Raw genomic sequence first — 72089 nt, 5'->3', positions numbered from 1 at the left:
GGAAGTCTTCCAATCAGTCAAGGAGGTGATCTTCCCAGCAGGGGGTGGAAAAGAAGGGAAACATATGAAACTTCTGGCAGAAGTAGATATCTCCCAACCCTTTATTAGAGGAATGCCGGTCAAATACAATGGAGTGGAAGTGTGGGCAGAATTTAAATATGAGCGGTGTCCGGATTTCTGCTATAGATGTGGAGTGATTGGTCACAGTGATAAATCATGTTCTTATGAGGAGCAGAATAGAATAACACTGAGGGATGGACAATATGGGGCGTGGTTGAAAGCTGGGAATATAATGTCCTCTCCAATGAGAAATGCAGGGGGAGAAAAAAATACCAGATAGGGGATCACAAGCCCAATTAAAAGGGTTGGTAGTGATGAATGAGAGAGCTGGAGGGAGTGGGGAAGAAAAGAAATCGAAAGAAAAAGGACAACCTCAGGAAACTAATGGACAGGAGAAAGGAACAAATAGAACGGGGGAAAAAAGGAATATAGAGGACAAACAGGAGGAAAAGAGGGATATGGTGCAGGAGGGGAAATTGAAGGAGAAGGAAAATGGGGGGGAGAAGGGAAAAGAAAAGGAGAGACAACTGACCTTCAAGCAAAATATGAACCAACAGGAAAATGAGGGTGAAAAAGAAATTGAGAATATACATGCAATGTGGATAGATGTGAGTGAAAGAGAGGGAGGGGAAGGGATGGAAATCTGGCCGAGATGTGAGAAGGGGGAGGGGAGTAGTGCAGGAGGAAGAGAAAAGGAGACTGGGCAGGAGGGGGATCAAAAGGAGAATGTGAAGATTGGACGAAAGAGTAGATATTCTAGAGGAGGTATAAGCGGGAGGAGAGTTCCTTTGACAGAGATTAGGATACAAAATGAGCAACCAAGGTTAAAGGAAAAAAGGACATCTATGCTGAGGGATGAACCAGATGAAATGCTTGTGGACTCAGATACCATGGAGCAAGGAAGGACAAAATTACAAAAGAAAGAGGTGCAGATGGAAACATTACTGAGGGTGACGGAGGCAATCCCTGAAGGGCCTCCACAGTGTAAATGAAGGTAGGGGTGTGGAACTGTCGAGGCGCAGGGAGCTCCTTGACAGTTCCCCAACTTAAGGAGGTACTACACCTCCACTCTCCGGAAGTTTTATTTTTATGTGAAACAAAAAACCAAAAAGAGTTTATGGAAAAGGTAAAACAGAAGCTGAAATTTGATGAAAGTACAATTGTAGATTCAGCAGGAAGAGTTGGGGGCTTGACATTGTTTTGGAAACATTGGATCAAAGTAATAGAAGTAGAGCTCGTTGGCTTCTATATCACAGCTCGTATGATGGACATGGAGGCAAGGTGTGAATGGACTTTTGTGGGAATATATGCTAGCACAGATGATAGGATGAGAAGAAGTCAGTGGAGAGAGTTAGAAAGTAAGATGAATCAGTGGGGTGAGAAGTGGATCATAGCAGGAGACTTTAATGACATCTTGGCAAAGGGAGAGAAGTGGGGGGGAAGACAAAGAACAGAAGGGAGTTTTGCAGATTTCAGGGGACTAGTGAGTAGGAATAATTTGGTAGACATAGGATATGAAGGGAAACCTTGGACATGGAGCTCGCATTGGGATGGTCAGGAGATTAAACAAAGATTAGATGGAGCACTAGCAAATCAGGAATGGGCCAAAAAGTTTGAGACAACAAAGTGCTTACATATAGAAAAGAAAGCATCTGACCACAGCTTGATTATGATTGACACAATGCCAAAGAAAAGGAAAGGAGGGAGCAGGTTTCATTTTGATAAGAGATGGGCTCACAATCACCAAATACAGGACGAAATTGATAGAGCATGGGCAACACCCCAAAAAGGATCCAAGATGTTTAGTCTGACCAGAAAAATAAAGTACTGCAAAACAAGATTGATAGAATACAGTAAGAAAAACAAGACAAACTTTGGAATGAGATAAAAAGCTTGAAGCAAAAGATCCTGGAGGCAAAAAAAGGGAAGTACGAGAAGAACAAGGGGGTAGTTGCGGAGCTGAAGTTGAAGCTAAGTCAAGCTTACAAACAAGAGGAGATATACTGGGCTCAAAAGGCAAGATGTAGGTGGTTGAGAGAGGGTGACAAAAATACAGCTTTTTTCCATGCAAGGGTGAGAACTAGGAGACAAAGGAATAGAATTTCATGCCTGCAAAAGGAAGATGGGAACTGGTGTGAGACTGAAAAGGAGATAGAGGAGGAAATTTGTAACTTTTACAAGGCAATTTACACATCTTCTCAACCGGATAACTTTGATGCAGTTACTGAAGGAGTCCCTTGTACAGTCACAATGGCGATGAATGACATGCTGATTAAACCAGTGGAGGAAAAGGAAGTGAAGACTGCATTATTCTCTATGCACCTGGATAAAGCCCCAGGACCTGATGGTATGTCCCATTTTTTCTTTCAAAGATACTGGAATACATGCAAGACTGACATTGTGATGGCTATCCAAAGCTTTCTTGTTGGGGGCTATTTACTAAAGGCTTTGAATGAAACAATAGTGACATTGATTCCTAAAGTAGAAGCCCCCATAAACCTGTCTCAGTATAGGCCTATATCTTTATGTAATGTCATTTATAGAGTCATCGCAAAGGTGCTGGCAAACAGGCTAAAAAGAGTCATCCCAAAGTGCATTAGTTTTGCTCATTTTGCTTTTGTCCCCGGTAGACACATTCTTGATAATGTTATTTTAGCACAGGAGCTATTTCATTTTATGAAAAATAAGAGAACAAGCAGAAATGGTTTTATGACCCTAAAACTGGATTTATCAAAGGCCTATGATCGAGTAGAGTGGAAGTTTTTATGGAGGATGATGATGAAGATGGGGTTCTGTCCCACATGGATAAAATGGATCCTTAACTGTGCAACCACAGCAGCTTACTCTTTTAATGTCAATGGCCAGAAGGTGGGATATGTTAAGCCATCCAGGGGCATTAGACAAGGGGATCCCCTTTCCCCATACTTGTTCCTTATTTGTACTGAGGGCCTGTCAAACTTGATGAACCAAAAACTCCAAAGCAAAAATCTAACAGGAGTCAAAGTGGGGAGAAATTGTCCTCAACTGTCTCATTTATTGTTTGCTGATGACTCACTCTTTTGTTGTAAAGCTAGCATACAGGAAGCAAAACACATGAAAGGGATGTTTGCTACTTACGAAAGAGCTTCAGGTCAAGCCATCAACTATGAGAAGTCTACAATTTTCTTTAGTGCAAACACAAACAAAGAACTGAGAAAGGATATATGTGCTGAGATGGGATATATGAAGGAGGCTATAAGTGATAAATACTTGGGATTACCTATGCTGATAAGTAGATCAAAGCAACAAGTTTTTGGATATATCAAGCATAAGGTGCAAGAAAAGCTACAAGGATGGAAAAGAAATCTGTTAAGTCATGCAGGAAAGGAGGTTCTGATCAAGTCGGTGGCCATGGCACTTCCCACCTATACCATGTCATGCTTCAAGCTTCCAAAAGTGCTGTGTAAGGATATAAGTAAGATGATAGCTACGTTCTGGTGGGGAGGTGGAGAGCAGGGAAGAAAAATGCATTGGACTAGCTGGAACAAGATATCGTAGGTGAAGGGTAGGGGGGATTGGGTTTTAGAGATCTGGAAAGGTTCAATGAAGCTCTCTTAGCCAAGCAACTGTGGAGAATACTCAATAATCCAGACTTGCTTGTGAGCAAGGTCATGAAGGCAAAGTATCTAGCACAACCACAGAACTGGGATAGAGACACCCCTAGAGCAGCTTCTTGGACATGGAAAAGCATCTTTGGAACAAGGCTTTTGGTAAAAAGAGGGACAAGGAAGAGGGTGGGAAATGGGTAAACAGTGGACATTTGGAAGGATAATTGGATACACGGGACTGAGGAGGGAAGGATTAAAACACAAAGAGATCCAAACTGCACATTAGAGAAAGTAGAGGAACTGATAGCAGATGGAGAGTGGAATCAGGAAGTGCTGAATCGTTGGTTTATAGCAGAGGATGTCCAAAGGATCAAGGCTATTCCACTTAGTATAACAGGCTGCCAGGATAGATTGTATTGGCGATACACTAAATCAGGTGTATTTACAGTAAAATCTGCCTATGATGCGGCAATGGAAACAAGACAGTATCAACACATGAAAAGGCTGAGGAGAGATAGTGGAAGTATGAGCTATGATCAACAGAACTCAAGAATCTGGAAAAGTGTGTGGACACTAAAGCTGAAACACAAACTGAAGCACTTCATATGGAGGTGCCTACATCACAGTCTGCCAGTGAATGAACAAATACAGAAGAGAACTGGTAAAGGAAGTCCAATGTGTCGCAGCTGTGGGGAAGAGGTGGAAACACTAGAACACATGTTCTTTTGTGACATTGCGGAAACCACATGGAAACTAGCACCTCTGCAGTGGGATGGATTGAGGGAGATGCGAGGAAATTTTGTCAAATGGTGGGAAGGGATGTTAGGAGCAAAAAAAAGAGAACAAGGACAAGAACACATAGCATTAACTGTAAATATTCTTTGGCAAATATGGAAGGCAAGAAACAGGAAAGCCTTTGAGGAAAAAGAAGCAGACCCAAGGAAAGCAGTGCAGAAGGCTATAGTAGAATGTGATGAATATATAGAGGCCCAAAAAGATATAGCTGGAGAGTTCATTCAACAAATAACAAACTCTTGCAAAGCAGAGAAATGGAGACCACCACCAAATAACTCCATAAGGATAAATTCTGATGCTGCATTCTCACAGAACATGGAAAGAACAGGAATAGGAGTTGTGGCCAGAAACGCGAGAGGAGAGCTACTGAAGGCATGGGCAAGATTTGAACTCAAGAATAGCGAGCCACAAGTGAAGGAAGCTACAGCAATCAGGATGGGAATGCAAATGGCCTGGGAGGCAAACTGGAAGACAGCAGAATTCCAATCGGACTGTAAAGAGGTGGTGGACATGATCAACAAGGAAGAAAAGCAGCAATCCAGGGTAGCTATCATCCTTGAGGACATTGCAAATATAAGGTGTTTGTTTGAACAATGTACTTTCTCTTTTGTTCATAGAACGGGGAACGTTTGTGCACATAGCTTAGTAAAGTTTGCAATTAAGCTAACAAAACCTGTTGAATGGAAAGTGTGTTTTCCCATGTGGCTCTATGAGAGAGCACAAAATGAATACAAAGGAAGTAACTCTGATGTATCTAACTCTTGTAGTATCAAGTTATGAAATGAAATGCAATTATGATGTTTGACCAAAAAAAAAATTAAACTTAGCAGCAGGTCCAATCAAAATCAAGAGGGCCACAATATTTGGAGAATTTTGGGCGGCAGCTAACAACAGTATCCCACAAGCACGCTCTATTACACCTTTTGGGTACAAATTTAATCTATTTGGTTAAGTATTGCTGGTAAAGAATCTGCAAGGGCAATATAACAACACCTAAGTGAATGTGTTCTAGGGTTGCATCGTATGTTGGTGTCTTTAGAAAATGGTAAGCTGCCATTTCATTGACATTGGTAGCTCGATGGAGTATATTATATGATACTAGAAATAAGATGCATTATTGCACCTTGTAACATTTTTATCTTATTGTCATTGTATAATAGAATAGTGAATTATATTATACGATGCAAGAAATAAGATGCGTTATTGCGCCTTGTAATGTTTTCATCTTAATGTTGTTGTATAAATAAAAAGGTGCATCATATCACACGACGCTAGAAATAAGATGTGTTATTGCACCTTGTAGCATTTTCATCTTAATGTTGTTGGATAAATAAAAAGGTGCATTATATCATATAATGCTAGAAATAAGATGTGTTATTGCAACATTTTCATCTTAATGTTGTTGTATGATAGAAAAGAAGATTATATTATAGGGTATATTAGAAATAAGATGTATTACTGAGCCTTATAACATTTTCATCCTGATGTTTTGGTCTAACAGAAGAGTGCATTATATATATATATATATATATATATATATATATATATATATATATATGTATATGTATGTTATTGGCAGATCTCGTACACAAGGATGAAAAGTGCACCATATTATATGAGAGAAAAATGCAGTTTTGGTATCCAATTTTTGGCATATGAACAGTTTTAATCCCCAAAACTTTGGACAAAAACAAATATGGTACCCAAACTTTCAATATTTGAGCACATTTAGTATCCTTATTGGTTTTTTTTTCCAAATTGCTACTTGAAAGAGTCGCGTGATAATCATATGCTCGACAAATATTGTATAAAAAAATGCCACGAAAACATAAAATATCTTTATGATACTAAGGTAAAGATGAACTACAGCAAAAGAAGGAGAAAAGGAATAATATGGAGCAAAGTTGGGTAAGTGATTAAAGTTTTTAAAATATCTTTCTTGGTACTTAGTGTTAGAAGGATATTTTGCGTTTTTTTGGCATTTTTTTATACAATAGTTATCAAAGACATACGACTATCACGTGACTCTTTTTGGTAGCATTTTGGAAAACAATTGTCAAGGGTACTAAATGTGCTCAAATATTGAAAGTTTGGGTATCAAATTTGTTTTTGTCCAAAATTTAGGGATTAAAACTGCTCATATGTCAAATTTTGAGTATCAAAACTATATTTTTCTCTATTGTATGATGTTAGAAATAAGATGCCCTTATCGCGCCTTATGACATTTTCATTTTAATGTTGTTGTATAAATAAAAAAGTGCATTAGCTCTGGAAGCAAACCACATGCGTTACCATTTGCTACATCTGTGTTCGTTGCTTCGCATTTAATGAGAAATGAAACTGGTCAAGCAAAAACTGACAATTCAGCCAGCCCAGGTATAGGATTAAGGGTCAACTGGGATTATTGTGGGATTATCAGTAAATTTAATAGCAGAATTAAATTATATTTTGACCATTGAATTTCAAGAATATATCTCGTTAAATTGTACTTAGGATCCTTGACCATAGACAGAGATAGGCCGGAGGTGCCACCAGCCCTTTTCCCCAAATTTAAGAAAATAAAATTATCCTCTCTTAGAAATTAATAATGTTAAATTATAATTTTATAGGTTTCAACCTTTGTGCAGACAGAAACTTGAAAATATTTAGTATTATATAATTTGGTTTAGATAAATGAAGTTCACTCCTCAAAGTAAATTTTCTGATTCTGTCAATGTCCTTGACTTACATTTAAGTTGCTGTCATGGGATTTAAACCCTTGCAAATATAAAGTTGTTGAAGGAAATAGAAAGGATTAATATTTTATACATTAATAGTATATACACTTTCACCATTGAATATATGACATATAATTCAAATTTGAATATGAAACTCAAATTTTACGTATGTATCATGCACTCAACTGTAAACGTGTATACACTGTCAGTATATATAAGATTTACTCAAATAGAAAATACCAAAGGATTTTCACTTCATGATAAGACTGCAAAGTCACTTTCATTCTATTGATGAATTCCAGGTTATATGTATCAGCTAAAACCTTTTTCTCAAAGTAACATGAAAAGAGGCAATACCGAGAAAGGAACCAGAATTTAAGTTTGGGGAGGGCCAACAATCAAACACATCAAAATATTTTAACTAATAAAGTATGACAAATTTAACGTAAAGGTTTTATCAGGCAATGACTACCATTGAAATGCCTTTAGTAATAAGAGACAATGCCTAAAGTAAAATGTCAAAAATTAAGTACACTCGGAAAATACCAATGAATAATTCCAGTGCGACCTATCAGCGATACACAAAATCAAAATGGAATCTGACAAAAGCATATGACCAAAAAGCTAAATATTAAACAGAATGACAATATTACAATGAAATTTTCAATTTTCTTTAGATCATCTACTGTTGTACATCTTATATCAATACTAGGGGTGGCAATTCCTGACACGACCCGAAAACACGATACGAACCTAACACGAAATTAATGGGTTTGGGTTGAGGTTTCGGGAGTTCGGGTCAGAATCGGGTCGAACCCGATGAACCCGAAAAGAAAACAGGTCAATTTCGGGTCAACCCGTAGTGACCTGATATGACCCGATGTGACCCGTTTACGAATTAAAACTAATTTAATAAACATAAAAATTATTTTATCTAACTAAACTAAATCATTCTTTTTCCAAAGGCATTAATTACTTAATCCTAAATGAATTTATTTAACTTGTGTGAAGTTAAAATTATTATATTTGGACAAATAATATATTATGTTATTTTTTACTTTTATGCTGTTTTAATTTATTTTATATTTGGTTTGGGATAAAACACTTTTATGGTGTTTAATTTATTTTAGATTTGGTTTGAAATTATTTATTTAAATTTTTATTACTTGATGATGTAATTAATTTTGTGAAAAATTGATTTTATTAGAAATTACAGTGATAAATTAATAAATTAAAATTAAGTTTCGGGTCATTTCGGGTCGACCCGCCAACCCGCCAACCCGAAATTTTCGGGTTCGTGTCAGGTACCTTGACCCGTTTCGGGTTGGCGGGTCGGGTTTGGGTCAGCAGGTTCTTTGTTATACTTAGGCCTCAACCCGACCCGCCAACCCGAACCCGACCCGATTGCCACCCCTAATCAATACAAGGATAATTGTTTATATAATTAATAATTAAAATGAAAAAGAATAAATTCTAAACAACAAAACCCTTGGTTTGGAAAAATGGAGAAGAGTCCATAATTGAAAGCTACTACAAAGATACAAAAGTTATATTAGTTTTATGCATCAGATAACTTATATAACTACGCCCCTAGGGGAAGTCTAGTAGTAAAGTAGACTCTTGAACTAAATAAAGTCCTAAATTCGAATCTTTCCTTAGGCTTGACCTCCCCCTCCCCAGTCTAACCTGGGTGCGTCATGGGAGACCGCAACATATTCTCCGGTTTAGTATGTCGATTGGAGTCCTAAGTAGCTCGAGTCTGGTATGTTTCGAGTCACCCAAATAAATGATAAGTGACTAATTTACGTAATAAATGTATGATATTTTATATTATTTTTAGTCACTTTAGTTACATTATTGGAAGAAAATGATTCATTTTGGCTATAATTGGTGAAAAATGCTTTTAAGTGATTAAATGAGGTTTTTATCACTTTTTAGTGGGATTTTGTGCATTTTGACAGTTTTGACACATTTTCGTATTTTGGATATAACTTGAGCTACAATGATCGGCTTAAGATAATTCTTGAACCAATTTAAAGATAAGAGATAGATCTACAACTTTGGTGAAGACATCTGAATCCAGTTTGAAGGTTTTCCAAGTCAAAAAGCCGAAGTACAGTAGCCAATTTTATTTGGTCGAAGCTGAAACAGGGCAATGAGCAGGCAAGGGTGTTTCGGTCATTTCTCAGCTTACACAGATCCAAATGAGGTGATTCTTGATGAATTGGAAAGCTAACTCAAAGGGCTACAAGTTTCATGTTTTGGTCAAGAGCTAAATCAGCTTTTATCATCAAGAAAAGGTCAGTGGAAATTGATGCAAAATCGGAGCAGAGCTGGAAATTGAACCAGAAGTGACCAAATGGTCATTGTAGCAATCCGGCCGGAATTTGGCCGGATTGTGGTCAGAAAAGTCTGCTCTTTACGCGGAAAACTCAATTTCACCTCCACTAAGTCACATGTGATGCTAGACATGTGAGAAACATTCCCAACTGTAAAAGGGAGGTGTAAGCCTCATTTCTTGACCAACTTTCATCTTCAAATAGCCAAATTCATTGCAAGATTGGGGGAATATAGAAGACATACGGGAGAAGCTTGAAGTTACAGAAATGTAGCTCTTTTCATCTTCCTAGTGTTAGTTTAGCTTAGTATAGAGTAAGATAGTTCATCCATTTTTGTTATTAGCTAGATGAAGAAGAAGATAGAGGATGAAGAAGGCAAGGAAGAAAGCTCATGTGACAAGGGTTGTATTCCTTCCAAATCTTTATCTTTTGTACTTGATTCCAAGTTTAGTTAATATATAAGTTCTGGATTTTGTGTTTATTATGTGTTTTTAAAGTTTATACCTTGGGTTTGGTTGAACTTTCTATGATTGTTAGTGTTTATTATTTGGTTATTTGATTGCTATGATTTGAGCAAGTTATTTAGCACTTTGGCTCTTTAAATCATGATTAATCTGGTACCATTAATTGTGATTATCTAAGATGTTGTTTCTGCAATGAAAATTGAGATTTAACACTAGTTCAAGAAGTGCTAAACATAGGGAGTACACTCACGAAAGTAGAGGTGCACCTATGTGGGTTTTAGTGATTCATATCATGTAATTTCACTAAAGAAATGAACTTGTAGCTAATTTCATAACCATGAGAATATGTATGGATTAGTTATAAGTATAATTGATTCACTACGAAAGTAGGATTCAAATGCATAAGGAAATTACACCATAACTAGCCTAGATGTAGTACTCAATGATCCAAATATAGCACTTTCATGAGTAGCTAGGTGTGAGAACCCGTAAATTTCCTTATTTCTAGGCCTTATTTTAATTATTTGCACGCCTTTTATGCATTTTCTTTATTAGAAAATTTTCTAAATAATTTTTTATGAGTAAATATAGTTTTTAGATGATTTTTCTAGTATCGGTTAGATTTTGAGAAATTAAGAACGTATATCGGACGTGGAACCCGCTAGTGCGGAAAGTTCGGTCAAATTCGGCCAATTAAGTTAAGTTTGGGATACTGGGTTTAATTTACCGGATGTTATGAGATAATTAGAGATTACCAAGTGAATTGGTGTGAGAGGAACAAAGAGATAGAGATGCATTAAGGAAGTGACAAGTGTCACTTGGAGATTAGTTTTACATTTTGACTACTATTCATCCTTTTACCATTTGACTAAATAAACCAAAAAAAAATGATCAAAATCACTTCATTTCCAAGCTTATTGTGGCCGGCTCTCTCCAAGCAAAAGAAAGGAAAAGCTCTCCAAGTTCTTGCTTCAATCTTGCTCAAATCCAACAATTCAACCATTTAATCTTGCTTTTGTTCCATAAAAACCCTTAAGTGAGTGATTGTGAGGTGATTAGTAGAGAGGTTTGGAGGATTAAGGTGCTAAGTTGCTCTTTTCTTGAGTTGTTAAGGTGAGTAACTAAGGGACCTTTCCTCCTTCTCAATAATGTTTAATTGATGACTTATATGAGATGAATTGATGGATTTATGTGCTATTTTGTGATTTTTGGTTGAAATAGGTGAATTTTCCTATTTATTCATGATTTTTCTGTTTTCATATGATTAATGTTGTGTGGCCATGTATGATGGTTGGAAATGATATTGAAGGAAGCTAGAAGGTGTAAAATGTGGTTAATTGCAGAAAATTTCAGCTTTGGAAAGAAATTTTGGAAGTTAGGGTTTCATTTCCCCTCATTCTGCCCGGCACTGTTCATCATAGTTAGAGGCTGAATTAGCCTTGGGTTAAAACATGAAAGTTGTAGGGAATGATATTTTAGAGATACCTACAAAATTTCAGGCCAATCGGAGTAGTGTACCTTATGAAAAGACTGAAATACCCCTGCTGCCCTGTTTCTACCCAAACTTGATAATTGCTTCTGTAATTGGTTAATTTGGTTGAGAATACTTCCGAATTGGTTGATGATGTCTTCTTAAGAATTATAGCCTTGTATCTTAGCTTTCAAATGGCTTTGGAATTACCTGAATTGGAGTTGTTTGTGCTGAGATATGAGTGAATGAATCAGGACTGCTAATTGAATTTCACAGTGAGTTTCGAACTGGAAAATCTGGAGTTGTTTTGGTAAATTTGACCTAGTTAGGGTGAGAACTGGACTGAGTGGTCTTCATGAAAGTTGTAGGTTTATGTCTTGGCTTCGAAACGCCATAAGATTCGTTTCAATCCGATAAGGGTAGCTTCAGTTATGGATATTGTACCGAAAGGTGTTAAATGGAACTTTTATGTGTTAATTGCGATCGTTGCGGAAAATTTACGCTTGAGGGAATGAATTCCGGTTTCTAGGGTTTAATTGGGGATTTTTCTAATGGTGGCTCTTAAACTTCTAATTAGCTTTGATTGAGGGATATTGTGGCCTAATTGGATGCATTTTATTGCTTATTAACCGTATGTGTGATTGGTGATATATTGTAGGTTGGAAATAAAGCATTTATGGGGAAATGCTGTCCGAACTTTGAGAATGTATGATTGCTTTGAGTTTGTGATTTAGTGTGAGAACCCAGAAAAAAAAAATTATTTATTTATTTATTATTTTATTCCTGTGCACCCGTTTTTTTTTATTTTCTTTATTATATTACTTTTATCAACATTTTATCAGTAAATCTAGTTTTAAAATCATTTTTCTAGTATAAGGTAATTCGTGAGAAATTTGGAACGTATTTTGGACGTGGGACCCGCTAGTGCATTTAGTGAGAGAAATTCGGCCGATTCGGTTAAATATTGCATATAGGGATTTAATTACTAGGTGTTAGGAGATAATTGGAGGTTACCTAGATGAATTAATACTGAGAAGACAAGAACATGACTTCTAGCAACAATAAGGTGCCAAGTGTCCACTTGTCATTAGCTTAAACTTGCCTAACTTTTGGCCTAACTTCTTTAACTTTACTTAAAGTCTAATTTTGACCAAGATGACTTCACTTCTTCCTCCCTCTTGGCCGAATGCTCCTTGGAAGCAAAAGGAAAAGATTCTTCAACCTTCATCTTCAAATCCTTGCTCAAATCTTGAAAACTAGCCGTTTGTTTCTTGAATTAGTCCATAAAAACATCTTGCTTAGGGTCTTTGAAGAACTTGGTGGTGTTGTTTTGGAAGAAAATCACCTAAGCTACAACCTTTCTTGAAGAACTAAGGTATCTTGCTTGGAACTCATCTTTTGGTTTTAATTTTGGCCAATTGGTGCCTTATATTAGTTATATACGTGATTTTCCGGAAGATTTGGTGGCTTGGAGTGAAGTTTCCTAATTTTCTGATTTTTGTTGGAATTTTTCTGTTTTCCATGATTGATTATGTTTGAGCTTGAATTGATGGTTCCAAATGGTGTTTTATAGCTCTCTTGTGAGTTAATTGGAGTTAATTGCGGGAAATTGCCGCTTGTGCGGAAAATTTCAGATTTAGGGTTTCAATTTGGGGGTTTTCTATAGTTGATTGTTGAACTTCTAATTGGCTATAATTGAAGGGTATTGTGACCCTAATGAAGTATATTGAGTGGCTTATGACTTGTTTGGGTGCTTGTGGTTGTGTTGGATAGTTTTATTGGTTGTCTTGCAGGTTGGAAAAGCTGAAATTTTAGGGGAAATGCTGTCCGAGTGTCTAGGGTATTAGATTCTTGTGAGTTGGGTTGAGATGGATTAGAAATGAACGGTTTTGGGTTTGTTTCTCCTTTTAACCCTAAATGTTATGTATTTTTTATTTCCAAGCTATATTTGGGTCTTGCCTTAATAGTTCCTAGAAAAAGGTATTCGACTTGTGTTTGAGTTTTCATTGTACTTTCTTGATTGTTATAGGGCGTGCCGGTGATCCGAGGCTCACGTCGGGCGAAAACTTGTGAAATTTCTTTGTTAAACTTGGTGAGTGTACTACTCACATGTTTGTTATTCTGTGGCTTTCTTGTACTTGAATTCTGTGATTTGGGCTAGTTGTGATGATTGTTTGAGCTAGGTGAGGCGAGGGTGTACTTTACCACTCTCATACTCTCTGGCCTCCTTGACTGGTTATTCTACTCAGCTTACTTGACTGTTTATGATATGACTTGAATATTCTTGACTATACTGGATTTGGTATCGCTTGGATACCAATCTTTACTATTCACTCTGAGCTCTGCCTCATTGGAAGTCAATGGACTCGAGCCAGTAAGGACTTGGTCGGGGACATTTGACAAGCCATGGGGACTGTATTTGGGAATCTTTGGGTATGAGACCCTTGATTCCGGTATACTCGAGTAATACCAATTCTGTACTATTTGGTGTTCGGGCCCGGTAAGGGGAAAGTGAGGTGGACGGATAATTGGAGTAAAGAGAAGTCTACGGTCATGATTACCTGGTATACATTGACGGAGAGTCAATGAGATGAGATCAAGCATGGCAAAAGAGGAAAAAGGCTCTTGAGAGCCATCCGTATCCTTTTATTCCCTACACTTGGGTGTTGTTGATTTTACTTACTCGACGTGCGTATTTGGACTGAATATTCTTGTGTTTATGTGATCCTGGTATATTTTGGTGATGGTACCTCATTGGGCGAAAGCTCACTCCGTGAATTTTGTTTTCCTTACAGGGATTTACCTTTTGGACTTTTGAGTTTGAAGATGAGTTGAATAGAGCTAGTTGAGAGATTTTGTATAGCTCCTCAATAGTTGGCAACTTGATTGTACTTGGATTTACATGTTTCCTTTTGGCTTGTAATCATACAAATGTGGTTGGTAACAGTGTGTGGGTATTCATGTTCCATGTATTCTACTTGGCTTGTATATATATTCCTTTCCGGGATTGTAAGCAGTTATTTGCATTTGATTGGGTTCTGGCTGATTGTGACGTGACAGTCACTATTCACTTTACGTTTTAACTTTTGTTTTCCGTTTCTTGATTGATGGTTGGGTTAAGCGCGTTAGTAGTTTCCCGAACGACTTGAATTACTGTTTTACCACTTTAGTAGTCCTGGCGAGAGCTGGGCAGGCAGTCCGCTAACCCCTTTGGTACGCCTTAGGGGAAGGTGGGGCTGTCACATTTAGGGCTTGGACTTGGGCAAGGTAATGATATATGATAGATGGTTTCTAAGCCGTGGAGGTGAGTGACCCTCAACTATTTCCCAAGTACTTTTGAAATGTTTCTTGTATTATTTACTCGATTGCATATCATGCGTGCTTGCATGTGAGTTCATGACATGATTTGGCTTTAATGAGTTCTTGGGGAGTCTTGTGCTGGACACCAACGTCTCCACCCTGTTTATTGTTCATGACATGATCTGGAGCACCAACGTTGCTCCCCCTTATTGTTTAACGCTAAGTGATCTATTTGAGCGTTGGGTGTTTAAGTGCAATGATTTCACTGGCTCACGAGAGCAACAATACGTATATTTGATCTTGGAATCATGACATCATCGAAATGCATTATTGTGAAATATATTTGATTACTGATTTTATTGATTACTCACTAAGCTTTTAGCTCACCCCAAAAATATTTTATTCCCCTCCACAGGGCTCGTGGCGAAGGAAGAATTGTAGTACTTATTCATGTGGTTGGATGGATTATCTCCTGTATAGTTTGAGTTTTAGATTTCTCTGGTGTAATAGTTGGGTTTGTATGAATGTTTGGACTTGAATGGATGTACGTGTACATTCCACGCTTGGGAATTAGTTTCCGCTGCGTTTGTGATATGTAATTCTTGGAGAATTTGATGTAATATTTGAGATTTATCTTGTAATTTAATTGAGGACTGTAGTGAACGACTGAGTCCCGGCGAGAGCTGGGCAGGCGGTCCGCCGAACCCTTTGGTTCGTCTTAGGGTGAGGTGGGGCTGTCACACTAGGGATACCACAACTTAAGGAGCTTTTATTTGTTATTTTGTATAATTTCAGTAGGTTAAATTTGTTATAATTCATTGATAGTCTAAATAATAGAGAAGCTTTAGTAATATCGGTAATTGTTCACTCTTCCCTGTGGGATCGACCCGATATATACCCTAAATTACTAGTTGACCTGTATACTTGTAGTGAACGGGTGTAATTCGGTTTTTTTTAACTTGTACGTATGTAAATACCCGTCAATAAAAAACTTATATAACTACCCTAATCAATACCCCTAGATTTTCTAATTTGATGCAGCACAAATAAATTCTAGTTTGGTTGTATTTCATATTTCTTTTGTTTCCATTTTATTCTATCTCCTACTATAATAAGTTGCTATATTTGCATTGTATTAATCCTACAGGATATATGGGAGAGTAGGAGTTGAGTTGTTATAAAAATTTTGTAGTTAGAGGAAAGAATGGCAACATATAAGCGCCAAGGTTTCGGGAGGTGATACTAGCGTAGTTTAAGTAAAAATTAATGAAAAAAAAAAAAAGCCTTAAAGTCCCTATGGGATTTGGATATAATCTTAGGTGTGGCTTCTACCTCCCTGCCCTGCCTGATTTTGTCCTTGGCTATAGCATGTGCATGTAAATGCAAGCCATGAACTAAACAGTAGTAGAACCTATATTGATTTCGGATCTCTTCATTTTGTATCTTAAGTTTTGACTTCATATGTTCTTTACTATCTTAACACATATATTGAGAGGCACAACACTTTTCAAGATAGTGCAACTAAACTAAATTTAAGGTAATTCTATATTTAATTTTGTAGAACCTCAAATTTAGGGTTGTAATAATAATTGATGCATGCAGGGTTATAAAATTAAAGGCGTAAAATAATCACTCATAATATAAATATTTATGTAGGAGAGAAGAAAATAAATAACTCACAATATTATTATATTTCAAAACAGTGAAAGAAAGTTATACCACAATAAAACCTTATAAACTCTTTCGGATTTTTTTAAGAAAATATCAAAACTGATCCTCTATTTATAACCTACTAGACTTGTTAGATAAGAAATCATTTACATCAATAATTACCAAATAAAGTATATACTCCTAAATAACCCAACTACTAAAAACCTAACTCTAATAAAAGTAGTAAATAAATAAATACATACTTCTAAACTTCGTTTATTTTGCCAACATTGCCTTCCTTAAATTAAACTTTCTATTGAGACAGGTCCAACTCCATCTCAAACAACTAACGTTATTGAAAATTCTAAAGCTGTAGAGATGATGTGCAACACCTTAAAATTAATTTTCATCTTTATTCGTGATAGTGGACAAGCTTTATACTTTACAAACAATTTCTTAGCAATTTCTTTTCAATCAAAACAATCGTCAAGCAAACCCATTCATCACTAGAGTCACCATATTTACCACCAACATAAGTGCCTAACAACACAAAATCATAAATTTCTTTCTTGCTAAAATGATGACTATCAATTAATTCAGAAACTTCACTACCACAATTGCTTAAAACCTTCATACAGTTAAATTGAAGTTTTGTAGATTGTCAAATTGTAATAACAAAATAATCCAATTTAATATTCAAATATTCATTACATTAGGTACATTTTATAGAAAGTTTTAATAAATTACAGTAGGTTTTGGTTTTATCATGATTTCAACAAATTCGATCAAGTGCGTCCATATGTTTAAATACGAGAATGAAGCAACTACACATATTTTCAAGTGTATGTACAAGGTTCCTAAAAAGAGTCATAGCTACAATTATTGAAAACAATGTTAAAACTTAAATTTTAGAGAAAAATATGTCTATATCTTTCAATTATAATCACAAATTTAGATAAGAATTAATATTTGTACAGTTGTACAAAAATTTCATACACTCTAAGTTTTTTACATTTTCATTGTAAGGATTAGATAATTTTTGTAACCATTATATCTTTATTTTAAATTTTAATTATTTTTAAAAATTTATAATTCCCGTGCATAGCATGGTTTATAAAGCTAGTATTATATTATTTCCTTACATGTACATATTTTGCATTGGTTTATCTCTTCTTTTGTTTTTTATAATCCAAACTTACCCAAAATTTAGGATGCCTATTTTTCAATTTATAGAATTGGAGAAACTATTTGTATTTTCCTTGTAGTTAGTTAATTTATAATTTAATTACATTCTAATCAATTCAAAAAGTAATATGTTTCCTAATAATTAGACAATTCGAAATCAATTATTCCTTTTTTACAATCATTGTATGGACATCTTTTCCTTCTCTTTGGTCTAATGAATTTTTGCTTAGTAAATTCTTTTCTTTTCCCATATGTTAAGTAATTAAATGTTAGTTTATTCTTATATATTTACCATTTATTATTTTAGCACCATGAATTTGTTTTATAAAAATTGAACCACTTATAAAAATTGGGAATTAATTAACTAATTGTATACAAAATTTTAAAAAAAAATCAGTTTGTCTGCGTATTGGGCACTCGTTAAGAGAGGTTTAAGTGCTAGTATTTTAAAAAATTGTTATAATCCAATGTGTGTAATAAATGTAATTTTGTGTTTTTGCATTATAACTTACATCTGATTTGAGTGCATTAACAAAAAAAAATGTATTAATAAATATTCATTGGCACCCATTAGAAAAATTCAAAAAAAAAAAACCCCAGGTAGTGTTTTGAAAAATTGTTATAATTCAACGTGTGTAATAAATGTGATTTTGTGTTTTTACATTATAACTTACGTCTGATTTGAGTGCATTAACAAAAAAATGGGTGTATTAACAAATATTCATTGGCACCAATTAGAAAAATTCAAAAAAACCCCAAGTATAAAAATTGTCTGTGGATTTAGTGTGGATTAGTTAATCAAGACAATCTATCTTTCTAACTAATTAGTCAGTTATTGTAAAGATTCTATATATCCTACTTATTTTCCACCATATCATATCATATCATTTAGTCAGTTAATGTAGAGATTCTATATATCCCATTTAGTTTCCACGATATCATATTTTATCATATCAAGATTGGATTAGTTAGGTAATGAAGAGATTCTATATATCCAAAACTTTGCTACTTATCCGATTTCAAAATTTAGTTAATCAATCTAGAGATTCTATATATCCTATTTTGTTTCCACCATATCATAGTATATCATATCAATATATGCGATTAGTTATTTAATGAAGAGATTCCATACCTTCACTTTTTAGATTAAGTGTTTACCACTAATTTATGGGCTCATCTCCAATTTATTCAGCCAAAACTTCCAGAGATTCTATATATCCTATTTAGTTTCCACCATAACATATTATATCCTATCAAGATTGGATTAATTAGTTAATGAAGAGATTCCATACCTTCACTCTCTAGATTAAGTGTTTACCACTAATTTACGGAGCTTATCTCCAATTTATCAGTCAAAACCTTGCTACTTATCCGATTTCAAAACTAATCCAATAAGTTATATACGTTTTATAATAATAATAATAATAATAATTAAATAAAATGCCATGATTCATAGTGTACCAGAAAATAAAAATTAAAAAAAATTATTGGATAACTATTCCCACTCAACAAAAAAATAAAAAAAAGCAAGCCTATCCTTGTTGTACTACACATTTCCCAAGTAAGATACCTTATGTACTACACATTTCCCAAGTAATCCTTAATCCTTAATCCTTGCTTAAGTGTAAATGTAGTAGACGCTTCTCAAATAATCTATAATCCTTTATCCTTAACCTTCTTTTAAGGATTTTTGCCTTAACTGACGGCCCAAATTAGATCGAGTTGATTTTTGCCTTAACTGCCGCTTTAGTTATACATCAAATAGAATTAATTTCTAGTCCTTATCTCCCTATTATTTCCTTATTTAATAAACTAGTTTTGTACCCATTCGCTGAATGGGAATTGTTTAAAAATAATAAATTATTTAGTGTAGTTCATAAAAATATTTGCATAAAATACAAACTTATTGTATAATCTATTATAACATTTCTTAAATACATTACTATGTGCACATTGTTATTCAAAAATAGTCTTATAATGTAAATTTAAATATCTAATTCAGTGATTAATAATTCAAAAATGCAAAAAAAAAATTGATGATATGATAATATTCAAAAACTTGAAAACAGGCAAGATCAAATCTTGGCTGATCTTCTGTAAACAAAAGAATGGCCAACCCGTTACCAAAACATCAATTTTGGTACTTAATATAAATGGCTTAAAGGTTAATGTGAAAAGAAAAGAAGCCGAATGAAGTTATTATAAAAGATCAGAATTCAGAATCAATTAAGTCATAGGAACACAGCAACCTTCTAAATCTGTTCACTGCTAATAAAAGCAAAACGAAAACATAAGATGTATTTTGCTCTTAAGTCAAAAGCATAAAAAATCAAAATAGTCTTATGTATATTGCATGATGTGAACTACTGTATGACGATGAACTTGATGCCTTGTCATTTATATAATCAATGACACCTTCTTGCTCTTTAGAAGCTTTCTACTAAAGTCTCAAAAAAAAACATTGAAAACTGTACAAAATTTTTTTAACCCCAGAAACCTAGAAAATAAAAAAAAAATTAGTACATTGTTGAAGACAATTAATAAATTGTCAAAGGCAATTAAAAAATCGTGTGAAAACACATATATAGTTTAAAAGGCCACTTTTAAATCACTAACCAAAATGCAATATGTATTCTACTTGAGTTGAAGAGTGAATCCATAAATTGAAATAACAAATTAATTACAAAAACTTTGCCAGAAATAAAAATCAAACTGTAACTTTTGAAGACTTAGAAAATTCAAATTCAATGACCTAGTTATGAAGAAGGTGTAGGAAATTACAGACCATATATAGCGAGCTTAAACAAAGTCCAAATGTGGTCCTTGCATTGAAGGGAATAAAAATGAAGTTCCAAATCCGGTCCTTGCATTGAAGTAAAAAAAAAAAAACTTTCCAAAAAAATTGGTGGAAAAGTGTAAACATTTTCACTGCTTGATAAAGTGATGAGTAATAGATCGAGAACCATATATATGAATAAAAATGTAGAGCATCTGCGATAGCGATAATTTGATAAAGATAATCTAATATTTGAATTGATATTTCGAACTTTTGAGTTGAAGATGAGAGAGAGTTAAAAACATAATTCAAAATTATTTATACTAATCTTCAGGAAATTTAGGCTTAACGATTAGGGTTAAGGAAAAAAAAGGTGAAAGAATGGAAAAGATAATTATGGAAGGATTATCTAGAATTGTAAAGGCAAGAGAAAAAAGAGGAATGGAATAGCATAGGTTGATGGGCGTAGGGTATACATATAACATTAAGTTCATCCTAATCAAGTTTTACATTTATAAACTCCTAAATACCCCACACGTGATTTATCCCAAGTATACGAATCGTGAGCGAGTATAGGATATTAAGGGTCGATCCCACAAGTAAGATTGCAATTACCGGCACTATTAAAGTTTTTCTATTATTTAGACTATCAATGTATTATAAGAAATGAAACCTGCTGAACTTATGCAAAATAACAAATGAAAACTCCTTAGGTTATGGTATCCGTAACTACTCATGCAATTGCCATTTTTGGATCATTGAGTACTACTATCTAGGTTAGTTATGGTGTAATTTCCTTAAACATGTGAAACCTACTTTCGTAGTGAATCAACTATACTCATAACTAATCCATACCTGTTCTCATGATTATGAAATTAGCTACAAGTTCATTTCTTCAATGAAATTACATGAAATTAATCACTAAAACCACATAGGTGTACCTCTACTCTCGTGAGTGTACTCCCTATGTTGAGCACTTCTTGAACCAGTGTTAAATCTCAATTTTCATTGCAGAAACAACACCTTAGATAATCACAACTAATGGTACCAGATTAATCATGATTTAAAGGGCCAAAGTGCTAAATAACTTGCTCAAATAATGGTATCAAATAGCCAAATAATAAACACTAACAATCATAGAAAGTTCAACCAAACCCAAGGCATAAACTTTAAAGACACATATTGAACACAAAATCCAGAACTTACATATTAACTATATTTAAGAATCTGATACAAAAGATAAAGAGTTGGAGAAGAGATAACCTATGTCACTTAAGCTTCAATTCCTCTTTCTTCATCTACATCTTCATCCTAATCTAGCCAATATACAAGAATGGATAAACTACACTTACTCTATACTAAACTAACCTAACACTCAGAAATTGCAAGAGCTACATTTCTGCACTCCAAGCTTTCTCCCGTATGTCCCTCTATTCTCACTTCAATCTTGCAAGTTTTGGCTATATAAAGATGAAAGGTGGTCAAGAAATGAGGCTTACACCTCCCTTTTACAACTGGTAATGTTTCTCAAATGTCTAGCATTACATGTGACGTAGTGGAGATGAAATTGAGTTTTCCGCGTAAAGAGCAGCCTTCTCTGACCACAATCCGGCCAAAAATCCGGCCACAAATCCGGCCATGTTCCGGCCGGATTGCTACAGTGACACTTTGGTGCACTTTTGTTCAATTTCCAGCTCTGCTCCGATTTTGCATCAACTTCAACTGAATTTTTCTTGATGATACAAGCTGATTTAGCTCTTGACCAAAACATGAAACTTGTAGCCCTTTGAGTTAGCTTTCCAATGCATCAAGAATCACCTCATTTGGATCTGTGTAGGCTGCGAAATGACCAAAATACCCTTGACTGCTCACTGCCCTATTTCAGCTTCGACCAATAGAAATTAGCTACTGTAATTCGGCTTTTTGACTTGAAAAACCTTCAAACTGGATTCAAATGTCTTCAACAAAGTTGTAGATCTATCTTTTATCTTCAAATTGGTTTAAGAATCATCTCAATCCAATCATTGTAGCTCAAGTTATAGCCAAAATACGAAAATGTGTCAAAACTGTCAAAATACACAAAATCCAAGTAAAAAGTGATAAAAAACTCATTTAACCACTTAAAAGAATTTTTCACCAATTATAGTCAAAATGATTCATTTTCTTCCAATAATATACCCAAAGTAACTAAAAATAATATAAAATGTCATATAATTATTATGTAAATTAGTCACTTATCATAGGTTATTAGGGGTTAACTCATCGTGTTGTACCTACTTATCCTGTCGTTAAGCCACGCAAAAAAGAAACAAAATAAAAGGATAGGGATGAAAATACGATTTTCTTATATATATATATATATATTTATGTACGATGTCACTCGGTTCCATGTTAGGAAGTCACCGTCACATATAGGGGTGTAATCGAGCCGAGTCGAGGTCGAGTATTGCTATACTCGAGCTCGACTCGACTCATATACACCAAAGCTCGAGCTCGAGCTCGACTCGACTCATATACACCAAAGCTCGAGCTCGAGCGAGCCCAAAAAATCGATACTCGAGACTCGACTCGAAAAATTTCCTTTAGGCTCAAGGCTTGACTCGATACTCGAGGCTCGAAAAATTTTTTCATTTTAGGTCTTTTTACAATTATGTTATTACTTTTTTGCCATTATAGGATTTTATTATAAAGAAAGATATATTGTAAATTTCATATAACTTATACCCATAATGGTCATTTTATAATTATAATACATATATATTATTTAAATTATAAATATATTATTTAAATAACTCCGGCTCGTCGAGCTACTCGACTCAACTCGAGCTGGGCTATTTCGACTCGAAACTCGACTCGATTTTCATTCGAGTTACTCGAAACTCGGCTCGAACTCGGGTTGACCGAGTTCGAGCCGAGTCGTTGACCGAGCTACTCGCGAGTAGCTCGACTCGCGTACATCCCTAGTCACATATTTGGTGTCACTGCCACGTCGTTACTGATACATGCATCATCAGATAACGTCCTTATCTCCCCATTATTTCGCTCGGCTCCACGTCACTTCTACGTCAAATACTATTATTTCCTATTTTTTTTTTGTAGGAATAGGAAGTCAAATAGGAACTCACCGTCACCTTCGCTATATTAGGAAATCACCGTCACCTTCACTGGCTAGTATCCTTATCTCCCTGCTATGTTCTATAAATAACCCTCAGTGCAAGTAAGGTCGGTCACTTTCTCTGTTCTGTTAGCTCAGCGTCCATCGAAAACATCGTCTGTTTCAGTTTCTGTGTTATTGAAGAGTGAAGAAGAAGGATTAACTGCAATGGCGCAGAATCAAGAATCAAGCAACACTGCTGGGAAGCCCATCCATTGCAAAGGTAAACCTGGAACTTTCATGAATAGGTACAAAGTCACAAAATAAGATATACTGCCCGCCAGGATAATTTGCAAGAAAAATAATTGGATGACAACTTATTATTATATTTTTTTCCTAAAAAAAAAAAGCCAACCAAAGATTATTGTCATTGTATTCTGTTGAGTGGCAGTGTATGATGGATTGTTATTTTTCGCATCAATCCATCTCCAGTTCAGGTAATACAGCATTGCCTCTGTGCAAATTTATATGCATTCCTTTTCAAGCCAGCACTCATCAATGTAGATCATCCTTGGCATTTATCAGCCTCTCAAAAGTTCCTTAGTTTAAGTTCCCTGTAATTTGATACAATTATCACATTCACTATATACGTTTCCAAATTATGCTGATTTTCTTGAGAAACGTGAATTTTGATCTTTTCTTGGTTCTTTGCATGGTAGATTCTATAAGGTCATTTGCGTTAACTTTCTTGTATGATTTGTGTTACACAGATTTATACGGTATCTCAAATAAGAGTGTTTTTTTTTTCCTTTTGCAACTGTTGCATTAATTTTCTGAGTCTATTAGGTTATGATGGTATCAAAGATTGCAAGTCAAAAGAATCTGGGTTTTGCATCGCTTCACAATAGATTTTGGCTTTTTCGATGAACGTCATCCCTCTTTTTTTTCCCCCCCTCTGAACAGAATTTCCGACTGTTCCAAGTGCAAAGGAATGTTTGATGCTTGGTTTCTGTATTGCAAGATGATCTCGTCTGTTTAAGATGATCTACTTCAAGATGTGTATTTACTTGTTTGTTTGCTGCATGCAGCTGCGGTTGCAAGGAAAGCAGGGGAGCCATTAGTGATCGAGGAAATCATAGTCGCCCCTCCAAAAGCCCATGAACTTCGCGTTCGAGTCTTATGCTCTGCCCTATGTTTCAGTGACATCCATTTCTGGAGACTGAAAGTATAAATCTCATATCCTGTCACACATCAACATCATTTTGCGCATATGTGTGTGTGTGTGTGTTTTCATATGTACATTTATGTTTATTTAGCTGACAGGCTCACACACTCTCTTCATTGTTTGAAGGAACCTCATGGATATTATCCAAGAATTTTTGGTCATGAAACTGTTGGGTAAGCTTTTCCATTCATGCTAACAAGTACTAATGGTCCACTTCACTAACAAAATTCATATAGCTTTGCTCAAACACTACTCTGATCATGTTTGGTTTCCTTCAATGAAGGGTTGTGGAGAGTGTAGGAGAGGGAGTCGAGGATGTGAAAGTGGGAGATACAGTCATTCCATCGTTTTTGGCCTATTGCGGAGAATGTCCTGATTGCACATCCCTCAAAAGCAACCAATGCTCCAAATTGAGATTCGAACTGTCTCCGTATATCCGAGATGGGACTAGCCGGTTTTCTGATACCAAAGGACAGACAATTTACCACTTTGGCTACACATCAGGTTTCAGTGAGTACACTGTGGTAGACATCACTCATGTCACAAAAGTAGATCCTGCACTTCCGGCGAGTCGAGCATGCTTGCTTGGCTGTGGAGTATCGACCGGTAATGCCCGTTCGATTCAATTCTCCAAGGCACAATTGGATTCATTTTGCATTTCTTAATAAGGCCTAATTAACGATTTCTGCTGTAGAACAATTGATAATGTAGCTCATTAGTAGGTTCCATCATCAAATTGATCGATTTGCTACTAGTGCCATGACTTAAAAATCTTGAAAACACAATTCTGTTCTTTCAGGAGTTGGTGCTGCATGGAAAACGGCCGATGTTGAAGCTGGCTCAACTGTAGCTATATTTGGATTGGGAGTAATCGGATTATCGGTAAAATCTTATAGTAATACTTTTAGTAACAATGTGTATTGTTTCATGGTGCATCGAATTTGTAATAGAGCATCAGAGTGTTGATTTGAACTGGAAACATCAGGTTGCCGAAGGAGCAAGACTTCGTGGTGCTAAAAGCATTATCCGCGTGGATTTGAACCCGGAGAAAGCTGAAATTGGTAACAATAGATACTGGAAAAGTTTTCATAGCTTCGTTTTTTCATTCATAGTCACAAAAAGCATAAAATCTCTTTCTCAAATATCAAATATTGCTTTTCTTTAGGTAAAAAGGTTGGCGTCACCCATTATCTCAACCCAAAGGACCTTGGGGGCAAATCTGCGAGCGAGGTATACATCTGATATTCCTACTGCAATTTATTTTTACCACAGAGCTATTACTTAGGAAAACACAGAGTTATGGTTTTGAAGTTAATACTTTTTCATTACAGCCCAATTCACAACTGATTTGGTGATCTTTTCTGGACCTAATCAGGTGATTCTTGAGATGACTGACGGACTTGGTGCTGATTATTGCTTCGAATGTGTCGGCTTACCATCCCTAGGGCAAGAAGCATTTACTTGCTGCAGAAAGGTTCTTCGCTCCTGAAGTTCTTATTGATCCGCTGAAGCATATCTTATTCATACAGTAGTAGTAGGCTAAGAACTTAAATATTTTGAGGATTTAATAACTTTACAGTACACTTTAGGGTAAATATCCAGTGAGTTCCATTCTCATCTGTTTCAAGATGATCTTGTTTAGGCATAAAACAGAAAAAGAGTTCTTGCTGTTCTTCTGCTACTAAATCAGATTCTGCTAACAATCTAATGTCAGGGATGGGGCAAGACAGTTATATTAGGAGTGGACAAGCCCGACTCACAGCTGATCCTCAATTCCCTGGTGAACTCTCATAGTGGGAAATCCATTACCGGAGTCCAATATGGTGGTCTCAAGCCTAACATTGATATTCCCATTCTTGCAAAGCGTTACCTGGATAAGGTACGGTCCATTTACTTGTTCAATGGAAGTTTTACCACATTGTTGTTCTTGATCACTTGATTCAAAATGGCATCTCTCCCTGATTTTGCTCAAATCTTTGAACACAAATCCAGGAACTTCAGCTGGACTTGTTTGTCACGCATGAGGTCAAACTTCAAGACATCAACAAGGCTTTCAAGTTGCTTATTGAGGGCAAGTGCCTTCGGACTGTCATTTGGATGGACAAGGAGAGGGCAAGTGCCGACGGTGTGGTTTTTGATGAAATATAGTGCTAGTAGATTCACAAGTACTAGAAATGTTGCCTAATATTTTTCCTTTAGGAGTATAATAAATGGCCTTTATCTAATCGAGAACTGTATCTTCATGATATCAATTCTCATTCCCCATTTTAAATCTGTACATTCTCGTCTTCATGATATGAATTCTTATCCCCATGATATGAGTGATATGAAGGAAATCAGATATGGTAATTAAGCATTGGATATTTAGGGGGGGAAAATGGCTATTTCCCAACTGCAAAACCTTATATGCATTAATCAATTGGATAAATTGAAGGCTAAAAACATTTGGCATCAACTCTTGTGATGCAATTTCACAATCAATAGGAGAAATGAAAGGCTAAGAATATGTCAGACATCCATCCATAGTGAGATACAACAGTCTCCTGCCTTAGAATTTTTGTTTTGTTGATCAGGGAATCCGCAGCCGCTACTCGAGAGTGCGTATTGGATAAATCTCGTTTCGCGTAATAACCTGCTAATCACACAAAGGTAAAATGTACTAGGCAAGTCTTGTGCAATGAACAGATGTCCTAGAAGAGGTTCAAACTCGAATTGGTGGACTTGCCTTAGGATTGCCAATGATAGATATCCATCCATAATAAGACACAACGGTTTCTTGCCATAAAATTATCATGTAGACTTCAACTTTGGGAACAGCATCGTTTGGAGTTTCCTTAGTCAATACCTTGTGCAATTGTCACCCACAATTTTGCGTCTGAGTCACAACTTCGAATCAATGCCATTAGCATTGAACTTTAGGCCCTCAATTTAGGATTTGAGCCTCTATAACTGTAAGTACAGCCATAGGGTACAATTGATGCCCTGGATCAAGCCAAACAAGTTAGCTCGATCTATTCAATTCGTGGTGTCAATTATTTGGTGCGGCTGTCAATTCTGCAATTTAGGGCCATATAAGTTGGCTTTTCTCATCATTGTGGGGAAAACCAGCCAACGAACTCGCCAACGAACTCACAACTATGAAAGGTACAATTCAGAAGTGAGAGAAAGCAAATTAACTTGATGCAATCTTAGTTGCTAGTTGTTAGTTTTCTGAACAGTGGAAACAATAGGGGTGGAAATAGTTTGATAGAAATGCAAAATTGAGCCCCCAAGAATATTGTACCGATGAATTATGCGCCATTAGTTTCACATGCATTTCATATGGGTCCATGGAAAAACAAAGCCAATAATAATATTTTTTTTTGAAAAGCTGGCGATTACTAAATAATTTTTAAAAGATTAGTAGATGCTTTTTTTATATATAAAACATAAGTCAATATTATTAATAAATTAGCTAAAAATTGTCCAGCATGATTTGTTTGACAAAGAAAGTTGCACTAATGGCAGAAAGTACATAAAATATGCCATAAATATATCTGATCTACAAAATCATTAGATTTTATAGAGTTACAAAATATAAAAGATTACACTGTGAATTACAAATCATTAGATCTGACCAATTGCACGAGCTATTCCATAAATATTTGTGCATATCTATTCCCTCAAATTTGCTATCCAGCTAATCCGAGTTCAAATTGATGCTGAGATTTGACGAGAAGATCCAAGAAATTTCAGATCTAACATATAAATCTGAAAAAAAAACTCTTAGATTTGAGGGAAAAAATAAAAACTAAATAAAACTCCTACTATGATAGCTTAAAAGAAAAGAAAACTCTCACTAGTAAAACATTAGGATAAATAATCCTATGAGAGATTTTATTAAACATAAAATAAAAATAGAGGAAGAGAAAGGGAAACCTTGGCTTAAGGCCAAAGTCTCCCTCCTACGAAGGAAGAATGATGTAAAGAAGGTTGAGAATAAAGAGAGAGTAGAGAGAACAAATGGGTTGGGAGAACTAGAGAAGAGAGCAATCAAAACTCAGAAAAGAGCGCTAGATGCTACAGGAACATATTTGGTATAACCATGCCTCCTTGTTTAACGAAACAATCTTTGTTATCATTCTAACTGTTATAATATCGAATGATAAAGCTATGCGCACAATAGTTAAAGTAAGGAAACTTTTTTTTGAAAAGTAAGGAAATTGAAACATAAACATAACAGTCATAATAATGGATATTAAAATCTCAACTTATTTGAAAAAAAAAATTGCAGTTAATTTATTTCTTGGTCGGTTTAAACTTGCACTGCACAAAGAACCATTTCACAGTTCCATTCCTATCCCAGGCTGATAATCTGATATTTGTGAACAGAGAGAGTAATATGGGTGACATTTTCTTAGTCATGCCAAGCTTTCTGAAAAATAATATTTTTTATTATTTCCTTTTAGTTCAATATTTTTTATTTTTTTTCATGAAAATGGCCTCAATAATTTAATGCGTATCTTAAAATAAAAGATTTGTAATAAATTAACAATGATTAATAATAGTAAAACATTAAATATTTATAATAACAAAGTGGAGTTACACACGTACCTCACTTTTTGTTGGCTTGGTTAATAATAGTAAAACATGAAATATTTATAATAACAAAGTGGAGTTACACACGTACCTCACTTATTACAAACATCCTACAAACACAAGAGTTCACTTTCAGTACAAAATATAATGGTTCTGATACCAAAACACAAAGACAACACTCCTTGATTAGATTAAGACTAACTTGTTTACAGAACAAACACAAAAATTAGGATGGCGATATTACCAGAGCAAAAATTAGGATCCAAAGCAAATTTTTGTCCATGAGACAACTTTGGCCTTACTTAGAGTTTTGCAATTAAACTTCGAAATTTTGGGATCTCAAAATGAAACTCTCCTATATTTTAATTGCTCCTCCTATGTTCCATCAATCAAGTATCCCTTATCTATTCTCTACCCCACAATACTTACCATCTTTGTTCTCCTAGCCCCCTAACAACTAAAACATTGACACTCCAAGTAGCAACTCAAGCACCAAAGCAGAACCCAAAAGAATCTCGGGAATTGTTTCTTTCTCTCACATCTATGGGGGACTCTGTCAATATCCTCCAATACTGCGAATTACGTCTTTTTCTTGTCTCATCTTTTGGAATTGAAATCAATGAACATGAAGAAGGAAAAAACAAATGGGTTCCAGAAGACATTTGTTTTTTTTTTTTCGAGAATTTAATGATTACCCTTTTATTTGTTAAACTTTGCATATTATTTGGTTGGAAAGAAGAGTCAAAGGGGAAGTTTGTCAATTTCAATTGGGGAAGATTAAGTTTTTGTCAAATTTTTTAGATGAAGTTAGGTTGGAGGTTAATGGTTGTGGCAGTGATAGATGGCGGCTTTATTGTTGTGGCGATTATGATCATCAAGAACTGAAAATTTTTGTAGTTGGGAACAGGAAAAGGAAAAAAGGTTTGTCATGGGGTGTGAGAGATTTAGTTGAAGTAATGATTATTGACGTAAGGAAGGGCAAAGTTGTCTCATGAAGTGAAATTTGCTTTGGATCCTATTTTTTTGTTTTGGCAGAGTATCATCTGCATTTCTCGGCATGAGATCTATGAGAACAAGTAAATGTCCAAGACATTATTTTACATACAACCATAAAAAAAAAAAAAAAAAAAGATGTTAATAACACTCCCCCCCCCCTCCGAACCTATGGGGTGGTAACACTTTTCCACCCTAAACTTCAAAAATATACATTTTACCCCCTCAAGTGAATTATATTTGTACTTTTAATTTTGACAAACCCATGTACATATTTTTCTTTCCAACATACCCCTAATCTTCCTATTTTCTCAATGGTCAACTTTTAGCTTGTGTTGCATTTTTGTATTAAATATTCATCAAAATATTCTGCTACTACATGATGTGATATTGGACAGCAGTTTAATTAACTTATTGTGTATACTTATGTATAATTTAGTATCGGTTTTAATAAGACTTCACCTGCACCTTACCCCCACCTTATATATAATGTATTATGGGACTAATATATATATATATATATATATATATATGTGTGTATATATGTATATATGTATGTATGTATGTAAAATGGTATTTTGTTGTGATAAAATAATGTACCCTTTTGTTGGCAATTTTTTATATTTGTAGTGAAAGTATAATTTTATTATATCAATTTGATTGACTTTTTATTTGTCACGTGTAGCATATTATTTATAAACAAAATTATGGACATTGATTTAGAGTTTGCATAGTATCAAATGAAAAAATGATTGATAATTGTGGTTGTTATTTTTGGCTAAACATTCAAAAGATTAATAATTGCGATTGTTATTGGTGTTATATATATATATATATATATATTAAAAAATTATTTCAAAAAATAAGGGTTCACAATAGAAGCACCCATAGGGTAGTGAAAAAGGGCAGGGATAAGGCGATAGTTGGGGGAGTTTTTTATTTAATTTATACTACAATCTAATATCATAGCATGCAACAACAAAATATTATGGTAAATACAAAATAGGAAAACACAACAATACAAAAGTTGACTGTTGAGGAGCTAGGAAGCTTGGGGATAACTTGGGAAAAATATGCAAATGGATTGGCCAAAATTACAAACTATAATTCATTTGGGGGACAAAATGTATAATTTTAAAGTATAGGGAGATAAAATGTTATCACCCCATAGGTATAGGGGAGCCAAATGTTATTAACCCTAAAAACAAGAAAAAAAAAAAGAAACTAAGAAACTAAAGGTTGTTCAAGAGCGTAGTAGATGAATGAATTTTTTTCGACTCTACTTGTTTCTGTTAAAGACTCATCTTATTTATAGGCATTAGAAAGGCTTTGGATTTCAAACCATTCTAATTACAAATAAGGTGATAAGCTTCTGAGAGCTTCTCATTGGCTGTAATGTATTTTTTCAAAAGCAAAAACTTGGGTTGATTCAATCTTATAAATCATATAGCCCAAATTTTGCCACATCTTTAATTCTTGAATTGGTAAGATGGTGTAGTAAAATTTAAACCACATGATTTATATAAATCAGGTCTATCCAAATATTTGTCAATTCTTCAAATATTAGGTGGTAAAGTGACCAAGGACGGAGCCAGGTGGACTCCAATTAAATTTTAAAAACTTATATATAGATTGGTGGTAAATTCTGAAGTGTATTCAACTAATAAAATAGAAGTATGGAAAGGTAAAAGGAACCGCACAGAAGCAGGCACGTTGCAAGCTCGCATGTACAGAGGATGAAGGAAATATTTCTAAAAAAGCAAGTGTTGACCTATTACAGGCACGGGCAGTTTGGAAATGTTGATGGGCCCAACGACCGTGAGGTGTACTGCGGAAGGTGGCAATTTATTGGGGTGTGAAGGAATTCACATAAATAAAATGGGCCTAGAAATAAAACACCGAAGAGAATAAGTAGCGTAAGAAGTACTAAACATGGCCATGCTGGGGCCAGCAGTAGTATGTGTGTTTGAAAACAAGTGGTGAGCTCGGAAGTGAAGAAACAATTTGGTAAAGAAGAAGGCAGCGAAATACATAGGCGGGGGTGGCAGTAGGCGTAACTTCAGGTGCAGGTGGTGACGGTGGCTATAGCTGAGTAAGGACGTTTCGAAGTTGTGCTGACTGAATGCACCAGTGTAGTACAGAAGCAGCGAAATCAATGGTGAGTACTTTCATCCATAACTTTGAAATAGTAAAAGGGAAGGGTTAATAATAGGATATTGATTAAAATAACGAGTAAAACACGCAAGGTTACATTTGTTGTAAGACCTTCTGTTGAAGCACATAAACATGGCAATGATAGCGAAATAAGGACTACGAAATACTGCAACAAAATCCCAGTGCCTTTGAACAAACAGGAAATGATACAGGAAAATTATCCATGTTTATTTGTTCACCGAGCATTGTGTACGTAAGATTACAACTGAACTACTGGTCCACTATTTTTTGTAAATTTTTTTAAAGGAAATTATTCACAAATGATCAAACACATAAAGAAGACGTTCTAACGGGACTAAAAACAGAATGATTTGGATGGCTATGTGGACACTATATTGCGACAACTTTTGTGAAGACAATTCAAAAAACTCACAGTAAAGGTTGAGTTGTTTGGTATAAATGAATATGCATGGACGATAGTGGCATTTTGTCCTAAAGGTTGACATAATTGCATCAGCCCCACTTCTAATTATAATACATATAAATCTTAGAGTAACCTTTATTGTCTGCTTTTTCTCAAAGTTGTGAGCTACAGTATCCTTTCTTAACTTCAATGATTATATATATATATATGTTTTTTTCATAAATAGTCATGAGCTTAATTTTGATGTTACAAAGGAAAGCATATGGGTATGTTGAAAAAAATATTCAGCGACCATCGTTAGAAAAAACATCGAACCACACACGTCTTGTAATTATTTGGCAGGATTATTTTTCAAACTCGTTACATGGTGGAGGAAACACAGGATGGATGGTGGTGGCAAAATAAGGTCATTTGACCTTAACCTGGAACCTGAGTGTGATAGAGATACAGACACCCAAGAAAGCGGTGGTTCAAGTGGAGGACATCAAAATGAGGAGACAGATGAATTGGTGGGTGCAATAGGCGTGGATAATTCAATGAAATTAACATTTGACATGGAAGAAGAAACTGGGGAATTCTATAATTTGCATGTGAAACTAACCGGATTTGAGATTTGTAAAAGTAATGACAAACAAGATGCAGATGGCATTTCAAGGTTTCGAAAATGGGTATGTTGTTATGAAGGTTACAGGGATGAAAAATAGTTTAAGTATGAAGACCAGAAAAGGGAAGCAAAACCAATCACAAGAACCGGATGTGGGGCTTGCTTTCGCGTGAAATATGACATAGAATCGCTAAAGTATGTGGTGACATGTTTCATTATGGAGCACAATCACCTGCTGGCATCAGAGACAAGTGTGCAATACATTAGGCCTCATAGAAAAGTCAGTGATGCTGAATATGCGCAGGCCAAAAGTTTGAAGATGGTTGGGGCTAGAATCTATCAGATAATGAAATATTTTGTTATCAAAGCCGGATTGTACAGTAATGTGGGATTTTGCATTAAGAATCTGTATAACCGAATGAATGAGGAACATAGAAAAGATATTTTTAATGGTGATGCAGAAGAGGCACTTGGATTCTTGGTAGCGAAGAAGGATGTTGATGACATGTTCTTTTATAAATATCATGTAAATAACGAAGGAAGATTGGTAAGGTTGTTTTGGGCAAATTCTAAATCTCGGGTGGACTTTAGTACATTCGGAGATGTGTTGGTGTTTGATACGACAAACAAAACAAATAAATACCGCAAGCCACTGGTTGTACTTGCAAGAGTAAACAACCATTTGAACAGTACTATTTTTGGATATGCACTGCTATCAGATGAGAGGATTAAAACATACGAATGGGTCCTAAGTATATTTATAGAGGCTATGGATGGTAAAAAGCCAGTAGCAGTGATGACAGATAGGGACAGTACAATGCGAAGAGTCATAAAAAATCTTCTCCCCAATACTTGTCATAGGTTATGTTCGTCGCACTTGCATAGAAATGCATCAAGTAATATTAGTTATGAGGAGTTCAATGACAGGTTGTATAACCTGATGGCAAAAAAGTGTAGCATACAGGAGTTTGAGGATTGGTGGGCTAGCTTAGTTAATGAATGTGGGGTGGGAGAGAATGACTGGATGAAAAAGTTGTACCACAGGAGAAGGTTATGGGCAGAAGCCTATTTGCGCGGGTAATTTTTCGCAGGTATGAGAAGTACTCAAAGGTGTGAGAAAATGAATGTTTTTTTGAATGAGTACTTGAATGATAAAATGCGAGTATATGAATTCGCTAGAAGTTTTGATTTAGCAATAGCATGGCTTCGACATACTGAGAGCAAAGCAGTTCACACAAGCAAAAACACAAAATCAGTGTTAATCACAATTCTGCCCGAACTAGAGAGAAGCGCAGCAGAGGTGTTTACAAGGAATGTGTTCTTCAGGGTGAGAAAGTATTTGAACAGGCAAGGGCTTCTAATTTCTGAGGGTTGGAATGAGGAGGGAGAGAGTCGCACATATTATTACTCAAAATATTGTGGATATAAAATAAATTGGAGGGTGGATCATGATAGATCCATGGAAAAGCTAATCTGCTCTTGCATGAAATTCGAGTCAAAGGGAATCCCTTATGCTCATATGTTTCGCGTGATGGTGGCAGAAGGAATGAACAGGATCTCATATTCATGCATTTCAAAGCGGTGGACAAAGGGAGTGAGGAATAATAATGGGATGATAGCATTTGTTGCACCCGAACAGATGACACAAATGGCCAAATATGGTACTTTAAAGTCCAGCTATAATAGTATGTGTTACTATACCTCCTACATGGATGATGAGTTTAATGAACTGCAGCAGATGTTTGACAAGCATTCAGTAGAGCTGAAGGAGAAATGGATTGATAGAGGATATAGGAGAGATGGATTTGTAATGGATTCAAAAGTGAGAAAGTAGAAGAACATTCGGAGTGTTAGACCTGAGGGTATCTCAGGCTAAAGGTGATCACAAGCAAGCAGAAGCAAAGAAAAAAAGAAAGTGCAGACATTGCAGGTACTAACGAAAAAGTACTATCTTATACACTTATTATTATTTGCTATAAAACATGAACCGGACATTGAAGGTAATAATGAAAAAATCAGTAGTTTTTGACATGTTATTATGTGCATTAAACATAAACTTATAATTTAAAATCCATATGAAGTAAACTAAGTTAATGGCAATGCAAAAAAGTTGAAGTGATGTAATGTTAGCATTCTGACAGCTTAGTTGATGTGATTACTTGCAGTCACAAATGATTTAATTGCTAATTAATTGGTTGTAGACTGCAGGCAGCCCATAACCAATGAATATGTCCATACAAAAAAAATTGCCACAATACAGCGACACATCGTGATTGGATCGAAAATTATTTGGATAAATCATTGAAAAATTCGTTTGAAATTGGTGTGGGCGGGAGCGAGTCTGGAGAATGGAGACGACAAGCATTTGCGGCAAAATGATGCAGTAGCGGTGGAAGTGACGCAGGTGGCCAACAAAGAAGTCCAGGAGAAAGAACCAAATCATGAGTTGTGATGCTGAGGTTTATAGTTAGAGATGTATCAGACACATAGGTATAGTTTGGTGAACAAAGGCTGAAGAGTATTTTATCCATCAAACACGTGAGAAATTATAGAAGTGGAATGGTTTATATATTGGATATGAATTTGTTTTGAGCGTGAGCAGGCCAAATGGTATTCCATAATTTGGAATCGCTGTCATAGCTTGTTATGGTGCAAAATAAATTTTTTCACGTTAACATTCGAGTGGAAATAATGTAAGTTTTATTGTGTGATGCCACATGTAAGCTCTTATGACCACAAGCATAGAAAGATTGTAGCCTTTTTTTAGCTGATTCACTACTTCTTGTTCATTGGGTTTGTTGTTCTTATTGCACTCTTCTTGCATGTCTAAATCTCTTTTTTTTTTTGGTGTCAAATCCAGAGTTTCAAAGTGATGAGAGAAATGCTTGGAAGTAGCAGTTGTGACAACAGGCAGATAATAAAGCAACAACGTCAAGAGAGAGAAATCGCAAAGTTTGCACAGATGTAGTTTCTTTGATCTCCTTATTTTTTCTTGAGGGATTCTCTTTTGTTATTTTTCGATGGGGAGAAGAGGTTAATCGGTGATACCTGTTGATGGCTAACTCTATCTAATACCACCCCAAGACTGATGCACAGAAGCAGCAGCAGAAGCATGAGGAATCTGGTAGCATCTCAGTCTCAAATGTTGTGAATAGTGCTACTGCACTTGCCTAATAGGAGAGGATACGTGCTTAATAAATAGTTGACAATTTGTTTTAAATAGGTTGTCCAAATCAGATAGCCACAATTTTATTGGTTTTATTCAGTTACTCATTTGAATCTAATAACATCGCATACCCATTTGGATTAACATGGTGAAGAAGAGAGCAGAGAATGTAGAAGGCAAGGTTAATAATGTTCCGATTCGCTAAGAAATTATAATAGTAATTCTATTACTATTATTATTATATTAAAGGTAAATCTGTCAACCGCACACATAAATTAGGTATGTTTGCAAAATCTTTTAAATAGGTTTATCCAAGCAAAATATACTCCAATTGCACACAATAATTAATTTATTATTACATCAAAATTATCTCTATTATTTTACAAATTCAACCCACATATGTGCATGAGGGATATTTATGGAATTAACATTAGAGGTATATTTATATACTCCCATTTTTTCACTTCACTCTCCCATGTAAAGTAATCTTGTTAATATTTATTTTGTCCATGGAATTAAATTTGTAATACAAAAGTCTTTATCTTTGGAGGTTTGTATAGTTTTGCAAATGTTAGGAAAGGGCGTATGAAAATATTAGAAACGTGTAGGAGGCTTGTACAATTACTTTAATTTTTTAATTAGTCAAAGCAAAAGCAAAATGCAAGCAAATGCAACTTGTAAGCAATCCATTCTGATTCATGGAAAAATAAGGGAGTATAGTGCAAATAAATAAAAAAATCCAGCTTGAATCCATTCGTTGTGACAAGCAAGTTTATCCCCGTCTTTGTTTGAGTTTTGATTACAAAGGACAAAATATATTCCCTCCAAACCCCAAATTTTATTTAAAGCCGTCCTCCCTGGACAGTTAGGGAGCGCTGTGTCCTTGTGTTTGAGAAAAATAAAGTGAAGCGATATAGCGGAGGAGACTAAACTTTTGAGAATGGCTTCATCCTCGTCTGCAGGGTCGGTCAATAGCACGCTATGGCCGACATTATATTGTCATTGTGATCGTAGCTATGCAATTCGTGTTGTCTGGAAGTCTGAAGCAAACGGGGGCCGCTACTACTATCGCTGCGCTAACGCCCAGGTAAGTGAATCGCTATTACTATTGTTTCGATAATAGATCGATTTCTCAGATACTTCTATTGTAGAGGCCTTGTCGTACGTTCATTGCCTGGTGTGATGAGTTTGCACAATCAACGGGGTTTCAAGCTCTCGATGTCGCCCCCTCAAGTAAGGACCCCGTCACCACTACACTTACGGCGGAGGTGTCTCGCATCATAGCAGAACTGAAAAGCATGCAAACAAATGTGATGATCCTTAACATTGTTGTGGTTGCTGTTGTGGTGGTACTCGTAGTTTTGGTTTTAAAATTGTGAAGTGTTCTGTTCGTTTTCATTCCATCTCCCCCCCGAGTCGGAGGTGGACATTACTCAAATGTTGTGTCCTTATGCAATATGGGCATTTCGCCTAATTTGCAGCCTGTTGGCTTTTGTTCCTAGTATTTTTGTCATTGGCTTTTGTCCCTCCTTCGTCCGTCAGATAATGGCACATATGTGTTTGGAAAACTAATGAGTCGTACTGTGTGTGTGTGTTAATGGTGATATTGCTTGAAATTACGTGAGAGAATGGGTTATTTGTATTCGTTTACATTGTTTATTATATTTCCTGTCTCAAATTCCTATTGCTTTTTTCCCCTCAATTGTGTGTGATTATCAGTGAATTGGGAACGTTACAGTTTGCTTTATTTTGTTTAAATAAGTGTGATTTAGCTCTGATATATATATTATTGACCTTATAGACTATGCTTTTAATTGTCAACGTTTGCTTAGCCATACAAGTAAAGAACGTTGTTTTGTAAAACCAGTTCTCATCTACAACACAATTAGTTGGCTTAAAAACTTTGAAATCTGAGTTCAATTGTAAAGCAAGTTCTTACTTCTTAATTTGTTCTTCAATTTCTTCCTCTTACAATGTTACCAAACGGTGGACTCGTAATTTTTCAACATTACATATTATCAGCCCCTAACTCGTACCCTTTGTGCTCTAACAAGCAGAACCCACCATGGTAAGGCCATTGACACAAAAGTAGCTAACAAAAAATAACCCATCAGCAAAATATTAGCAAAAAAAAAATTAAAAGCACATTGTTTCAGTTATGAACGTTCACTCAAACAGCTCCACAATAAGACCAAATAGAGGGTTAATGGTGGCAACCGCAGTGGCAACCCTGAAAAAGCTCCGGTATTTTTTGCGCCTCACAGTCAGCAAGAGGCTATCAGTTGAATCTCTTTCTTCAAAGGTTATCTCCACAGCTGATGGATTCCACAAATAGTGGTGGTATGCATGTTGTCTGTAATGACTACGTTGCGGGTCATAGTGGCGGGGTATCCTTGATTAGCCATAAAGTAGGTTACTGATCAATCTTCAAAATTGGCTCCAAAGAGTATCGACACGTTGGTGTACAACAGCGATTTCAAACCCAGAAAGTGTACTACAAATTCCTCCTTTCCCACAAACCAAACATTGTAAGTCATAATATAAAATGCCTTTAGGTTGTGCATAATCGGAAGTGGCCGACGGCGCCACTTCATCAGTGACCGAAAGACTTCCTCGTTGACAATGGGATTGCGAACGGGGATGCAAGAGACCAACATGGTTTGCGAAAAATCTTGTCCAAGAAACCTATCCAACCGCACAAATGCTTCCTTAACAATCCACTTCACTCCTATGTGGTAAAGTGGTAAGTGTTCATCCTGAAAGTAGCCCACCATTCCGTTATTGTTGAGGACATGCATTTCTGGAATTCGTCCCAGTGCATGCCGGCGTTTGCTGCATTTATAAAAGTGCAAGAGGAGGGTTTGCTTCACGGGTTACAAAATACACAAGGAAAGGAAGTTGCGGTTGAGTTAGAATTTGATTGTAACTTTCAGGTGCTTTCCTTCAATTCCAAGCAAATGGAATTGAACGTGCGTTTCAATAGCCATGCAAGAGAGAAGATGCTTGTGTGAAGTACTTATAGGAGAGGCTACGGTACATGGACATGAAAATGTTTGAGGCGACGGTGCAAGAATTGAGTGATTTGAGTCAGGTGCTGTTGGGTTAATTTTTATTATGGTTAAAAAACACAATGATTTAGTCCGTGTAACTTAGATTAGTGGGAAAATGGGTCTGAATTGGTGGGTGTTCTGATAACTCCAAGTTTGGCACCAATGATTCTTGTTGGAGAAGATGCACTGCAGCTTCAATCCTATCTATTGTACCTGTGTATTCAGTCGGACAGTACTTCCAAAAGTAAAAAATGAACGATGTTGCTTAGCTGGTGGCCTACCTGTCTATGTGATTTCCAATGGGATAAGATTTGCACGCTGCCTCCAGGAAATTGTCATGGCCCTTGCCCCTTCACATTTGTGTAGGGGCGGCAATACTAGAGGTCTTCAATGCCCACCGAAAAGATGATCAGTAGGCTTACTCGTGAAGATATATCGATCGATGCTTCAACATGCGTCCAAACTCCAGTTAATGTCGTTAAACCAAGGACATACTTTTTATATATCGATCGATGCCAGTTCATGTCTTTAAACTCCAGTTAATGTCTTTAAACCAAATGTATATGACGGTATTATCCAAAATAATGCAAAAAGGTAAAAAATTATTAAAACATAAACATAATTTCGCTAATAGCAATTGATTTCCAAGTTTCTCATATGCGTAATTAGTATGATTTACAATATATTTAGTTTGAAAAGATTTATTGCATAAATCACTATAAATTTGAAAAGTACAAATGATTTTTGAAAACTTACCTTGAAAACAAATAAACTTGCATACAGTGACGGAGCCACGATTTTTTCCTTTGGGGGGCCGAAATTTTTCCGAACAAAATTACTTTAATATGTTATGTTTAAAATAATTTTTATTTATTTAAATATATGACATCTTAAAATATCAAATATTAACTTTAATTATAAAGGTATGTCTATTTCATAAATATGTAACATAGTCATAACTAAAATTAAGATAAGAAATAATCTTTGATTAAATATCTTATGACATCACAAACCACCTAAGTTGTACATTATGAAAAGATACTCCAATAAGTCACTTGTGCGAAAACAAAAATATAACTATGCAATATAAATATAATTATTTTCAATTAAAAAAGGGATAAAAGTTATGTTAACATACCTTGAAATTATCTTAAACTGTTATATTCAAAATAATTTTCATCTATTCAAATATATGACATCTTAAAATATCAAATATTAATTTTAATTATAAAAGTATGTTTATTCCATAAATATGTAGCATAGTCATAACAAAGATTAGAACAAAAAATAACCTTTGATTAAATATCTTATTACATCACAAACTATCCAAATTGTACATTATGAGAAGATGCTCCAATATGTCACTTGTGCAAAAACAAAAATATTGAGTGACGCAATATAAATATAACTATTTTCAATTCATAAAAGATAAAGCTATGTTAGCATACCTTGAAATATGTCAGCTTTCCTAGTCTACAGTTCTTTCCTTAGTAAATTATGGAACGTTGGAATACTCACATTTGCCAATAAAACAATCATCTTCGTTTGACACTCATTTATCCCACTACTATCCATCTGTACATAAAAGTAAAATTTATACTTTACTTTTGTAATACTACGAAATACCTTCGCAATTACTCGCATATCTTTATTTTTTTACCTTGCCTTCTGTTTTGTATGTCTTCCCACACAGGCTTTTCCGTATTATCCATCCTTAATCTCTTTCTGCATCTCCACTTTGTAATTTTCGAGGCACTCTTTTCACCCATTATTGTGGTGTTCCTAGTTATTCTGGCATTTTCACTCCTGTTTCTGGACCTAACATCTAGCGTTTTAGGACTTAATTTATGTACTTCACCGTCTTTTCTAATATTATCACACCAATCGTCCTTCTGCCCACCCTCCACAGCAAGTGGCCGGTGTTTTTTGCACAGCCTTCCACTTTCATACATGCTCCTTAGTGTTTCAAAACAGCTTCAATCATTGCTTCTATTCTACTAATACTGTCCTTCACATCTTTATTACCACATTCAATTTCAATCAGTCTTTTATCAATGTCTTCTCTACAGGTTACGTTATTGTAAAACTGCACATTGCCCTGTTAATACAACCCTTCAGTTTTGTACAACTAGTAACGTCACAAAATGCAATTGCAATTTCAACAATAGTTTACACGAGCATTTTACATTACTTGTTCCCCCTCAAATATGCGTTTTCTTCTCAATATTCGCACGCATTCATTAATCTCCTGCTTTCCCCAAAATCTTATCCTCGGCCCTCTTGGCTGGAACTTGCGAAACTCGTCCTCACCTTCGATATGGAATCGTTCCAGATAGTAAATTTGCACGGACAAAAAAATTCATTAATCATTTACAGGTCCTTTATATCAAAGCTACATTTAATTATTCCAGCAATTTTTAGCGCTATTGTAAAAGGTGTGTCTTCATATACCATCAAGAAAAGTGCACATCCCACTATTCCGTTGCCATCTCTTTCACGGATGCTCTTCACCAAATTGTCTAGTATGAATTTTGACCAGTTCAAATTTTTCATATTCTCTTCTTTACCCACTACAGCCATAAGATCCTTGCTCACCGTGTCATCCAAAGTTGGTGCTAACACCCTACCAACAACAAACAGTACGAACTTCACTTTGAATTCTAAGCTTTCTCTATGCAAACTACATAGACTGTCCCTCAATTCCTCCACTACAATTTTTCCGCTATTTAATCTTATATTCAATTCTCTTTCCAACTCTGTATCCATCTCTTGCCTTCGCTTTTCGCTTTCAATATCTTTCCCACGGCTGCTCAAGCCAAATACACATTCCACATCCTCGGCCGTGACGCGTAGCCAGTACCCATGAACGTTCAGTGTCCTCCGATCTACATCAAAGTTATCCACCAGCCAGTTGAACATCTATTCGTCAACCTCAACTCCCTTCACATTCAGAATTGACCCGAACCCAAACTCTCTAATAGCCTGCCGTTGCTCATCCAAAAGACAATCCATCATATTCTTCACTGGATGAGTTGAGTTCCTTACCATTCTTTCCGCCGTGCACCGAAGCGCATTTCTTTCACTGCTGCAACTATAATAATTCGTTGCTATTCCACTTTTATGCATCAGCGAGGGCTGATTTTCGCTTTCTCCTTCACTATCCCACTGCATATCCGAAGCATCTATTTCGGCCTCCAACTCCATAACAAATCCCTATCTTTTGCTATTCTTCTTGGTAATTCCTGTCTGGTTTCGCGCTTCTTCATTTTATATGCCTATAGTGTTTAGCTTCTCCGCCAAACTCCACGCCTTTTCACTGCCCTTACTTTCGCTCATGACCCTCTCACTTTGGCAATTGATTATTTTAGACACTCCACCTTTTTCATTTACGCTTTCGAATCCCCTCAACTTTTCGTATCCCCTTTTCGCTCAACTTCAACGCCCAACGGGTCTTCAAGTTCCAAGTCACAAAATAACTTTACATGTGCCCATCCAACACCCTTTTCCTACCGTCTATGGCTACAATCATTTACTCCTTCTGTTCCCCCACCTTTCTACACCTCTTCTTTGACTAATTAACATACCGCAGCAACATCCATAAATTGGTGATCTTGTTTGACCCCACAAACAATAGATTTTGGGGTCAAAATTCAATCAACAAATTTAGAAGACTAAAAGGTCAAAATAACATTGCCAAATTGGCTGGCTTGTCTCGCACAAAAGTTTTTGTTAGGGAACTCAAAAGGCAGAGATACTAGAACTAAAAAAGTCTTTCTCATTTTCTCTGTCTTGCCTGTTCTTTTCGTCCCATCCTATTTTGGATAGTCTTGTTCCTTTTTGTTGAATTTTCATTCGCAAACTTTAGTTGTGAAGCTTTGAAGCTAAAACTTTAATTGTATTGAATTTTTGATGTCACATTTTTTAATTCCTCCCATTGAAGCATGGCTAAGGATTGCACTGATCTTCGTAATAGTTCTTATTCTTTTCCTTTTCTTTTTTTTTTTTTTGGTTTTTGGTTTAGTTCATCTCTTCTTTACTTTCTTCTATTCGATTGTGTTATTTTTTGACTTTTTTACGTAAATCTTTTTTTTTTCCCTATCTACTTTGTCAATTAGACATTGTGAAACTATATAATTAATTATGGATTTGTTTCTCAATTTTAAGGATGGCTAGTTGAATTCTGATTAAGGATAATTGAAAATCCCCAAATATGAATTGGAGATTGATTAATTCGGACATGGAATAGGAATAATAAAAAAAATAACAAGTAGTTTTGTTGTCATTATTATAATTTACATTCTTTCTCAAGTGGAATAGTATATTGAAGATTCCTTTGAAGTACGGATTTGGACTATTGGACCTCAGAAATGAAGCTTAAACTAGCTTTGATCATAGTTTTTCTTCCCTTTTTCTTCTTTTTTAAATGGGCTATATTTGTGCTCAACATTAATATGTTTTCAAGCCCACTTACTCTGGCATCTTGGCTCCGTCACCGAAAGTGACTCTATCTTGGTTCACATTTCTTCAAACTTTGTACTTTAGTAGCGATAATCCTATTTTGGTCCAATATGCTTCGATTGAATTACTTCCCTTTGTCCCATTTTACTTGTCATGGCCAACTTTACATACGGTTTCAGAGTTTTGTTATTTGACTAACCAATAAATAACTCTTTTCAGAGTTTTGTTATTTGATTTTTAAATTTGTGAATTACACAATGGATCGTTAGAGCAATTAATTTTAAAACACGACTTTAATGCACATTTTGGAAATTGAAATATGGGGAAAATAGAAAGGTTATTCTTTTTTTATTTCCGTTTCAGACTAGGACAAATAAAATGGGACAAACCAAAATAGAAATTAAGACTAGTAAAATGAAACAGAGAGAATATCCTTTTTTGCCTGCCTTTGCACATATTCTAGATATTATGCCATGTGGGGGAATCCATTTGTTGCCAATATCTTTCATTTATTTCATCATCTTCATCTAAATGGTGCCTATCTTCTAAATACAAAGCAATAAACCCATCCCATTTGTTGTATATTATTATTGGCACATCCACACCTCTTATGTAGATAATATCTTCTATAGTTTTTTAACACTTTTACTCAAATAAGGTTCTTTTCTTTTAAACAACCGGTCACAAACACCCTTTTAGCATTTTTTTTTTTTAACATTGGGTCAAAATTGGATGGTGGCCTTTGGCTTTTTAAAAAATTCAAGTAAATTTTCTGCATAAAGGAATAACTTTGCCCAAGAATAAAACAAATACTAATGACCAGTATTTGCTTCATGTGCAGCAGCAGTCCGTGTGAGTTATGTATATATGTTCTCATAAAAACATGGTTTTAAATTTTAAATTTAATAACCTGCGTAAAATCTTTTACACTTCCGTTCCTCCATCTTGTTGAGCTGCAGATACGTGGAGTAGACATGCCTCTTTATGGCATTTCTACAATAATATCTTTCATTGTCCGACCGAAATTCTAATCACATCAATCAATTTTAGAATCTCTATATGAACCACATTAATCATTTTAACCAACCTCCAATGCAATCAACTACTGTTAACTTTTAGATCTTGTCGTCAATTCAGTACAGATTGAATATCAGTTTCCTATTGAAGCATTTTAACTCATAGATTGAGCTACTTCACTAAATAGTATTGGTTGATAATGTGCTCCATAAAATTTATAGTGGATAAACTCAGATATTTTTTATGGGAAAATTTTTTAATATCATAATTAGTAACTTTATGTCTCCTTCCTCCAACTTCTTCCTATTTCTTCTCATATTCTTGGAAAGCCTTCTTTTTCTTTGGGAGGGAGACCCATGGATTTCGTTTTATTGTATATTTCAATAAAATTGCTTCTAAATTTTCTTAGTGACTCCTTTGTTTCTCCTTGGGATTCGAGAATTTTCTGTTTCTCCTAAAGGTTCCTGGTGAGAATTTTCTATTTTTAACCTTATTTTATTATTTGATTTGAATTTATTTCAAATCTGATTATCAGATCTGGTATTTTTTGGAGTCTTGAATTTATCTTGATGGTTCTCATTATCATTGTTGAATCTTGAACTCGTTGATTAGTAGATCTGGTATTTAGAACATACACAGAAAAGAGTTGTAGCGATTTACCTAAGTCACTAGTGAGAATTTTCTATTTTTATCCTTATTTTATTATTTTATCCAAATTTATTTTAAATCTAGTTGTCAAATCTAGTATTTTTTTAGGTCTTCGATTTATCTTAACAAATCTCATTATCATTATTGGAGTTTGAATTCGGTATTGCTTCAGGTCTTGGGTTTATCTTAACAAATCTCATTATCATTATGAGAGCTTGGAGTATGAATTCATTGATTGACAGATCTGACAATTAGAACATGCATGCATAGAAGAGTTGAAGTGATTTATCTAGAAGACAATTTGAAATTTTCTTGTATTATTCAGATCTATTGTATCTTTTGTTAAATTACAAATATTATTTCAAGTGCATGTTTAACCTGCCATTAAAACCGAGATGTAAATCAAATCATGTTGAACGATTTCCAACAATTCATTAATAAAATTCGCCTTTTATCAAAAGAAAAAAATTTTAATATCCTCATATATTCTTGGTCTGTGTAGGCTGGGTAGGCTAGATAAGAGTAACCTCATGAATAACAAAAGATCATGATTGAGCCACAAGCCAATTTTGGATTTTGAGAATGGTCGTGGAAAGGAGGAAAAAGCAACCAACACCAACCCTATCATCAAGACGAGATGTAGAACGCATTTAATACAGGATAAAATATGCTTTTGAAACCAACCAACGAGATAGGGTTTATTTGTTTAATCTTTTATTTGTTTTGGGGTTAATTAATATTCACCTAATCTGAGTCCGCAGGTTTAATTGACTAGAAACAGATAAATTTTTGTCTCTTTATTTGTTTATTCCACACTCTCTCATAGCCTTCCTTATTGTTTTTATTTTTGTTCATTGTGGAATAAGTTCTGTCAATTAATTCAGGAATAGATCTAAAAAACATTAGGCTGCGTGCGTTTTTGTAGAGAAATCCACTGCACACGCAACTTCTTGGTGAACAATTTCAAGTGAATCATTGCATTGATAAACAATATTCTCCAACCATATCAATTAACTAAGAAGCCATTTGGTAAAATTTATGTTTGGTGTTTTTTTGTCTTTTGTCGCGCCCCATTTTTTACAAGATGGAAAAAGAAAGTGTTTTATAAAAAGATGTGATTTATTAATAATAAATGAAAAAGGACCTAGAATGGGACTTAAAAGTATGCGACAATTTGGGTCCAAAATTTAGTCTAAAAGGGTTTTTAAGAAAAAAATAGGAGTCGCCACTTGGTATGGAGTTTTGGTGTACCAAGTCACCCAAAAATAAAGTAAAATAAAATAAAACCCTTTTTGACAACTCCAGGTCTTTGAAAACAAGAGAAAATGGGTTCGGGAGTCACGGTTGAAGAAAGGGAAGGCAAAGGTTCAATTGACTCAAACCTAAGGCACCCTTTCAACCTAGTCTAAGCTAGTTGCGAGGTTTAGTCAAAATTTTCCTAATCTAACCCTTAATTTTATCATATTTGGATGTTTCCTATATGGATGCAAATCTAAATATATCGAAAGGGACAAAATGTTCATTCAAGGGGTTTAATTGAACCAATCGCATTAATTGCGAAGGCCAAAATGATTCCTTGAAAGTGTCACGAATATGCAAATGATGAAATTAAAATAAAAGAAAAGAAATTAAATTATATACATATATATAAGTGATCAAAGAAAAGGAGAATGCAACATAAAGGGTACGGGAGGCAAAACTCGTGACATAATTTTCTTATACATGGATTAATAGGGTACTTAAACTAGAAAGTTATAATCACCCATTTCCCATGTTTGAAAAAATAATTATCCTAACATGAACAAGCAAATGAACTAGCTTAAATGAGATGCAATTCTAAATGACATGATTAGCACCTATAGCGGGTAGGGGATAATATAATAGGGAATATCATGCAAATGAGAAAAGATCCTAAAAATGAAAATATGCATGAAAATGTAGTGAATAGCATACAAAGATGAATCTAGCGCAAGATGACCTAAAGGGTCTAGCATTGGACTGGCCCATTTCTAAAAGTCCTTACTAGCGTTGGACTAGCAAGTAAGCGGAGGGAGAAACCACAACTAGCGTTGGACTAGTGTGGTGACGTCATGCATTAACAATTCATAGTGAAACAAATAAAACATAAATTAAAACAAATAAACACATAAGAGCACGTAGCACATAACACGTAAACATAATATCTAGATGCCAAAATCCTAAGAAAAGCGGATAAAACACATAACACATAAACCACATAAACACGCAACCTATCTATTACATCGGGGAGCGCCTAACTACAATCTAGAAGGGAAAAATATAATAAAACAAATCTAATTATCCTATCTATTACATTTTTGAGGTATTTAAATACCTCTCGAATCATTATAAAAAACTAACTAACATATATAAGAAAATTTGAATGAATATTTAAATCAAATAAATAAAGCATATAAAAATATAAACACATAGGAACACATAAGAGCACATAAGAGCACATAAGAGCACGTAATTGATATTGAAATAATAAAAATAGGGGTACCTCCCGTTTGAAGTGGTAACTAAATGGAGTCAAATTGTCCTATTTATACTCACAATGAACAAAAGAGTCATGGCACCAATTTAATTGAAAAAACCAATAATAATAAAAGTACTAAGCTCACGCTAATATGTCAAACATAAAGAAATTTAAAACATCTAAAAATTACAGGTTGAATATGTTCAAAAGTAACATAATTAGTTATTGAAGAAAATAAACAATCATAATAAAGAGAGCCAAAATTTGCCAAGGACTGAATTGCAAAAATTGAAAACTTTTGGGGGACAAAAATTATATTTTTCAAAGTTCAGGGGTCAAAATTAAATGAAAGATAAAATTCAGGGACCAAAGTGAAATTAATTTAAGGACCGAGTTGAAAGGAATTTAAAATGTTCTGGGCCGCAGTGAAAACTACTCCAAAGATTAGGGGCCAAAGTGCAAAATTCGGTTTCTGATTTGGGAGAAGAAAGGCCATCGGGCCGTTATTTTTATTATTTTGGGCCGGATACTACCTAAGTCCAACCGAAACCCAAAAGAAACGAGCAGGCCAGCCCGTCTTTTTATCCCTCAAGCCCAACCAAAAAAGAAGCATGAGTCTGACCTTCTAGCCCAACCGATATTAAGAAACAAGCCCACTAAAAATTTTAGCCCAACCCACCTTCTTTTTTTTCTTTCCTTTCTTTTCTTTTTCTTCTTCTCTTTTCTTTCTTTCTTCTTCCTCCACTTCTTCTTCAACCATCCCGGTTCTTCTTTTTCTTGCCTGGCCGGCTGAAGCTCCTCGCCACCGCCAACCATGGCTGACATGGCGGCTGCCGGCGCCGCCACCACCGGTCGCCGGCGAATTTTTTCCGATCACAAAAATTATCAAAATACACACCCCAATTCGATTTTTCGCGTAGAATCCAATTCCGGAGTTAGTTTTTACAAAAAATGAGCCGAAAGTGGTCAAAATGCCAAGAAATCAGTTCAGTTTTTATTCTTTTAAAACCCTCAAATCTTCACCAAAAATCATAAAAATTATACCAAAACCCTCCTTATAACTTCCACAATACAACTATAATCTTAGTTTGACAAGTAAACAACAACAAAAGGATGCATTAAATCAAAACAGCCCCAAAAATGAAGAAAATTATTCTAATGTCTTTAAAGCTCAAAACTCCAAAAAAATTAGATAAGCACACATTTCCAAGCCCGGTGCTAGCTAACGGTCATCCGTTTTGACAACAACATGCAGAATATTCAGCTTTTTAATCCGTTTTTCCATTTCGGCATTTTATCAAGCATTTGGCATGCATTCACAGCATCGTTTCTTTTTTCTTAATTTCATCCAGGCTTGTCCCAAAAAAACTTCAACAACACCACAATAGCAACAAAATCAGTGAAAGAAAGAGACAAATAGGTAGCCAAACATGCATTTAATCTAATTAATTAAAAAAAGGAAAAGCTGGAAAGAATACCTCAATGAGGTTGTGGTCCTTTGACTAAAATTTCGAGGAAGCTCCAGGCTCTTTGTCCAACCGGCGGCTGCCTCCTTGTTTCTGAATTGTGTGTTGAGTTTGCTGGAAAAAAGAGAGGGAGCCGAGAGGGAGAACCCAGGGAGTTTTCTTTTCTTGTTGTGGCTTGTCTCCTATGGCAGCCAAAGAGAGCCGAGAGATACTTGTAGCCAAAATGGAGCTTGTGTGCTCAATCTTTCGAAATGATGACTTCTGCCAATGAAAAGAAAGGTGCATGGCAATTGAGTGTGGAATGGGTTAATAGTTGTTTTGGTAGAGAAAATGATTATGATGATTTTTTTTCTTTTTGTTGTTTGTTGTGTTTTTTTTTTTTTTTGTTTGGTTTGTTTTTCTTTTCTTTTCTCTCTTTTTTTTTCAAGCAAACCTGCAAAAATGAGAAAAATGCACATTAAAATGTTAGAAAATAAATAATTCATTAAATAGAAAAATCTTGAGAAAATATTAAAAATTGACAAAAATTTGGTGTCTACAGCTTGCCCCTCTTTGTCTAGAGTTTCAAAGAAACTCAAGACAAAGACGTAGACACCAAATTGCTTACCTGTCACTTCTAGCTGTACCTGAACTAAAATAAACAAGCCAACACTTGGCTGAAATTATTGGACAAAATGATGCAATAACATTGCAGAAAATGTGACCGAACCCATGTAGAGTTGCCTACGTATCCCACCATGGGAATCAGGTCAAACGTAGTTCGAATGCAAGTGAACCATAATGAAACAAGTGCATTGACAAACTGCGGTCTTTGCAAAGTCGAAAAAGTTTGAGCTCTCAGAACTTCTAAATAGGAAATACAAAATGAATGTTAAAGCACAATTATTAACCAAATAATCAAGAGAAACGGTCAGTGGGATGCGACCCGAGCCTGCCGAGGTTGGTGGGATAAAACCGATGCCCAACGAAAATAAAAGAAGGTCAGTGGGATAAAACCCGAGCCTGCCGAAGTTGGAGGGATAAAACCCATGCCCAACTAAAATAAAAACGGTCAGTGGGATAAAACCCGAGCCTGCCGAGGTTGGAGGGATACAACCCATGCCCAACGACAATAAAAAAAACGGTCAGTGGGATAAAACCCGATCCTGCCGAGGTTGGAGGGATAAAACCCATGCCCAACGACAATAAAAACGGTCAGTGGGATAAAACCCGAGCCTGCCGAACGACAATAAAAAAAACGGTCAGTGGGATAAAACCCGAGCCTGCCGAGCGACAATAAAAAAAACGGTCAGTGGGATGAAACCCGAGCCTGCCGAGGTTGGAGGGATACAACCCATGCCCAACGACAATAAAAACGGTCAGTGGGATAAAACCCGAGCCTGCCGAGTTTGGAGGGATAAAACCCATGCCCTAACGATAATAAAAACGGTCAGTGGGATAAAACCCGAGCCTACCGAGGTTGGAGGGATACAACCCATGCCCAACGACAATAAAAAAAATGGTCAGTGGGATAAAACCCGAGCCTGCCGAGCGACAATAAAAAAAAACGGTCAGTGGGATGAAACCCGAGCCTGCCGAGGTTGTAGGTTTACAACCCATGTCCAACGACAATAAAAACGGTCAGTGGGATAAAACCCGAGCCTGCCGAGGTTGGAGGGATACAACCCATGCCCAACGACAATAAAAACGGTCAGTGGGATAAAACCCGAGCCTGCCGAGGTTGGAGGGATAAAACCCATGCCCAACTACAATAAAAACGGTCAGTGGGATAAAACCCGAGCCTGCCGAGGTTGGAGGGATAAAACCCATGCCCAACGACAATAAAAACGGTCAGTGGGATAAAACCCGAGCCTGCCGAGGTTGGAGGGATACAACCCATGCCCAACGACAATAAAAACGGTCAGTGGGATAAAACCCGAGCCTGCCGAGGTTGTAGGGATACAACCCATGCCCAACGATAATAAAAAAACGGTCAGTGGGATAAAACCCGAGCCTGCCGAGGTTGGAGGGATAAAACTCATGCCCTAACGACAATAAAAACGGTCAGTGGGATAAAACCCGAGCCTGCCGAGGTTGGAGGGATACAACCCATGCCCAACGACAATAAAAAAAACGGTCAGTGGGATAAAACCCGAGCCTGCCGAGGTTGGAGGGATAAAACCCATGCCCAACGACAATAAAAAAAACGGTCTTGTAATAACTTTTCAACTTGCAATTTTTCAAAATTTGCCCCAGTGTAAGGCATCCCTTTTTTTTTTTTTTTTTTTTTTTTTTTTTCAAACCAGATTTGAAATGCATTTCCAAAATTGGAGCTCCCTCTTTTTGATACTTGCGTCAATATAAATCATGTTTAGCAAGGGCCACATTTTCTTGCCTTCGAGAGGCCGAAAAAGTAATCATATAATACCAATACCATGTGATTCCTTGTGCTCCTTTTGGCCCTGAGGACCATGCAAGCATGATCTTTCGATGTCAAAACTGCTCCTCAAGAGTTGTGCTGCAACTTGTTTTGAATCTTCTCAATTTTCTAGCATCAGTCAGCCATACCTCACTTTGTACCACGAATCAACTTTTCTAATGATCAGATTTGAATGAATGGCAACTATCTCAAGTGTCAGCAACCCGCTTTTCGTTCATGATTCTCTTGTGCTCCAAAATCTCACCTTGATGACCTCAACCTTTCGGATTTTCACAAAGGTCACACCTTTTTATTTTATTTTGTTTTCATTTTCTTCTCTTTTTTTTTTCTTTTTCATCATTCTCTTTTTTTCTTTTTTTTTGCTTTTTTTTTTTCTTTTGAAGACACCCTTTCAGGTTTTCACCTGTCCATCCAGTTCTGTGAGAATGGGCGTTCCTCCGAATAGCACTCTTTGAACAATAAATGGCCCTTGCCAAGTTGGAGCAAACTTTTCTTTAACCTCCTCTTAAATCGGAAGAATTTACTTCAAAACCTTATCCCTCATTTCAAATAAGCGAGATTTATCATTCTTGTCATAGCCAACGAACCATCCTTTGATGATAGCATTGTCCATGACAAACATTCATCCACTTTTTCATCAATAAGAGACAGCAACTCAGTGCTCCTTAATCCATTGGATTTCTTCTGCCTGAGCCTTTGTCAAAATGTGCAAGGACGGGATCTCGGTTTTGGCATGTATTACCACTTCCATTTCGAAGCATAAGAGGGCAAGGTGTTGCCCCAACTTAGAAATGTAATCTCCAATGAAATGCTCCCAAAGTTCAATTGCAAAATTTGCAAAATTGAAGGAAAAACTCTCTTTTTCTTTTTCTTTTTTTTCAATCCTTTTTTTTTTCTTTTCTCTCTCTTTTTTTCATTTTTTTCCTCCTTTTTATTATTCTCTTCTTTTTTTTTCATTCCCCCTTTCTTTTCTTTTCTTTTTTTTTTTCATTTTTTCCTCTCTTTTTATTATTCTCTTCTTTTTTTTTTTTTTTTTTTCAAGATGGCTGCTGAAGTATGTATTCCTTTTGAGCAAATAGCCGATCCTCCACTTTGCAATGTAGCATTATTGCTCCATTTTTATTCGTGATTAATCTCCAAATTTGCAAGTTTTGAATTGCACTTTTTCATTGATCTCAACCATAAACACCTGCATAAGGGGAATTTTTCAAAGCAATTGAAATTTTCAATTTTTTTTTATTCTTTTTTTGTTTTTTGTTTTTTGTTTTTTTTTTTAGCAATGATGTAACAATTAAGATTCATGCAAAGTATTGACTTATCAAGATTTTTTAAAAAATATATACTTGGTCTTGGACATACCCTACAAATGTATTATAAAATTTTTGCCTCAATTTGAACTTATTTGGTGAAATCTCACAATATATTACAAAAAATTTGCCCCAGATTTAGGGTTATTTTAGTTGCAAAATAATCACATACAATGTGAATAGAAACTACATTTTTCAAATGAAGAATTTAAATATCATATCCAAACTCATGTAGAAGATTCCATGATAAATCCCTCAAAATAAGACCAAATTGAAAAAGATCTCTTCCTTGTTTTGGGATTGGTGTTGAGGGAAAAGGATCACTTTTCTTATAAGCTCATCTTTTAGGACTAATCAAATGGATATTATTCAGGATTTTGAGATGGCTCAGGGGAATGGTATGTCAGGATCTGTCTCTCTCTCTCTCTCTCTTTTTTTTGTTTTTTGTTTTGTTTTTTTTTTTTTTTCAAATTGTATCCAACACATTCAATATCACATCTTGGTAAAAGCAAATAGCTTATCACTCTTATTTTTTTTGAGAAAACTCAGTCAACATATAAGCTGTATAGGCTTGTAATATATGGGTAGAAACGATAGCTAAACATATGAAAACAGGTTATGGTCTTATGATCATGAGTGATTGGTAGATTCCTTAGAGACAATATTTTCACTTCAAATTGTCATGAAAAATAAGTCAACAATGGACTTTATGAGCTTGTAATGTGGCTTGACAACGATAGCTAAAAAAAATAAAATTTTCAAGGACAATGTACTTAAGATCGCACTTCTTCCCAAAATTTGCCCCAGTTTTGGATTTAAAATCCGGGACCCTATTTTGACTCTTTTTTTTTCTTTTTTTTTTTTTTATCAATCACTAGAGGGAATTCAACATTGGATGTTTTCGCATTTTTCTTTTTTTTTTTCACTTTCATCATTTTTCATTTTTTCACATTTTTCTTTTCTCTCTTTTTCTTTTCTTTTTTAATTAATTTTGTTTTTTTACCAATACTGATATCCCAATGTCAATGATAAAATTGAAAACTCCCTAATTTGGAGTGTAGATGGCCCCTCTTTCTTTTTTTATATTGAAGACCAAATATCAATGTTAGAGTCAAATTCCCCCAACTTGTAGCATTTTCTCCCTTCTTCCTCTTCTCTTTTTTTTTTCTTTTTGAAATCTCCTTCCCCTGTGTGGGGGTGCAATCATAAGTGCTTTTGAAACGAACCACCAATTTAGGCTCAAATGAGGATGCAAAGGATAAAAGTGTTTAGATGGTAGAAAACGATGGCCAAAGCATCATTCTTATTTCTCATGACAACCAAAGTAAAGAATAACCCGTTGGAAAAACCCATTTCCATTTGACATTCGAAAATTTTTCCGTGGAGGGTCATGATCATTGAGGCTTTTATTTGAAACGAAACTCTATTTTTTGTAGTCTCAAATGGGGAAATAAATGATAGAATATGTATAGATAGAGAGACGAAAGTCTAAAGTATCATTCCAAATTTTCAAAACAAAATAAGAAGTAATGTGCATTTTTGCTTTCACTTAGATGTGGATTGAATCTGGTTAGACACACCGGACATTTTCACGGAAAAAATTATCTCACTTTGAAGCTAGTCAGCCAATGCGACTGATCTTGGAGGTTCAATAAAAGTGGACAAAAAATGAAAATGAAAAGTGTTGGGGTTGATCTTTTATGACAAGCTATCAAATTTGAATGACCCCTTTTATTTTCGACTATCCTCATTGAATAGTTTAGGCCACAAATCTAGTGTATGCAAAGAATTTTGGGAATTTGACATGCACTCATGAATTTCGAACAAGAGGTCGAAAAATTTCAATTTAGCCTTATTCCTTAAAATCTATCATGAAATCTCTCAATGAGCAAATAAAGAATGAATATATACAAAACAATAATTGTCTAAATAAAAACTTTATTATTCAAATGTTTGATTTTTTATTTTTTTATTTTTTTTTTGTCAAATATAATACATGTGAGCAAATAAAAATCTCTAAAGAATACATTTTCAAATATATACACACTTTCTCTTTCTATCTTTTGAGACAAAATATATTAGAAACAATGAATCAAAAGATTTTTGAGATACTTTACACTAGCGTTTTCAAATGGATTTTTCATTCATTTTTTTCATCATCATTCATTTTTTTTTTTTTTTTACATTGTAGGATCTGTCCAAAAATCAAGTAACACTTGTAATTTTCAAAATTTATCAGACCAAAAATATTATCAGATATAGGAAAAATAGTTTTACCCTGTTGAAACAACTTTTATAAATGCAGGGGAGGGGGAAAAAGAAAAGAAAAATACCAAGAATTAGTAAGCAAAACTGTAAAATCGGTATGCATGTCCTATGGGGGAGCCCTTTTATGCCAAGGGTTGGCCTAGCATGAAAAATGCAATCCTCTGGGATAGGCACCATACAATACCTGACGGATCCGATTGACTTATTGAGATTCAATTAAAAGACAAATTTTGAAAAAAAAAGATAATTGTAGTGACAAAAGACAATTTTGTCCTAACAAAATGAGGACAAAGTCCGAATGGATTGATTGCTTTGATTGACACATAAAATGATATCAAAATCAATTTAGTGTGAAAAACTTATTATTATTATTTTTTTGAGGATTGAAATGTCTCGACTAGTTTCTTCAGTGAACCATAGATCGAAACTTTAAAAGAGAATAAAGGGGTTAAATGAATTGAATGAAATTGATAGTTAGTTCAAAAATTGACTGGATTATCCTGAAAGTGAATAAAACCGATCCAATGGATTGGATGAAATTGAGAATTTATTCAAAATAAATAAATAAATAAATAAAATTGATTAAATGAATAATGAATTGAATGAAATTGATGATTAATTCAAAATTGATTGTATTGTCCTAAAAATGAATAAATTGGTCAAATGGATTGGATAAAATTGACAATTTATTCAAAAATCGACTGGATCACTGACCAAATGAACAGAATGAAATTGATGATTTATCCAAAATGAAATTAAAAATGAGCAAAATTGTAAGGATCGAATGATCTATAAAAAAAAATCGATTCAATCATCTTAGATGTAAAAATGGAATGAATGAAATTGATGATTTATCAAAATCGATGGAATTGTCTGCCCATTGGTAGTTTCAAAAAAATTCATTGTGATTCATTAGTCTATGAGCCTTCGGAAATCAAGATTTGGCCTTAACATACTTATCATCTCAACAATGAGGAATTTGTGAATTTCTTCAACTTAATGTCCTTTACGCAAGGGAATTTTACCAATTCTGATAAAATGACCAAAAAGTGATTATTAAAGGCTCATATTCTAATGCGTAAAAACTGTTCCATCATTTTCAATGCTGTCACACGGAAGGGATCGAATCCTACCTTACCTTGTGCACTACCCCTTTGGATAGTACAAAAATATAAACGTGCAAGTCTCATTGGATTATATATCCGAGACACAAGGCGGTTTATGCCTAACGTAGGATTCCCTATGCGGCATTCCCTCTATGGTTAATGCATGATGACAATTTATTAAAGCATATTAAATATACAATGAAATAATTGAAATGTGACCTAAAAGTGCCCCCTTTAAATGCCGGGGTAAGCCTAAAATGATGTGCAGTATATATGCATATGCAATTGACTAAAATTTAAACATGCTTGATATAAGAGGCGGTCTTATCTTAAGCGAGTACCATGTTAGGACTCTTATTTCTAAAGTTTGTGTATGCAGAAAAAGGGAAAACAAGGAGATGTTAGTTCAACATATAACACGTTGTGACAATAAATGATACAAGAATGAAAAGTAAATAAAGCAAAGAAAGAGGGGTGAAATCCCTCCCCTCGTGCTTAGTGCTCCTAATTGGATAGGTTGACTCTATCCTAGGTAATTTCTAATATGGATGCATGAGGTTTGGCTTACTAATGCATCTAGACTCGATAAGGTTTCAGGCTCCCAAACCTTCAGACCAAAAAGTTAAGGGTCATCAATCCCAAAACCTTCGGTCGGTGGCTTGAGTGATCCCTTAGGCATCGCTATGGGCGCAGAGCACACCATCCGCCTACCTAAGGAAATCGATCCTAATCCTACAAGGAGATGTGGGATGGCGCCCACGAGAAAAATAAAAATAGGGTAAAAATAATGCATGCACGTATGAAGTGCTTCCTTTTGAGGGGAGAGATTATAATTAAAACACGTGTGGAGGCTCTACGGTGATATTTTCCCCCACCCAAATGCAAAGCGCGATACGAATAAATAAATAAATAAGCCATTCATCACATACACGTAAGACAAGGAACGATTACGAGTGTGAAATGCAAAATATCCTAAAAAAGAAAAAAAAACAACCTAAAACATCCAAATATGATAAATATAAGGGTTAAAAAGAGAAAAGACGACTAAGCCAAGTGCTTGGACTCTCTAACATCCCCAGTGGAGTCGCCAAGTTGTCGCGCCCCATTTTTTACAAGATGGAAAAAGAAAGTGTTTTATAAAAAGATGTGATTTATTAATAATAAATGAAAAAGGACCTAGAATGGGACTTAAAAGTATGCGACAATTTGGGTCCAAAATTTAGTCTAAAAGGATTTTTAAGAAAAAAATAGGAGTCGCCACTTGGTATGGAGTTTTGGTGTACCAAGTCACCCAAAAATAAAGTAAAATAAAATAAAACCCTTTTTGACAACTCCAGGTCTTTGAAAACAAGAGAAAATGGGTTCGGGAGTCACGGTTGAAGAAAGGGAAGGCAAAGGTTCAATTGACTCAAACCTAAGGCACCCTTTCAACCTAGTCTAAGTTAGTTGCGAGGTTTAGTCAAAATTTTCCTAATCTAACCCTTAATTTTATCATATTTGGATGTTTCCTATATGGATGCAAATCTAAATATATCGAAAGGGACAAAATGTTCATTCAAGGGGTTTAATTGAACCAATCGCATTAATTGCGAAGGCCAAAATGATTCCTTGAAAGTGTCACGAATATGCAAATGATGAAATTAAAATAAAAGAAAAGAAATTAAATTATATACATATATATAAGTGATCAAAGAAAAGGAGAATGCAACATAAAGGGTACGGGAGGCAAAACTCGTGACATAATTTTCTTATACATGGATTAATAGGGTACTTAAACTAGAAAGTTATAATCACCCATTTCCCATGTTTGAAAAAATAATTATCCTAACATGAACAAGCAAATGAACTAGCTTAAATGAGATGCAATTCTAAATGACATGATTAGCACCTATAGCGGGTAGGGGATAATATAATAGGGAATATCATGCAAATGAGAAAAGATCCTAAAAATGAAAATATGCATGAAAATGTAGTGAATAGCATACAAAGATGAATCTAGCGCAAGATGACCTAAAGGGTCTAGCATTGGACTGGCCCATTTCTAAAAGTCCTTACTAGCGTTGGACTAGCAAGTAAGCGGAGGGAGAAACCACAACTAGCGTTGGACTAGTGTGGTGACGTCATGCATTAACAATTCATAGTGAAACAAATAAAACATAAATTAAAACAAATAAACACATAAGAGCACGTAGCACATAACACGTAAACATAATATCTAGATGCCAAAATCCTAAGAAAAGCGGATAAAACACATAACACATAAACCACATAAACACGCAACCTATCTATTACATCGGGGAGCGCCTAACTACAATCTAGAAGGGAAAAATATAATAAAACAAATCTAATTATCCTATCTATTACATTTTTGAGGTATTTAAATACCTCTCGAATCATTATAAAAAACTAACTAACATATATAAGAAAATTTGAATGAATATTTAAATCAAATAAATAAAGCATATAAAAATATAAACACATAGGAACACATAAGAGCACATAAGAGCACATAAGAGCACGTAATTGATATTGAAATAATAAAAATAGGGGTACCTCCCGTTTGAAGTGGTAACTAAATGGAGTCAAATTGTCCTATTTATACTCACAATGAACAAAAGAGTCATGGCACCAATTTAATTGAAAAAACCAATAATAATAAAAGTACTAAGCTCACGCTAATATGTCAAACATAAAGAAATTTAAAACATCTAAAAATTACAGGTTGAATATGTTCAAAAGTAACATAATTAGTTATTGAAGAAAATAAACAATCATAATAAAGAGAGCCAAAATTTGCCAAGGACTGAATTGCAAAAATTGAAAACTTTTGGGGGACAAAAATTATATTTTTCAAAGTTCAGGGGTCAAAATTAAATGAAAGATAAAATTCAGGGACCAAAGTGAAATTAATTTAAGGACCGAGTTGAAAGGAATTTAAAATGTTCTGGGCCGCAGTGAAAACTACTCCAAAGATTAGGGGCCAAAGTGCAAAATTCGGTTTCTGATTTGGGAGAAGAAAGGCCATCGGGCCGTTATTTTTATTATTTTGGGCCGGATACTACCTAAGTCCAACCGAAACCCAAAAGAAACGAGCAGGCCAGCCCGTCTTTTTATCCCTCAAGCCCAACCAAAAAAGAAGCATGAGTCTGACCTTCTAGCCCAACCGAAATTAAGAAACAAGCCCACTAAAAATTTTAGCCCAACCCACCTTCTTTTTTTTCTTTCCTTTTTTTTCTTTTTCTTCTTCTCTTTTCTTTCTTTCTTCTTCCTCCACTTCTTCTTCAACCATCCCGGTTCTTCTTTTTCTTGCCTGGCCGGCTGAAGCTCCTCGCCACCGCCAACCATGGCTGACATGGCGGCTGCCGGCGCCGCCACCACCGGTCGCCGGCGAATTTTTTCCGATCACAAAAATTATCAAAATACACACCCCAACTCGATTTTTCGCGTAGAATCCAATTCCGGAGTTAGTTTTTACAAAAAATGAGCCGAAAGTGGTCAAAATGCCAAGAAATCAGTTCAGTTTTTATTCTTTTAAAACCCTCAAATCTTCACCAAAAATCATAAAAATTATACCAAAACCCTCCTTATAACTTCCACAATACAACTATAATCTTAGTTTGACAAGTAAACAACAACAAAAGGATGCATTAAATCAAAACAGCCCCAAAAATGAAGAAAATTATTCTAATGTCTTTAAAGCTCAAAACTCCAAAAAAATTAGATAAGCACACATTTCCAAGCCCGGTGCTAGCTAACGGTCATCCGTTTTGACAACAACATGCAGAATATTCAGCTTTTTAATCCGTTTTTCCATTTCGGCATTTTATCAAGCATTTGGCATGCATTCACAGCATCGTTTCTTTTTTCTTAATTTCATCCAGGCTTGTCCCAAAAAAACTTCAACAACACCACAATAGCAACAAAATCAGTGAAAGAAAGAGACAAATAGGTAGCCAAACATGCATTTAATCTAATTAATTAAAAAAAGGAAAAGCTGGAAAGAATACCTCAATGAGGTTGTGGTCCTTTGACTAAAATTTCGAGGAAGCTCCAGGCTCTTTGTCCAACCGGCGGCTGCCTCCTTGTTTCTGAATTGTGTGTTGAGTTTGCTGGAAAAAAGAGAGGGAGCCGAGAGGGAGAACCCAGGGAGTTTTCTTTTCTTGTTGTGGCTTGTCTCCTATGGCAGCCAAAGAGAGCCGAGAGATACTTGTAGCCAAAATGGAGCTTGTGTGCTCAATCTTCCGAAATGATGACTTCTGCCAATGAAAAGAAAGGTGCATGGCAATTGAGTGTGGAATGGGTTAATAGTTGTTTTGGTAGAGAAAATGATTATGATGATTTTTTTTCTTTTTGTTGTTTGTTGTGTTTTTTTTTTTTTTTGTTTGGTTTGTTTTTCTTTTCTTTTCTCTCTTTTTTTTTCAAGCAAACCTGCAAAAATGAGAAAAATGCACATTAAAATGTTAGAAAATAAATAATTCATTAAATAGAAAAATCTTGAGAAAATATTAAAAATTGACAAAAATTTGGTGTCTACAGCTTGCCCCTCTTTGTCTAGAGTTTCAAAGAAACTCAAGACAAAGACGTAGACACCAAATTGCTTACCTGTCACTTCTAGCTGTACCTGAACTAAAATAAACAAGCCAACACTTGGCTGAAATTATTGGACAAAATGATGCAATAACATTGCAGAAAATGTGACCGAACCCATGTAGAGTTGCCTACGTATCCCACCATGGGAATCAGGTCAAACGTAGTTCGAATGCAAGTGAACCACAATGAAACAAGTGCATTGACAAACTGCGGTCTTTGCAAAGTCGAAAAAGTTTGAGCTCTCAGAACTTCTAAATAGGAAATACAAAATGAATGTTAAAGCACAATTATTAACCAAATAATCAAGAGAAACGGTCAGTGGGATGCGACCCGAGCCTGCCGAGGTTGGTGGGATAAAACCGATGCCCAACGAAAATAAAAGAAGGTCAGTGGGATAAAACCCGAGCCTGCCGAAGTTGGAGGGATAAAACCCATGCCCAACTAAAATAAAAACGGTCAGTGGGATAAAACCCGAGCCTGCCGAGGTTGGAGGGATACAACCCATGCCCAACGACAATAAAAAAAACGGTCAGTGGGATAAAACCCGATCCTGCCGAGGTTGGAGGGATAAAACCCATGCCCAACGACAATAAAAACGGTCAGTGGGATAAAACCCGAGCCTGCCGAACGACAATAAAAAAAACGGTCAGTGGGATAAAACCCGAGCCTGCCGAGCGACAATAAAAAAAACGGTCAGTGGGATGAAACCCGAGCCTGCCGAGGTTGGAGGGATACAACCCATGCCCAACGACAATAAAAACGGTCAGTGGGATAAAACCCGAGCCTGCCGAGTTTGGAGGGATAAAACCCATGCCCTAACGATAATAAAAACGGTCAGTGGGATAAAACCCGAGCCTACCGAGGTTGGAGGGATACAACCCATGCCCAACGACAATAAAAAAAATGGTCAGTGGGATAAAACCCGAACCTGCCGAGCGACAATAAAAAAAAACGGTCAGTGGGATGAAACCCGAGCCTGCCGAGGTTGTAGGTTTACAACCCATGCCCAACGACAATAAAAACGGTCAGTGGGATAAAACCCGAGCCTGCCGAGGTTGGAGGGATACAACCCATGCCCAACGACAATAAAAACGGTCAGTGGGATAAAACCCGAGCCTGCCGAGGTTGGAGGGATAAAACCCATGCCCAACTACAATAAAAACGGTCAGTGGGATAAAACCCGAGCCTGCCGAGGTTGGAGGGATAAAACCCATGCCCAACGACAATAAAAACGGTCAGTGGGATAAAACCCGAGCCTGCCGAGGTTGGAGGGATACAACCCATGCCCAACGACAATAAAAACGGTCAGTGGGATAAAACCCGAGCCTGCCGAGGTTGTAGGGATACAACCCATGCCCAACGATAATAAAAAAACGGTCAGTGGGATAAAACCCGAGCCTGCCGAGGTTGGAGGGATAAAACCCATGCCCTAACGACAATAAAAACGGTCAGTGGGATAAAACCCGAGCCTGCCGAGGTTGGAGGGATACAACCCATGCCCAACGACAATAAAAAAAACGGTCAGTGGGATAAAACCCGAGCCTGCCGAGGTTGGAGGGATAAAACCCATGCCCAACGACAATAAAAAAAACGGTCTTGTAATAACTTTTCAACTTGCAATTTTTCAAAATTTGCCCCAGTGTAAGGCATCCCTTTTTTTTTTTTTTTTTTTTTTTTTTTTTCAAACCAGATTTGAAATGCATTTCCAAAATTGGAGCTCCCTCTTTTTGATACTTGCGTCAATATAAATCATGTTTAGCAAGGGCCACATTTTCTTGCCTTCGAGAGGCCGAAAAAGTAATCATATAATACCAATACCATGTGATTCCTTGTGCTCCTTTTGGCCCTGAGGACCATGCAAGCATGATCTTTCGATGTCAAAACTGCTCCTCAAGAGTTGTGCTGCAACTTGTTTTGAATCTTCTCAATTTTCTAGCATCAGTCAGCCATACCTCACTTTGTACCACGAATCAACTTTTCTAATGATCAGATTTGAATGAATGGCAACTATCTCAAGTGTCAGCAACCCGCTTTTCGTTCATGATTCTCTTGTGCTCCAAAATCTCACCTTGATGACCTCAACCTTTCGGATTTTCACAAAGGTCACACCTTTTTATTTTATTTTGTTTTCATTTTCTTCTCTTTTTTTTTTCTTTTTCATCATTCTCTTTTTTTCTTTTTTTTTGCTTTTTTTTTTTCTTTTGAAGACACCGTTTCAGGTTTTCACCTGTCCATCCAGTTCTGTGAGAATGGGCGTTCCTGCGAATAGCACTCTTTGAACAATAAATGGCCCTTGCCAAGTTGGAGCAAACTTTTCTTTAACCTCCTCTTAAATCGGAAGAATTTACTTCAAAACCTTATCCCTCATTTCAAATAAGCGAGATTTATCATTCTTGTCATAGCCAACGAACCATCCTTTGATGATAGCATTGTCCATGACAAACATTCATCCACTTTTTCATCAATAAGAGACAGCAACTCAGTGCTCCTTAATCCATTGGATTTCTTCTGCCTGAGCCTTTGTCAAAATGTGCAAGGACGGGATCTCGGTTTTGGCATGTATTACCACTTCCATTTCGAAGCATAAGAGGGCAAGGTGTTGCCCCAACTTAGAAATGTAATCTCCAATGAAATGCTCCCAAAGTTCAATTGCAAAATTTGCAAAATTGAAGGAAAAACTCTCTTTTTCTTTTTCTTTTTTTTCAATCCTTTTTTTTTTTCTTTTCTCTCTCTTTTTTTCATTTTTTTCCTCCTTTTTATTATTCTCTTCTTTTTTTTTCATTCCCCCTTTCTTTTCTTTTCTTTTTTTTTTTCATTTTTTCCTCTCTTTTTATTATTCTCTTCTTTTTTTTTTTTTTTTTTCAAGATGGCTGCTGAAGTATGTATTCCTTTTGAGCAAATAGCCGATCCTCCACTTTGCAATGTAGCATTATTGCTCCATTTTTATTCGTGATTAATCTCCAAATTTGCAAGTTTTGAATTGCACTTTTTCATTGATCTCAACCATAAACACCTGCATAAGGGGAATTTTTCAAAGCAATTGAAATTTTCAATTTTTTTTTATTCTTTTTTTGTTTTTTGTTTTTTGTTTTTTTTTTTAGCAATGATGTAACAATTAAGATTCATGCAAAGTATTGACTTATCAAGATTTTTTAAAAAATATATACTTGGTCTTGGACATACCCTACAAATGTATTATAAAATTTTTGCCTCAATTTGAACTTATTTGGTGAAATCTCACAATATATTACAAAAAATTTGCCCCAGATTTAGGGTTATTTTAGTTGCAAAATAATCACATACAATGTGAATAGAAACTACATTTTTCAAATGAAGAATTTAAATATCATATCCAAACTCATGTAGAAGATTCCATGATAAATCCCTCAAAATAAGACCAAATTGAAAAAGATCTCTTCCTTGTTTTGGGATTGGTGTTGAGGGAAAAGGATCACTTTTCTTATAAGCTCATCTTTTAGGACTAATCAAATGGATATTATTCAGGATTTTGAGATGGCTCAGGGGAATGGTATGTCAGGATCTGTCTCTCTCTCTCTCTCTCTTTTTTTTGTTTTTTGTTTTGTTTTTTTTTTTTTTTCAAATTGTATCCAACACATTCAATATCACATCTTGGTAAAAGCAAATAGCTTATCACTCTTATTTTTTTTGAGAAAACTCAGTCAACATATAAGCTGTATAGGCTTGTAATATATGGGTAGAAACGATAGCTAAACATATGAAAACAGGTTATGGTCTTATGATCATGAGTGATTGGTAGATTCCTTAGAGACAATATTTTCACTTCAAATTGTCATGAAAAATAAGTCAACAATTGACTTTATGAGCTTGTAATGTGGCTTGACAACGATAGCTAAAAAAAATAAAATTTTCAAGGACAATGTACTTAAGATCGCACTTCTTCCCAAAATTTGCCCCAGTTTTGGATTTAAAATCCGGGACCCTATTTTGACTCTTTTTTTTTTCTTTTTTTTTTTTTTATCAATCACTAGAGGGAATTCAACATTGGATGTTTTCGCATTTTTCTTTTTTTTTTTCACTTTCATCATTTTTCATTTTTTCACATTTTTCTTTTCTCTCTTTTTCTTTTCTTTTTTAATTAATTTTGTTTTTTTACCAATACTGATATCCCAATGTCAATGATAAAATTGAAAACTCCCTAATTTGGAGTGTAGATGGCCCCTCTTTCTTTTTTTATATTGAAGACCAAATATCAATGTTAGAGTCAAATTCCCCCAACTTGTAGCATTTTCTCCCTTCTTCCTCTTCTCTTTTTTTTTTCTTTTTGAAATCTCCTTCCCCTGTGTGGGGGTGCAATCATAAGTGCTTTTGAAACGAACCACCAATTTAGGCTCAAATGAGGATGCAAAGGATAAAAGTGTTTAGATGGTAGAAAACGATGGCCAAAGCATCATTCTTATTTCTCATGACAACCAAAGTAAAGAATAACCCGTTGGAAAAACCCATTTCCATTTGACATTCGAAAATTTTTCCGTGGAGGGTCATGATCATTGAGGCTTTTATTTGAAACGAAACTCTATTTTTTGTAGTCTCAAATGGGGAAATAAATGATAGAATATGTATAGATAGAGAGACGAAAGTCTAAAGTATCATTCCAAATTTTCAAAACAAAATAAGAAGTAATGTGCATTTTTGCTTTCACTTAGATGTGGATTGAATCTGGTTAGACACACCGGACATTTTCACGGAAAAAATTATCTCACTTTGAAGCTAGTCAGCCAATGCGACTGATCTTGGAGGTTCAATAAAAGTGGACAAAAAATGAAAATGAAAAGTGTTGGGGTTGATCTTTTATGACAAGCTATCAAATTTGAATGACCCCTTTTATTTTCGACTATCCTCATTGAATAGTTTAGGCCACAAATCTAGTGTATGCAAAGAATTTTGGGAATTTGACATGCACTCATGAATTTCGAACAAGAGGTCGAAAAATTTCAATTTAGCCTTATTCCTTAAAATCTATCATGAAATCTCTCAATGAGCAAATAAAGAATGAATATATACAAAACAATAATTGTCTAAATAAAAACTTTATTATTCAAATGTTTGATTTTTTATTTTTTTATTTTTTTTTGTCAAATATAATACATGTGAGCAAATAAAAATCTCTAAAGAATACATTTTCAAATATATACACACTTTCTCTTTCTATCTTTTGAGACAAAATATATTAGAAACAATGAATCAAAAGATTTTTGAGATACTTTACACTAGCGTTTTCAAATGGATTTTTCATTCATTTTTTTCATCATCATTCATTTTTTTTTTTTTTTTACATTGTAGGATCTGTCCAAAAATCAAGTAACACTTGTAATTTTCAAAATTTATCAGACCAAAAATATTATCAGATATAGGAAAAATAGTTTTACCCTGTTGAAACAACTTTTATAAATGCAGGGGAGGGGGAAAAAGAAAAGAAAAATACCAAGAATTAGTAAGCAAAACTATAAAATCGGTATGCATGTCCTATGGGGGAGCCCTTTTATGCCAAGGGTTGGCCTAGCATGAAAAATGCAATCCTCTGGGATAGGCACCATACAATACCTGACGGATCCGATTGACTTATTGAGATTCAATTAAAAGACAAATTTTGAAAAAAAAAGATAATTGTAGTGACAAAAGACAATTTTGTCCTAACAAAATGAGGACAAAGTCCGAATGGATTGATTGCTTTGATTGACACATAAAATGATATCAAAATCAATTTAGTGTGAAAAACTTATTATTATTATTTTTTTGAGGATTGAAATGTCTCGACTAGTTTCTTCAGTGAACCATAGATCGAAACTTTAAAAGAGAATAAAGGGGTTAAATGAATTGAATGAAATTGATAGTTAGTTCAAAAATTGACTGGATTATCCTGAAAGTGAATAAAACCGATCCAATGGATTGGATGAAATTGAGAATTTATTCAAAATAAATAAATAAATAAATAAAATTGATTAAATGAATAATGAATTGAATGAAATTGATGATTAATTCAAAATTGATTGTATTGTCCTAAAAATGAATAAATTGGTCAAATGGATTGGATAAAATTGACAATTTATTCAAAAATCGACTGGATCACTGACCAAATGAACAGAATGAAATTGATGATTTATCCAAAATGAAATTAAAAATGAGCAAAATTGTAAGGATCGAATGATCTATAAAAAAAAATCGATTCAATCATCTTAGATGTAAAAATGGAATGAATGAAATTGATGATTTATCAAAATCGATGGAATTGTCTGCCCATTGGTAGTTTCAAAAAAATTCATTGTGATTCATTAGTCTATGAGCCTTCGGAAATCAAGATTTGGCCTTAACATACTTATCATCTCAACAATGAGGAATTTGTGAATTTCTTCAACTTAATGTCCTTTACGCAAGGGAATTTTACCAATTCTGATAAAATGACCAAAAAGTGATTATTAAAGGCTCATATTCTAATGCGTAAAAACTGTTCCATCATTTTCAATGCTGTCACACGGAAGGGATCGAATCCTACCTTACCTTGTGCACTACCCCTTTGGATAGTACAAAAATATAAACGTGCAAGTCTCATTGGATTATATATCCGAGACACAAGGCGGTTTATGCCTAACGTAGGATTCCCTATGCGGCATTCCCTCTATGGTTAATGCATGATGACAATTTATTAAAGCATATTAAATATACAATGAAATAATTGAAATGTGACCTAAAAGTGCCCCCTTTAAATGCCGGGGTAAGCCTAAAATGATGTGCAGTATATATGCATATGCAATTGACTAAAATTTAAACATGCTTGATATAAGAGGCGGTCTTATCTTAAGCGAGTACCATGTTAGGACTCTTATTTCTAAAGTTTGTGTATGCAGAAAAAGGGAAAACAAGGAGATGTTAGTTCAACATATAACACGTTGTGACAATAAATGATACAAGAATGAAAAGTAAATAAAGCAAAGAAAGAGGGGTGAAATCCCTCCCCTCGTGCTTAGTGCTCCTAATTGGATAGGTTGACTCTATCCTAGGTAATTTCTAATATGGATGCATGAGGTTTGGCTTACTAATGCATCTAGACTCGATAAGGTTTCAGGCTCCCAAACCTTCAGACCAAAAAGTTAAGGGTCATCAATCCCAAAACCTTCGGTCGGTGGCTTGAGTGATCCCTTAGGCATCGCTATGGGCGCAGAGCACACCATCCGCCTACCTAAGGAAATCGATCCTAATCCTACAAGGAGATGTGGGATGGCGCCCACGAGAAAAATAAAAATAGGGTAAAAATAATGCATGCACGTATGAAGTGCTTCCTTTTGAGGGGAGAGATTATAATTAAAACACGTGTGGAGGCTCTACGGTGATATTTTCCCCCACCCAAATGCAAAGCGCGATACGAATAAATAAATAAATAAGCCATTCATCACATACACGTAAGACAAGGAACGATTACGAGTGTGAAATGCAAAATATCCTAAAAAAGAAAAAAAAACAACCTAAAACATCCAAATATGATAAATATAAGGGTTAAAAAGAGAAAAGACGACTAAGCCAAGTGCTTGGACTCTCTAACATCCCCAGTGGAGTCGCCAAGTTGTCGCGCCCCATTTTTTACAAGATGGAAAAAGAAAGTGTTTTATAAAAAGATGTGATTTATTAATAATAAATGAAAAAGGACCTAGAATGGGACTTAAAAGTATGCGACAATTTGGGTCCAAAATTTAGTCTAAAAGGATTTTTAAGAAAAAAATAGGAGTCGCCACTTGGTATGGAGTTTTGGTGTACCAAGTCACCCAAAAATAAAGTAAAATAAAATAAAACCCTTTTTGACAACTCCAGGTCTTTGAAAACAAGAGAAAATGGGTTCGGGAGTCACGGTTGAAGAAAGGGAAGGCAAAGGTTCAATTGACTCAAACCTAAGGCACCCTTTCAACCTAGTCTAAGTTAGTTGCGAGGTTTAGTCAAAATTTTCCTAATCTAACCCTTAATTTTATCATATTTGGATGTTTCCTATATGGATGCAAATCTAAATATATCGAAAGGGACAAAATGTTCATTCAAGGGGTTTAATTGAACCAATCGCATTAATTGCGAAGGCCAAAATGATTCCTTGAAAGTGTCACGAATATGCAAATGATGAAATTAAAATAAAAGAAAAGAAATTAAATTATATACATATATATAAGTGATCAAAGAAAAGGAGAATGCAACATAAAGGGTACGGGAGGCAAAACTCGTGACATAATTTTCTTATACATGGATTAATAGGGTACTTAAACTAGAAAGTTATAATCACCCATTTCCCATGTTTGAAAAAATAATTATCCTAACATGAACAAGCAAATGAACTAGCTTAAATGAGATGCAATTCTAAATGACATGATTAGCACCTATAGCGGGTAGGGGATAATATAATAGGGAATATCATGCAAATGAGAAAAGATCCTAAAAATGAAAATATGCATGAAAATGTAGTGAATAGCATACAAAGATGAATCTAGCGCAAGATGACCTAAAGGGTCTAGCATTGGACTGGCCCATTTCTAAAAGTCCTTACTAGCGTTGGACTAGCAAGTAAGCGGAGGGAGAAACCACAACTAGCGTTGGACTAGTGTGGTGACGTCATGCATTAACAATTCATAGTGAAACAAATAAAACATAAATTAAAACAAATAAACACATAAGAGCACGTAGCACATAACACGTAAACATAATATCTAGATGCCAAAATCCTAAGAAAAGCGGATAAAACACATAACACATAAACCACATAAACACGCAACCTATCTATTACATCGGGGAGCGCCTAACTACAATCTAGAAGGGAAAAATATAATAAAACAAATCTAATTATCCTATCTATTACATTTTTGAGGTATTTAAATACCTCTCGAATCATTATAAAAAACTAACTAACATATATAAGAAAATTTGAATGAATATTTAAATCAAATAAATAAAGCATATAAAAATATAAACACATAGGAACACATAAGAGCACATAAGAGCACATAAGAGCACGTAATTGATATTGAAATAATAAAAATAGGGGTACCTCCCGTTTGAAGTGGTAACTAAATGGAGTCAAATTGTCCTATTTATACTCACAATGAACAAAAGAGTCATGGCACCAATTTAATTGAAAAAACCAATAATAATAAAAGTACTAAGCTCACGCTAATATGTCAAACATAAAGAAATTTAAAACATCTAAAAATTACAGGTTGAATATGTTCAAAAGTAACATAATTAGTTATTGAAGAAAATAAACAATCATAATAAAGAGAGCCAAAATTTGCCAAGGACTGAATTGCAAAAATTGAAAACTTTTGGGGGACAAAAATTATATTTTTCAAAGTTCAGGGGTCAAAATTAAATGAAAGATAAAATTCAGGGACCAAAGTGAAATTAATTTAAGGACCGAGTTGAAAGGAATTTAAAATGTTCTGGGCCGCAGTGAAAACTACTCCAAAGATTAGGGGCCAAAGTGCAAAATTCGGTTTCTGATTTGGGAGAAGAAAGGCCATCGGGCCGTTATTTTATTATTTTGGGCCGGATACTACCTAAGTCCAACCGAAACCCAAAAGAAACGAGCAGGCCAGCCCGTCTTTTTATCCCTCAAGCCCAACCAAAAAAGAAGCATGAGTCTGACCTTCTAGCCCAACCGATATTAAGAAACAAGCCCACTAAAAATTTTAGCCCAACCCACCTTCTTTTTTTTCTTTCCTTTCTTTTCTTTTTCTTCTTCTCTTTTCTTTCTTTCTTCTTCCTCCACTTCTTCTTCAACCATCCCGGTTCTTCTTTTTCTTGCCTGGCCGGCTGAAGCTCCTCGCCACCGCCAACCATGGCTGACATGGCGGCTGCCGGCGCCGCCACCACCGGTCGCCGGCGAATTTTTTCCGATCACAAAAATTATCAAAATACACACCCCAACTCAATTTTTCGCGTAGAATCCAATTCCGGAGTTAGTTTTTACAAAAAATGAGCCGAAAGTGGTCAAAATGCCAAGAAATCAGTTCAGTTTTTATTCTTTTAAAACCCTCAAATCTTCACCAAAAATCATAAAAATTATACCAAAACCCTCCTTATAACTTCCACAATACAACTATAATCTTAGTTTGACAAGTAAACAACAACAAAAGGATGCATTAAATCAAAACAGCCCCAAAAATGAAGAAAATTATTCTAATGTCTTTAAAGCTCAAAACTCCAAAAAAATTAGATAAGCACACATTTCCAAGCCCGGTGCTAGCTAACGGTCATCCGTTTTGACAACAACATGCAGAATATTCAGCTTTTTAATCCGTTTTTCCATTTCGGCATTTTATCAAGCATTTGGCATGCATTCACAGCATCGTTTCTTTTTTCTTAATTTCATCCAGGCTTGTCCCAAAAAAACTTCAACAACACCACAATAGCAACAAAATCAGTGAAAGAAAGAGACAAATAGGTAGCCAAACATGCATTTAATCTAATTAATTAAAAAAAGGAAAAGCTGGAAAGAATACCTCAATGAGGTTGTGGTCCTTTGACTAAAATTTCGAGGAAGCTCCAGGCTCTTTGTCCAACCGGCGGCTGCCTCCTTGTTTCTGAATTGTGTGTTGAGTTTGCTGGAAAAAAGAGAGGGAGCCGAGAGGGAGAACCCAGGGAGTTTTCTTTTCTTGTTGTGGCTTGTCTC

At 35.2% G+C, this 72089-nt stretch overlaps 3 protein-coding genes and 3 long non-coding RNA genes across 6 annotated transcripts in view; 3 read left to right on the top strand and 3 right to left on the bottom strand.

The window, feature by feature from the left end:
- The first annotated feature begins 1177 nt into the window (after nucleotides 1-1177).
- LOC140011281 (uncharacterized) lies at nucleotides 1178-5222 on the top strand. The gene is made up of 4 exons (XM_072060061.1): nucleotides 1178-1770; nucleotides 1953-3514; nucleotides 3691-3809; nucleotides 3894-5222. Exons 1-4 carry the CDS (start codon nucleotides 1178-1180, stop codon nucleotides 5220-5222), a joined length of 3603 nt encoding a protein of 1200 aa, XP_071916162.1.
- An 18317-nt stretch (nucleotides 5223-23539) lies between these two features.
- Nucleotides 23540-26888, top strand: LOC113720801 (alcohol dehydrogenase-like 7). The gene is made up of 10 exons (XM_027245463.2): nucleotides 23540-23721; nucleotides 24527-24663; nucleotides 24790-24836; nucleotides 24947-25269; nucleotides 25463-25545; nucleotides 25649-25724; nucleotides 25829-25893; nucleotides 26039-26137; nucleotides 26378-26542; nucleotides 26656-26888. The coding sequence occupies exons 1-10, from the start codon at nucleotides 23667-23669 to the stop codon at nucleotides 26809-26811; spliced, it is 1206 nt and encodes a 401-aa protein (XP_027101264.2). The 5' UTR covers nucleotides 23540-23666; the 3' UTR covers nucleotides 26812-26888.
- A 6745-nt stretch (nucleotides 26889-33633) lies between these two features.
- LOC113720805 (protein FAR1-RELATED SEQUENCE 5-like) lies at nucleotides 33634-34497 on the top strand. The gene has a single exon (XM_027245464.1). The coding sequence runs from the start codon at nucleotides 33634-33636 to the stop codon at nucleotides 34495-34497; it is 864 nt and encodes a 287-aa protein (XP_027101265.1).
- Nucleotides 34498-47188: 12691 nt separating this feature from the next.
- LOC113720803 (uncharacterized) lies at nucleotides 47189-50109 on the bottom strand. Its single transcript, XR_003455527.2, has 2 exons — nucleotides 49731-50109; nucleotides 47189-49620 (listed from the first exon to the last, which is right to left on the bottom strand). It is a non-coding gene; the product is annotated as an uncharacterized lncRNA (long non-coding RNA).
- Nucleotides 50110-58283: 8174 nt separating this feature from the next.
- LOC113720802 (uncharacterized) lies at nucleotides 58284-61204 on the bottom strand. Its single transcript, XR_003455526.2, has 2 exons — nucleotides 60826-61204; nucleotides 58284-60715 (listed from the first exon to the last, which is right to left on the bottom strand). It is a non-coding gene; the product is annotated as an uncharacterized lncRNA (long non-coding RNA).
- An 8174-nt stretch (nucleotides 61205-69378) lies between these two features.
- LOC140010879 (uncharacterized) overlaps nucleotides 69379-72089 on the bottom strand; it is a 2881-nt gene continuing 170 nt past the window's right edge. The window contains exons 1-2 of the long non-coding RNA XR_011818042.1: nucleotides 71920-72089; nucleotides 69379-71809 (exon numbers count right to left, since the gene is read on the bottom strand). The exon at nucleotides 71920-72089 is cut by the window's right edge and continues 170 nt beyond it. This is a non-coding gene — a long non-coding RNA (uncharacterized lncRNA). The remainder of the gene's footprint in view (nucleotides 71810-71919) is intronic.

This window comes from Coffea arabica, chromosome 7e, assembly GCF_036785885.1.
Source record: "Coffea arabica cultivar ET-39 chromosome 7e, Coffea Arabica ET-39 HiFi, whole genome shotgun sequence".
Lineage (NCBI taxonomy): Eukaryota > Viridiplantae > Streptophyta > Magnoliopsida > Gentianales > Rubiaceae > Coffea > Coffea arabica.
The sequence above is the reverse complement of the archived record's forward strand: the minus strand, read 5'-3'. Positions and strand labels throughout refer to the sequence as shown.

Excerpts from the sequence above, each read along its gene's own strand:
- LOC140011281 (XM_072060061.1), top strand. The coding sequence starts at position 1,178 with ATGGAAAAGGTAAAACAGAAGCTGAAATTTGATGAAAGTACAATTGTA. Across the intron at positions 1,771-1,952 it reads AAAAGGAAAGGAGGGAGCAG|CTTGAAGCAAAAGATCCTGG; the intron begins GTTTCATTTTGA and ends TGAGATAAAAAG. Across the intron at positions 3,810-3,893 it reads TCTTTGGAACAAGGCTTTTG|GGAAGGATTAAAACACAAAG; the intron begins GTAAAAAGAGGG and ends GGGACTGAGGAG.
- LOC113720801 (XM_027245463.2), top strand. The coding sequence starts at position 23,667 with ATGGCGCAGAATCAAGAATCAAGCAACACTGCTGGGAAGCCCATCCAT. Across the intron at positions 24,664-24,789 it reads TCCATTTCTGGAGACTGAAA|GAACCTCATGGATATTATCC; the intron begins GTATAAATCTCA and ends CATTGTTTGAAG. Across the intron at positions 25,894-26,038 it reads GGGGCAAATCTGCGAGCGAG|GTGATTCTTGAGATGACTGA; the intron begins GTATACATCTGA and ends GGACCTAATCAG.
- LOC113720805 (XM_027245464.1), top strand. The coding sequence starts at position 33,634 with ATGGAGCACAATCACCTGCTGGCATCAGAGACAAGTGTGCAATACATT.